Raw genomic sequence first — 69,259 nt, 5'->3', positions numbered from 1 at the left:
GCTAAAGTAAATCCACGTCTCTCCTATATACTTGTGTTAAATAAATGGACTTATTCCGTCAGTCATCATTATAATCTTAGAAGTCAGTTCCTTTCGCGGGTACTTTGATGAGAGCATCGTTCATATCGTATCTTTCTGTGCGTACCCGTAATAAGCCATTTTATGTAACATTTTGCCTTTATATTGTGATGTTAGGTCTGTGAAAGATTCTGGTTGGCAAATAATAAAAAAAATACAACCACTTTGCAAACTTATGTAAGAAATGCTATTTTAAAATAAAGTTACCCGAACAAATAATACGGCCACTTTGTTAATACTTCTAATTAATACCATACACGGTCAATGGCCTGTTGTAATTCAACACCACAGTGTTGTAAAACCATAGTGGGTTTTTAACAACAACTAAACGCACGCCACATAAAATACTTTACACATAGGAACGCTCTATTGTGTTAAGATTTGACTGACCGGAAAAACAAAACTTAGACGACCAAATGTTTCGCGGAAATACAATTGGAAGTTGACTGCAAATCGATTAACAGGAACAAGAAGTCTTTTCACCTTTGTTTCAGGTCCAGGCTGTACTGTACATTCGGATATTCTACATGTAGATAATGATTAGAAGGAAAAATGTACACTATTAGCTCATCATTAGAGCACATTGACCATACAATCATACGTTTTGACAAATCAATAGCGCTGTAGAATATTCATCAACACGAAGGAACAATATAGAGCACTAGAGCAGTAGTCGACAATCAATAACATTTATGCCGCATAACAGTCGGTAATATTCAAGTAGCATTTATGTATGTTCAATAAAATCAAAGAAAAGAGCAATTTTTACGCTTGAAGTTTTACCTCCTATCAATAACTCGAAATTATTCAACGCCTCACTGAATCTCGGTTAACCGGGATCGTGTAAACAGCTCCTAAAACATACTTTGTATTACAGAGAAGTGTATTGCAGTTGCAAAAGCCAAAAGAGTATCTGCGACAGACTATTTCTATTGGGAAAGCGTCTTTCGTACAAAGTATATACATGTTGAATGTCTGCTTTATCATAATGATCCTTCCTTTGATTTTATTGCATGAAAGTTATTGCTACTTGAATATTCCTGATTGTAATGCAGCATAAATAAATGTTATTGACTGTCGCCTAGTGCTCTTCATTGTTCCTTCGTGTTAATGAATATTCTACATTACTATTGATAAGTCAAAGAGTGTAATTTAATGTCAAATTTGCTCTGATGATGAGCAAATGGTGTAATAAACGACTTCTTGAAAATCAGCTGCCTATACCAATCCTGGATATCTACCGTTTTGAAATCACATTATTATAATAGTACAATCTTTTTTTTGTAAGAACCAAGTTGATGCGAACATTGAGGCTAATTTTTCGAAAAATTTAGAACAAAATAAGAACCAGTTGAGGCTGAGGAGTAAGTAATGGATCTAAGTAAAGTCCGAATTCATTAAAATAATTATACTTAGAATTCAAAATACTCAATCAACCTGTATCGGTGATTTTTTGGACATTTTTAACTAACTGACTTATCGCAATGATATTAGGGAATTTGAAAAAAGGAGTTGTAATGTATTCTGACTTACCCGAAACAATGCAAAGAGTAATCTCGATGTGGGTAATCTTTTTTGTAGCTAACTAAACTTAAATACAGTAACCTTTGTAAAGCTATAAAATGGCCGTCAATATTAAAGAGGACGATGGTACAATAAGAAAAACATTTTGAAAAAGAATTCATTATAAACATTACTTTTTAGACAAACGTCATAGGGAAATATATCGATGTGTACGACATAGTGATATAATTGTAAAAAAAGATGAATATGAATATGAACAAGGATATTTGAATGAAGATGATGGGAGAAAAACCGTTTTATTATTAACTGTTATATCAAAGACGTATACTAAGCATTAACAGATAGTTATAGAAGCAATTTACATTTTTTGAATTTATTCGAAAGTAACTAATATTCCGTTTTGTTGTTTAAATTAATTTTGACATTGATTTGCCTTATTGATGAAGCGATTTCCTTCTTTTTTCAAATAGTTCAGTGAAAAAATTGACTTCATCTTCACTGTTAATTAGCACCATTGGATATTACCATTTATATAAGTGATAAAAATTTATACTATTGAAATGCCACTATCATATAACACTTAAGGAATAAAAGATGTTTACTGTGTTTGCACGGGCTTAAGCAAACAGAAGGTGGAGGGTTGCACATGCTCGAGAGTTCTCATAAACGTCTCCGAGGTTTGCAAAAGCCAGTGCAAACACGAAAAACATCTTTTATTTCTTTTATAAAATAACAATAATGGGAAAAAAGACAAACATTTTAATTTTTCCTCTAAAATGTATGCATGATTGATTTGCAAATTCTCTTTGACTGATTGTTTAGATTGATTTGATTGGTTGAGCTCAGATGTGTTTTGCACTGGCTAATGTGAACTCAGCTCTAAACCAATCAGCGCAAGCGTTTCATAGTGTTTGTTTTATAAATGCTTTTGTCAAACGGGCATGAATATTTTCAACATAATTGTTTTATGGCAAAAAGCAAATCTTACAGTCTATAGATAACCAGAATGGCGTAGCCAGTCCGTCCGACTTTTTACTTCCGCCAGGCAAATATTTTGTGTTCGCTGGTATAGCTAGAGGGAGTAAATAGTACAATAAATCAAATGCTCTAATGGTCAATGCAACCATGAAGAATCAGTAACTTTTCACTTTCTGACAATTTTTTAACATGCTCGTGATTGTCATTTACGATTTCATTCGTTTTCAATTCAATGAGTGCAACGACAATCAGTCAAGTGGGCCTGAATGAATTGCACAAAATGAAAAACGAAGTCAAAAATTTGAACTTCACGGCATGTATACCGTAAGGCTCTCAAAGTAACAGCCGAAATACAGGTTGCCCCCTCCCCAAAAAAAAGAACCGGCAAATATTTCTTAGGGGCTGCTCACATGAGCCCAGTAACCGGGATTCGGGGAAGCGTGAAATGATTTTGACTCATTGACAGAAGTAAAGACTTTAAGCGAAAACTTACAACTTTTCTTAAGCGTCATAAGTCATTTTAGTCGTAATTTTCAAATCAGGCTGAATGATTTGTTTTCATTTTAAAGGTTTTGTGAATTTGTAAAGTCAGGGCACAGAGAAATTGCTCAAATAAGCTTTTTGTTGTGAATTATTAAATATTTTTCATCCATTTGCCGAAATGATTAAACGCTTTGCTGAATCCCGGCTAGCGGGCTCATGTAAACAGCCCCTAATTTATTGAAATTATTATGCACAATAGTGTAACTAGCATTCACACAGTTCAATGAACTAAACAGTTCTGCGCCTCTGGGAATTCGCAGTGTTTGTACAGTATTAGTTAAAGCAAAACAAGTTTAAAATGTTATCATGAACTGATTTTCATTTCAACGCAAAATTTTATTTGTGCAGGCTCCGTTTTTTTTGGGGCACCCTGTATGTTCGGTCAAGATGACGAGTTAACTTTATTTTAGCTGGGTCGAAATTGGGTTTTGGCAGGTCACTAATACACTTAATTTGCATCAATAATGTAGCAAATACATTTTTTTGTGACTACTGATTCTCATGTTTGACGTTCAAGGTGTGTATGAAATCACATGGCCTTACTAGACTGCTTTTGGAACAAAATTGGCAAACATACAAATAAAAATGTAGGATGTTGATGGATGAGCCTGACGATCTAATCTGAACACTTTGCAATTCATGAAAACGGAATCAAAGCCTTCGACCCGAAGTCATCCAGCACATAATTTAGCAAACAAGGTTTGTCTATTCTTAACTTGCCATTCAGCCATGTTTGTGATATGATACAAAATAATATTTTATCAGTGTTATTGTTGGCACCAGCCGACGTGAGTGAGCAAAATTGTTAGGTAAATCTTAAAAGAATGGTTGCAAGTCAAGAATACAAGACTCGATGTTCGCCTTTCATATTGAAATGAAAACCGATCATTTTTAATTGTAGAAGACGAGGAAATGTAACAGCTCAACAGGCATTTTGGATGGTCATTGACCGTTGATCAACCTTTACTTCGAGCAATGGTGGTCCTATGTGTAGTGAGTTCTCATGCTTGGCGACCGAGATACTTGATAACAATATGGGAAATTACAAGCTAAACAAACCCTTTTAACCTTTCTTATTCTATATTCCTTTAGAAAGGTAAAAAATTGGACAGCGGAACAACATTAACTGGTTGGCTAAGCTACTGAAAACTCTGTTTTTCATGAAACGAAAGAACAAGGTGTTTATCAAGTAGGCTGTACGCCAAAACATTAAGCATACTAAAGAATGCATTATAAGATGGAATCAAACAGCAATCAAAGTTTCTTCATTTCATATTTTCTTTCAAAGTACAACAACGTAAGTGTTCAAAGCAAAAACTTGAAAAGTATATCGCACTGACATGCATAAGCTGTAATCATTTTACAAACAATTACTCCAACCGTTCCACTCCACTTCCTGATTTTACAGCACATGTCGCTTCATGGGATAAACGATAGAAAAGAAAATACAGTAAGTTTTCATCTTTTAACACGACTTTATACCGGTTACAAGCCAGAGGGACCTAATATTCACCATTCTTCTTCCAAAAGCCGGCAAATCTTGTTTACGTCAATTGCATTTGATGTAATAAATACACTTTCAATACTGTTTTGCATTCTTCGTCGCTTTTATTCATACTATTAACAACGCAACATAAAACCATTTTGAAAATTTTAGTTATATTTTGATTGCCAAATTAAAAAAAGTTAATTCGCCCTTTTGGAAAAATGGTGCGAGCCAGCCACGTGACCATATTTAGCCAATCATCATGATCATAAAGTAAAATGCAAAGAACAAACCGTGTCTCAACTCTTAAAAATAAAGAGTTTTTCCTATGCAGCATCTCGTTCTATACTTTTGCGCAGACTAAACATTTTATCATAGCCGTGGAGTAGGAGTTAAGTAAATGTTTGTAAAATGAATTTTAGCGTAATGTCCTTTACAATATGTAAAAAGATCAATAGATTGATGCAGTATAAATGCATTATATTCCTCAACTAAAACAGCGAACAGTTCCTGATTACGTATTTTGTAGAAATCTTTTCAAAATGCGATCGAAACACGGATTCTAAGTCTCGGCTAAAGAAAGCGATTATCATAAACACAACAACTATATTAGCCAACAAATGTCGTTTCCAACACTTTCTCCATACGCGGCCAATGGGAATGTTGAAATAATGCATTTGCACATAGTTGGATAGACAATTGAAGGTAAAATCAATAAAAAAACCAATCGCAGTTCTTTTCAAGAACTCGAGCAACAAGGGCTCCAGGGGAATTTCAAAAGTTTGAAGCTGATATGAAACGAAGTAAGCTTGACTCAAGATGAGGGTGTTGTACTCAAGAAGCATATCTTGTACTTCTAGATCAGCTTTTAATCGTCTTGCATGAGCAGTGTTGCACGGTAACACTTGCAGTTTTTGAAAACAACGTAATTTGTTCAACGCTGAAATTATTCGCTTCCACCAGTTGAAGCGAATTTGTTGGGTCGCTTTTTTCAAAAAGTTCATGACCGATGAAAACAATGAAAGGCCAATAAAAAGCCAAATACTTTTGAAATTAGACTGCATCGCTCTGTATAGAAATATAACGCCACTTCGAATGATATACACCAGGACAAAACTACGACCGGGTTGAACGACCTCGGAACTTCTTCTCAACGCCAAATGCCCACACAATACTGTGGGAATAAGCGCTACCAGTGGTGAGGAGGTAGCGATCAAGAATTTATACAAGTTGGGACGAACTTTGTTGAAGCCAGGAATAACGACTATTTTTAAGAAATACGACTGTAACGCACAGAAAATAAATTCCATTAAAAAAAGCGCGATGATGTGACCATTGGAATAGGTTACTCTGTGGTTATTTACACGAATGTTGTAAAGAATGAGGAAGGCCGTGCTTAATAACATAGCGCAAAACCATATGTACCTGGGGTACGTGTAGTAGTAACTGTAAATATCGTAGACATTGAATTGAAGACAAACTAAGTAGTAAATGACGATTACCATACCGAAAATAACAGCGATAAAAAAAGTGGAAAAATATTTCTCTTTAAACTCTCTCCAACCGAACAACAACATCACGCTCATTGGACACCACAAATATTCGACTGTAACTTCCCCAATATGGGCGAAGAAGTGTAACCGTTTTATATATAAAGGGAACGTGTTGTTATGACTACCCCATTCCAGGCAACTGTACGTGGTGTTCATTTCCACGTAGACCAAAATTATAGAAAATGCAGCATAGATTATGGTAATAAATGTGATGTTCAAATTTATCCACAAACTATTCCTAAACGACTTCCAACATTTTCTATTGTTTTGATAGATATTATAGTTTGTTACGTTTGAGTGACGGTCTTCCAAATCGAGGTCGACGTACTCTTTGTTTATAAACGGTTTTTGCTCATTATCGTCGATATCTTCGAATTCACATCCAACATTTTTACTAGAGGTTTCTGGGCATGAAGAGACTCGTGATATTTCATTAGCAAAAAGTGAACAACACGACAGTGCAAATCCGATTATTTCTTCAAGCATATTTACCGATGTTTATAACAGATTTACCTCCCTGGGATCTTCACTTTACGTACGTTGTCGTTATTGTTGATGACGAACGTCGGTGGTTACTCGATTCACTTCTTTAAATAACAACAGCATGAAGTTCACGTAATTCAAAACGGGAATAGTGTCTACAAACAAGACTTGTCGACAAATAACTTGTCTACAAACAAGACTTGTCGACAAATAAAATAACGAAGTTACTATGGCTTATTATAGTTCAACGTGTCACACATGAGATATTGTTGGTATCGGTCGAGTGGATTTTTGAGTTTGTCTTTATTTTTTAGCAATTACCAGATCGTCGTGATGAAGAAGCAACGATTCACAATTTAGAACGGCCACAACTAATAAAGACCAAATTGTACACGCTACTATATCATACATGCTTGCCCTAATTAAATCATATTATGTTCGTGATTGTTTACACTTCAATACCCTAAGGGCCTGTTTATATGGAGCAGAGTAACCCGACTGAGCGAGTTACTCGCCGAGCCGGGTAACTCGGCCCTTATATAAAATGAATGCATTTCCCTGTGAATCGTTTGTATGACACATCCGAGTAACTCGCTCAGCCGGGTAACTCGGCTCCATATAAACACAGGCCCTAAGTACTCGAAGAGTAACGGAAATCGTGATTTGATTTCCCAGTAACTTTTTTTATTAGACAATAACGGTGCGATCTCGATTGTGATTGGCTAAGAGCCTACATATACTTCTCAATATTTTGCCAGTTACAAAACATTGAAAACTATCTGTTAAAAAATACGGAAAGGATTAAACTGTCAGTCACTTCCTCATTCTTTAGAGAAAAAAGACGAAAGCAAACTGCTAAAATTATTTTATGTCAATGAACGAAAAATAGTTAAAAATAGTTTAAAAGGTTCTAAACAAAATACCAATACTTTAAAGGATTCTACATTTAGAACAGTAAAATTAAACAATTATTGAATTCGGCTTTCGCATGATATCAAGAATTATTCACACCTCGGTGAACGTTATCCGCTTCAGCTTCGCTACGGCAGATAACATTGACCTCAGTCTGAATAATTCTTGATATCAAGCCCAACATCATCCAAAAATTGTTAAAACTAATAGCAGCCAACGATAGTGTGCACAAAAACGGGGATGTCATTCTCTTCAATTCACATGCAATCTAATTAAATAAATTTTAATTTTCAATATTGAACAATATTGCTAAAAAGCCCAACGTAAAACGTCTTTTCGAGACAATAACTTCAAAACATTCAACCAACCGTTAAAACCAAGTTCAATATTGCTTTGTTATCGCATGACTTTCATATAAAAAACGGCCACGTCAGCTCAAACAACGGACAACTACAATCAAATTTGAGCGAATTTCTGCAGCATCAGGGACGGATCCAGGGGGTGTCAAGTGTGTCAAAATGACGCCGTCAGGAGTTTATAAATTATGCAATATCGCATTACAAAGATAGAATATATCAAAGAGCTTTAATACTATGAGAAAGGCTCCAACATTTTATTCAAACGTAGATAAATTTATATTTTCTTACTTTACACAACATTATTTCAACACAATCCTCAAAAAACACAAATAAATTTTGTCGTAAATAACCAAATGATGTCGACGAGGCGCATTTCTCTGAAGTTGAAGAGTTGAACTCATAAATACTATTGAATTATAAGTATACAGGAATGATAACTCGATTATTGGCTGTGTTTTGTAGGTAGTGCCAGAAGAGTATGATCTTGTGAATTTTCAGAATTGCCATTTCCGCAGAGTCAGAATGACATAAATTGCTTTGTGCACCAGCAAAGTCAGATTCTGACGTAGTTACTTGCTACAAATGATAAAAATCTCTCAATTATGCTTAAGGGCCTGAATAATGTATGTATTAAATGGAATTAATATGGTGGTCAGTCACTCAAGGTTCATTAAAATGACCTCGTATTTTAATTGAAAATATGCCATCTCCTTAATTATTAAAGCTTGCTATAACACTGCAGATGTGTCCTTGAAGCTGTTTGCTTTGTACCTTATTGATATATATGTATATAAAATAATCCTAATTCTTAATTTCTATTGCTTGCTATAACACTACATCTGTATTCTGGAAACTCATTGGTTGCTTTGTACCATGTTAAACATATAAATAACAAGCCTCCTCGTCATTACTTAAGCTTGTTATAAAAATGCAAAGTTGTTTATTCCCAAAAGCTGGTTGCTTTGTACCCTATAGATAAATAAACAATGAGCTTTTTCCTCAATACATTACATTAAGCTTGCTAATCTTTTGTATAGCTAAAGCTCATTGCTCTGGAGATGATCATTCTCCAATATTAACAAATAATTTATGTTCCTCAACTATATAACTATATAGTAATATTTTCTACTCAGCTTGTTTTAATACTTTGGCTGATGACAATTGTCTTTACAATGCTTGTTCTATTGCTCTGATTGTAAATGAAAATCTCCCACCATACTGCGGTGCCTCACCAGCATAGAATTATATGAAAGTGCTTTATACTATGCTAAGTACCCCCTTATCAAATCACTGCATGAAGGTAGGGCATTTACTTCACATAAAAATGCCTTTGCTATGTGCTTGTCTGATGCTGCACTCTCTATTTTTTTAAAAAAAGAGGCATTCAAGCAGCAGTTGAGAAGATAAGCGAAATTGTCAAAGTTATACGTTTTTATCTATGATGTGCATGTTTGCATTAGCAAAGTTAGAAAAAAAACTCGCAAAATTCGATCATTTTGTTCAATTTGGTCATGACAGTGTTTTTTTATTCTGCCCTCAAAATGCAGGAAAACGTGTTTTAGAACGATAAGCAAAAGCTTTTGAGCAAAAAAGAAGTGGAAAACACTAAAAAAGCGACGAAGCTGGTTTTGAACATATTTACAGCATATTTAAAGGAGAAGAACTTGAAAAAACCGATTTCTTTCATCGACAAATTAGCGAAGGTTTGAAAATGTTTCACATTTATCAGTCTTAATAATACTTCAGTTGGCTGAGGTGAATAATAAAACAATTATTGAATATTGTTATCAATATTATCAGTCAATGTTATCCGCCTCAGCTTCGCTTCGGCTCACATTGACCTCAGTCTGAATAATTCTTGATATCATGCGAAAAATGAATTCAATAACTGCTTATGTGTACCGTATGAATTCTTACGCAACAAAATTCATACGCCATTCACGATAGATGAAACAGGGTGTATCTACGCCACAAGTTGTTAAAAAAAACAACAACCAAACTGAACAGTTAAAAAAATGTACGAGAAATGAACAGATCTTTGCCACGCAAATTCTCGTTCCTTACAAAAATTCCCAAGTGTTTTTCTATAACTATATGTAAACAAACAAATATGTTTTCTTTTTCATAATTGTTGCCCTCTACCATCTCTGAGGCCTTGTTGAGCCCACTCGAAAATTACTTCTTTACGACGACGCTGTTAATGTCAGAAACTTGTTATAAACATTAAAGCACAGCTTATTGCAAGTGCATGAAAAACCATTATGATTACAAAATGTAAAGAAAAATTTTTATTTCATTTATATTCTGATATTTTATGGGTTTTTTTTATTATAACGGCTATTCATTTACCTGCAATAAGCTGGGCTTGCTGTTGACAAAAATACGTTTTCCGCCAACAAAATCTATTGCCAGTGTTACAAACTTTAAAAACAACGAGATAAAATATGTTCCTGAAAGTTTTTGAGTTAGATGATAAGGTCAACTGTCACAATCGTTGCAATAGCTACTAAAGATAGCACACAAATACAAAGATGACCAAGCGTGCCACGAAAGAAAAGTTAGCTATTACCAATATTACAAATGGCGACAAAACTTACATCGATACCTCGGACGACCATTTATTGTATTTTATGCCCCATCAAAATTGCTGTTTGCGACTTTTCTTGTCTTTTTCGCTCTTCTTTAAAAAGCAATTTGTTGCATTTCTTCTGCGATCTTCTCATCTATTATAATGATCAAATAAAATATGAATGCCTCTTATGATTGCAGAAAATTAAGCACGGCAGAATGAAATGATAAATGAATGATATTCACGAAATACAAAACATTTGTTTAAACATAGAAAAACATGCGAGAAAGTTTAGGAGAAACGAGATATGGCAACGTGGCAAAGGGTTTCTATAACTTTGTAGAAGCACTATCGCTAATGTGCATTTAATTTAAACCACAAATTTTTTGAAAATAGATATGTTTCTGTCACTTCAGTATGAGTGAATATTTACACAAATAATACAAGGTTTATATAAAAGTAATATGACACATAAATTATAACAACAATAAGGAAATGAGATGAATTAATGGGAGCGTGTTAGAAACTAAATATTGTGTTGATTTTAAAAATTTAAACCTTGAGGTCAGGGTAAGTTTTGTTATGGTGGAGTGCTTCTTTGATTTTAAGGAAGAATGAGGTGTCGGCAGTGTCTATGATTTTGAAGCAAGAAGGTGAATAGTTGGTTTTACACGAGTGAGATTTAGGAAGGTGTCCGTATATATGAGAATTTTTGCCTTTTGTGGTATGTTCCCTGATGCTGGTGCATAAATGGCGCGAAGTTTCGCCAATATATCGGGAATTACATTCCGCACAATTAAATTCATACATCACCATAGATTTAATTGAATCAGGGATCGGGTCTTTGAATGAGAAGAAGTTTTTGATTTTAAATGATGTGAAAATAAGTCGAATGTCAATATCTCTACAGAAGCGTTTCAAATGCGCATTTGTTTCTGTAATTCAATAGGAACAAGTAAATATGTTCTCTATTTCTATTATAAAATAACCTTTCAAAAACAACATTAAAAACATAAATTCATAGATTTAATTTCATATTGTTTATATTATCGCAATTAAAATTTCCCGCAAAAACCACGCAACCTTTTTGAGACTGAAGTTCGCTTGCATTACATATAATAACCACAAGAATTGAAGCAATTTCATTGGTCGAGAGCTACAATCTGTAAGAAGAAATAAGCACGGAGTTGACATCACAGAAACTTCTTGTTTTTGAATTACAAACAAACGTCGAAATTATTTGAATATTTACATGAATTTATCCCTGATTGTGCAAATGAAGACATTATTAAGACCTATATAATATCTATTATATTGAGGCTATCACTCGCCTCGGCGGCTCGTGGCCACTTTTTAGTTCTTACCACAAATGACGTCTTACTTGTGTATCTATAACTGAACAGACAACGGTTCAATGTAATCTATTTTTTGTGCAATAAACCGAAAAAATCTTCATTTTTATGCGGCAAACAAGTTGTTTTTATTATCTCATGGAAAATCAAAAAAGTCAAGATTTTACAAGTATCGTACGCACATGATCTATGGGACTGAAGAAATGCAATTGGTTAGTTAAGTGCTAGAATATGATTGGCTTACAAAATATATAAGCAATGGCTGATCAATTTTGTTGAAAATGTGTTATCGAAGACGAAGTACAAACCAACGTTAGAAAATCCGCTTTTTTTCTTTTGTTTTTGCTCAAATACGTAAATTGCTTTAACTAGGTCTTCTTAATTGCAAAGCCATCATCAGTGAATATATATAATATATTAATCTTAACACGATTTTATATGCACATGAAAAACATGTGACTTGGCGAGATTTGAACTCGCACCTTCAGGAGACTAGTCCGCCGCTCTACTTGTTGAGATTTGACTCGTCGTTTTTAAAAAAGATTTGAGTCGTCTCCAATCCTTGTGAGTTTGGCAGCTCAACAGATAGAGCGGCGGACTAGTATCCCGAAGGTGCGAGTTCAAATCTCGTCCAAGTCACATGTTTTTCATGTGCATATAAGCCGATGTTTTTTACATTGTAATAATAATTTCGTGAATGTTATTGTTATATATTCACGTGAGAATATCGTAAAAAATGTTTTTATGAAGTTGAGATGGTAGAGAATAACATTTATTTATTTATACATCGAAAATAATAAAATTTATTTCAAATACTAGACTTCAACAAGAACTCAAATCTGAATACCTGTCTTTCGTTCTTGACTTTTTGTTTTCGCGCCCTTTTCTCTTCCTTCGTTTCGTCACGTGACCTGTTATAGTTTTCAAGTTGTCTATGAGCATTGTCAGAAACTTTCATTTCAGAAGACTTCGTAATTTTGTCTTTCTTTCCATCTGAAAGCACTCCCAAGGGGATTCCATCACGTTTTGACAGGGCAATACGCTTGTCGCCGAGATTCTAAAACGATTTTATACGATAAGCCATGTATACTGCAAAATACTTCATTATTGTCCTGCATTAGTCAATAGTTTCGAAACAAAGCTAAAGTAATGAAATTCAAGCATTTTTCAAAGACTTTCAGTCATATTCTGAAATATTTAAGGACGAAGAAGAACTTGAATTGCACACAAAGCACAACTTAAGTAAGAAATTATTAAAAACATCAAAATTAAAACAAAAAGAACTTTTTCTAATGAACAGATATTAAATGGTGTGTTTTCATAAGACTTGAAAGCGGCCATGTTGGCAGGTTTCTTCAAAAGTCGGACATTAAGCCTTTAGCACACGAGGTACTTTTTGTCGAAATAAAAGGTTACAACTTCATACTCAAGAAAGAACTGCAGATTAGTGAAATAAGGAATTTCTTTGAAATGTTCTTCGACATGTTGAAGATGAAATAAAAAAATCAAAAAACAGGATAAAAGAAAAAAACAAACAAAGAAATTTGTCTAGTTCGCATGCTCATACACCCTGACGAGAGAAAGAAACAACGTAATTTTTGGATACTAGATCACGATGCTGCTTTGTTTTAGCCAAAAATAAAGAAATGCTTGGTATCTAAGTATTTTTCTTTAATAAATTTGAATATTGCAGTAACCACTTCCATTACTACGAGTCCCGAAAAGTGTAGGAAACTGAGGAAAAATCACTAGTAAAACTTTAAACTTGATTTTCTTAAATTTAACATTTTTTCATGTTCGAAATTGTGGAAAACCTAGAGAGGAATTAGATGAATTGCCTTTATTTTTGGACTGGTTATATGTTTTGTAGTGCTTTATGCATTAAGTAGACAATCTTTCTTTATTGTATAACTGGATAACATTGAAAAAAGGCCGGTTTTTATAATTGAGCTGAAATATTTGATGATATAAAAATCTGTCCTCATAGTGCATAGCTACATTACATCATAAGGAGTAAACACACCAAGTTTGGTGTTCATAACTATTATCCTCCTGTAGCTATTGTTGCGCAAATTTTTTTGTGTCATGCCGTATTTGTTGCTTCCATTGTTACTGTAAAAAGTGGCAGACTTGCCGTAAATGCTCGATTTTGAGCCGCGGTGCTTATTTAGTTTTTCCGATTCCGAATGCCGCGCTTATCCGGGAGAGGCGCTAATTAAATAATTTTCAACTAAAGGCTCACACCAAATATATTTATTGCCCCCAAAAACTAACAAGTAGACAAAATCTATTTACTTGATACAATAAAATAGAACTTAACGAAAATATCATATACGTAGGAGAGCGACAAAAAACAATGTATCCTTTTATTACCAAAATTATACGATATCAATATCTGAGATGCGGCGCTTAATCGAGAGCGGCGCTAAATAACTTCCCTGAATTATATGCCACGTCTTTTGAGCAAAGTTTTCAAATGATTGGTTGCATTGTTTACGGAAATTATAACAAAAATAAGTTTCATTGCTTGAAATATTGAATTAGGGTAGAAGACCACAAACCATTTCGCTCGGCGATTATTGACGATCAACTACACTGGCAAGTAAAGGGTTCAATGACAAGGCAGTGAGCGCATGGTGAGCAATTCATAAATTTAATGGTTCGATGACAAGGCAGTGAGTAAATGGTGAGCAATTCATAAATTAAAGGGTTCAATGACAAGGCAGTGAGTAAATGGTGAGCAATTCATAAATTAAAGGGTTCTATGACAAGGCAGTGAGTAAATGGTGAGCAATTCATAAATTAAAGGGTTCTATGACAAGGCAGTGAGTAAATGGTGAGCAATTCATAAATTAAAGGGTTCTATGACAAGGCAGTGAGTAAATGGTGAGCAATTCATAAATTAAAGGGTTCTATGACAAGGCAGTGAGTAAATGGTGAGCAATTCATAAATTAAAGGGTTCTATGACAAGGCAGTGAGTAAATGGTGAGCAATTCATAAATTAAATGGTTCAATGAGAAGACAGTTAGCGCATGGTGAGCAATTCATAAATCCCTATGTAACTCGAAAATGACAAGACAGTGAGTGCATGGTGAGCAATTCATAAATCCCTATGTAACTCGATAATGACAAGACAGTGAGTGCATGGTAAGCAATTCATAAATCCCTATGTAACTCGATAATGACAAGACAGTAAATGCATGGTGAGCAAATCATAAATCCCTGTAACAAATGACAAGAGAGTGCAGTGGTGAGCAATTCATAAATCCCTATGTAACTCGAAATGACAGTGAGCGCATGGTAAGAAATTCATAAATTAAAGGGTTCTAAATGACAAGGCAGTGAGCGCATGGTGAGCAATTCATAAATCCCTATGTAACTCGATAATGACAAGACAGTGAGTGCATGGTGAGCAATTCGTAAATCCCTATGTAACTCGATAATGACAAGGCAGTGAGCGCATGGTGAGCAATTCATAAATCCCTATGTAACTCGAAAATGACAAGACAGTGAGCGCATGGTAAGAAATTCATAAATTAAAGGGTTCTATGACAAGGCAGTGAGTAAATGGTGAGCAATTCATAAATTAAATGGTTCTATGACAAGGCAGTGAGCGCATGGTGAGCAATTCATAAATTAAATGGTTCGATGACAAGGCAGTGAGTAAATGGTGAGCAATTCATAAATTAAAGGGTTCAATGACAAAGCAGTGAGTAAATGGTGAGCAATTCATAAATTAAAGGGTTCAATGAGAAGACAGTTAGCGCATGGTGAGCAATTCATAAATCCCTATGTAACTCGAAAATGACAAGACAGTGAGTGCATGGTGAGCAATTCATAAACCCCTATGTAACTCGATAATGACAAGACAGTGAGTGCATGGTAAGCAATTCATAAATCCCTATGTAACTCGATAATGACAAGACAGTAAATGCATGGTGAGCAAATCATAAATCCCTATGTAACTCGAAAATGACAAGACAGTGAGTGCATGGTGAGCAATTCATAAATCCCTATGTAACTCGAAAATGACAAGACAGTGAGCGCATGGTAAGAAATTCATAAATTAAAGGGTTCAATGACAAGGCAGTGAGTGCATGGTAAGCAATTCATAAATCCCTATGTAACTCGATAATGACAAGACAGTGAGTGCATGGTGAGCAATTCGTAAATCCCTATGTAACTCGATAATGACAAGGCAGTGAGCGCATGGTGAGCAATTCATAAATCCCTATGTAACTCGAAAATGACAAGACAGTGAGCGCATGGTAAGAAATTCATAAATTAAAGGGTTCAATGACAAGGCAGTGAGCGCATGGTGAGCAATTCATAAATCCCTATGTAACTCGATAATGACAAGACAGTGAGTGCATGGTGAGCAATTCATAAATCCCTATGTAACTCGATAATGACAAGGCAGTGAGCGCATGGTGAGCAATTCATAAATCCCTATGTAACTCGAAAATGACAAGACAGTGAGCGCATGGTAAGAAATTCATAAATTAAAGGGTTCAATTACAAGGCAGTGAGCGCATGGTGAGCAATTCATAAATCCCTATGTAACTCGATAATGACAAGACAGTGAGTGCATGGTGAGCAATTCGTAAATTCCTATGTAACTCGATAATGACAAGGCAGTGAGCGCATGGTGAGCAATTCATAAATCCCTATGTAACTCGATAATGACAAGACAGTGAGTGCATGGTGAGCAATTCATAAATCCCTATGTAACTCGATAATGACAAGGCAGTGAGCGCATGGTGAGCAATTCATAAATCCCTATGTAACTCGATAAAATCTCCTGCATTGTCCTGAAGACAAGAACTAAAATCTGATGATTACAATATTTTCTTTCATAATGCACGGACATTGCATTACTAATAATAGAAATTATCTAGTTCTTCAACGGTTCTTTTTACAATCATAAAAGCAGCTTACCTTTAATGATTCATAAAATAAAAAATACAGCTTACCTTTGAAGATTCTTTAATTAGTGTGGGATGGTTGTACAAATTCGAATAAGTGCCTGAATCAAAAAGAATAATAATTAAACATATGTCAAATCACAAAAGATGATAATGGAACCTTCTTATATATTGTTTGCTTTCTATTCTTTACAGACATCCACATAATTCACGAAATACATTGTACGACTACAGCACAAACGATTCAAGGATTTTTAGATAATGCAAGCGTATAATTCCGAAAAACACATCGGCATGAAAAAATCACAGAAATAGCCATCTTTTGCTAGAAGTTGGGTTATCCATTTCCCACTAAATTATTCTTAACCTTTCTGACTCATTATCGTAACAAAACAGAATGTGACTTGTGCCTCAAAGCTACTGTACAATAAATTTCACCAATATCAGATGAACATAACAAATCACAACATACTTAAAATTGACTCGCAGTCCCACTGTTCGTTTGCTACTTCTTCAATCTTTACAAATTCCTCGCCATCAAAATTTGATGAGTTATTCTCACAAATGTCAAAGTGAACTTTTGGCACTTTCAAATTCTCTTTATCAGAAATGCTGGAAAAGCACATCAACAAAAACATTAGGCATGGTAAATTTTACTAGAATACCACTTTTTTTCAAACAAAACTTAATATGAAATTTCATGTTTGCACGAAGTTTGAAAAAAATTGACCAACCGGCAAACTACTTACTTTTTGGTCTTAAAGGAGACGAAAATAACGAAGATAAAAATGATTTTGAAGTCAAAATTAAGGTACTTTATATATTTTAAACGATTTTTTTTGAAAAATCACACTAATAAACACTTGTTTAAATTGTACATTATGTCAATGATACAAACAGTAAAGTCGATGGTACAAGAATTACCTGTTGTTATCGTCGTCTTTAATTAGATCATTCGTAATGCTGTTGATCAACGGATCGTTGAAACCGCAATCGCCTGTCACTTCTTCATTATTTAACGCTCCAATTTCATTGTCATCGTAATCTTCCATTATCTGTGAAATTATGGATGAAATTTACTAAATCAAAGATTCTTAACAGCGAGCGCAAAAAAATTTCGTGTTTCATGCTTTTTTCAAAAACTTGCTTGCCATATTTGGTGGTTGAAATACATAAACACTAGCTTGCCTGTGTTTGGATTTTGAACTAATGTGGAAAAGTTAACCAAATGAACAGGTCATATTATTGCAAAGAACTAATGTGGAAAAGTTAACCAAATGAACAGGTCATATTATTAAGTCATTAATATTAAAGTTCTGTTTATTACATTTTTAATGCAAGAAAATCAATAAGATTCGACGTGTAAAAAGTGTAATTTTAGCTGATGGTTTCACTATGTGAACCATTCTTTACGTACATTTACATTATAGATGTTGTTTCCAAAAAAGGTACAAATACAGGATGTATTAAAAAAGACTATTATAAAGGTAAACCTATTGTGTATATATCACCATGTCTTACAGAGGTATTTTTCTGAACTAAATTCCATGAGACTAATGACGTGCATAAAAGTCGTTTGATTTGTATTTGCAATTCTTCAAACCATTGAAATCAGCAAATCAACTTTCAAATTATGTCTATTTATAAACCATTAAAGGTAAAAATTATTTAATTAATCCATCGGCATTTTTGAAAGCACAACATGCTGCATTTTACTTAAATATCGTTCATTAAGCTCACTCTTTGGAATTTCTGTCTGAAGTGATAAAAATTCACTTTACGTCAGATATATCTTTATACATTTGACTTTACATGTAAATGATTAAGAACAAAATGCGGGGTGTTTTGTAATTAGTACACATTATTTTAACTCATTTTTCATGCAATAAAATATAGAAGTAAAATATTATGGTGTAGCCAAAAGTATATCGTCATTTTTTAAGTAAGTATGAGCATATCAACACAATTAAAAGGGGCAGCCAAAGCAGGTTATGATATATTGAAAGTTTATGTAGCTATGAGATATAGTGTGAAAGATCGACACAAAACTCTCCTAAAATTTTCGCCAGTTCTCTGCAGCATTAAGTTACATCGTTATATAGGTGCAGTGTATGTTAAATGTGATTGGTTCATTCGTAGTCACATGACTTGAAATAAGGTCTCCTGTAGGGGAAACAAGTGAAAAATTGTTGTTCGCTCATTTTAATATCCTAACCAATAAAACAGCAACTGAGCCGAAAACTAAAAAACGTTTCTGTGGTCACCTTTAGCATTTTCCAAAGACATGTCGAAGACCGAATCTCCTCCGAAAGACGTTAATTCCACGAAAGACGTACCTTTGATGTAAGGTATCGTTGCTGTTGTCACTGAGCTGCTCGTTTCGTTGGATTCGTTGGGTTTGTAAGTATTGCGTTTGATAAAGTCAGAGTTATAGTTGTTTTTGTCAAAAACACGTTTTGACCTCCAAAGAAAACACGTTTCTTGATCTTCAAAGAAATTGTTTTGATCCCCAAAGAAACAGTTTTGATCACCGAAGAGATTTATTTGCCCTGGGAAGAGGTTGTTTTGCCCCGCAAAACATGATAAAAAAAAAAGAAAGTAAGTACCAAACACAAAAAGCACAATCTTGAAACATTAACAGTTTCAATACGGAATCGCTGCAATGTCCAAACCCAAACGCGATGGCCTTACCAAGAGCAATTGTAACCTAATCGCTGATTGGATAAGTTTAAAAGACAGCGTCTTTGAATGGCTAAAATTTACGCACGGTAGGTAGAGTAGAGTAGAGTAGATTAGAGTAACGGTGCAACTGTTAGTTTATTACATAGTTTACTGAAAAATTTTCGGATGGTAGAAAACGGATCCTGTGAACACAAAAAAGTCAGCGTCTGACAGTCAGATTCATTCATTTAAAAAATCGTATGAAAATAGAGCTTGTTCTATTTTTATCAAACAAGATCAAAGAAACTAGTCAAATTACATAGATTTGAAAAAGACAAGTAAACAAGAACAAAATACGAAAAATATATCGATAAATGTTCTGGATAACACAAATATAAATATCTAAACGAACATAAATATCAACAAAATCATCAACCGTCTGAGCAAGTAACCAAATTAAAGTCGGAATCGAAACAATCGGATACGACAAATCGGATCGTGTGAACGGGCCTATGTGCATAACAAACGCAAATCATGAATTTTCAGCGCTAAGAATATATTTTAGTGTTAACAGCAGAGAACGTTGATTCCTAGAGAACATAATGCACATTAAAGTGTGCATATACAGAAATAAAAAATCCCTGAGAATTCAACATGAACCTTTTCTATTAACATCTACTTTTAAAAGTGCAATTCTACTTCACCAGCTACATTTAACCTGCAACTTGAGACATAGGGTTACTTTTTTCTCCGAAAAATATTGTATAGATAATGTCTGTGGCAGAGAGCTTATATGCTAACCATATTCATATGTAAAGTAAGTTCTTGCGAAGCATTTGATTGATGTTTTAAAACATTTTGGTTTTACTTTCCTACAATTTGGCACATGGAACAATTTAAACAAAAGCACACAATGCAAAACATTTTCATGATATTTTTGCTAAAAACAACCACATGAAAAGAAGAAAAATTTTAAGAAGATCCGTGTTTTATCCCCACATCCGTGTTTTATTTATACCAGACAGACAGTACATCCTACTAAGTACAAGTTGCTAGTACCGGTCGCTGGAATGGATAAAATTGAAAATTGATGTTTAATACGCGACGTCCGAATTACAATTTGCCTAACCTTTTGAAGTTAGTAAACATAAATTCTTTGATTAAGTATCTACTCTTAAATTAATACGAGAAAGCATTGTCCAAATGAGCTTTAAAGGTTCAGAAAGATGTAAATAAACGTGTCATTAAACTAAAGTCAAATTTATAAATATAATACTGCTAAAATGTACCTAAATGTAGCTCAGTAAAACCTTTCACTGCTTTCTATTGTATTAAAACACGAATTGTATAAAATATTGAAGCAAAGTAGTTGATTTTTGTCATCGAGCAACTATATACGTTGCACAGTATACTGCAAATTACCGAAATAAATCGAATTAGAACACGACCACACACATATCAGCTAAAAAATGGTGATCATAATTCATACCTTATTGTTACATCAGCCTCTTATCCATATAAGTTTGGTTACATAAACTCATTTATGTAGCGAACGAAAATGAAAAGTGAGTAAGGATCTCCTTCAACAAACAGTATAATAAAACATTAATGACATCTATGTAGAACATTCTAGTTATATAACTAAGTATACATCACTGACTAAAAACAATTGTTATAGAAATAAAAATACATAAATAAGAACCTCATGCAGAGTACATGATAACATTGAGATTAGTCAAACTCCAAAGAACTACTGCTAAATCTTATAAAGTTTCACAAGTTTTAACTCAGGAATAGACAATCACCTATCTAAGACAGGATTTGAATGCCAATGATTAAGACACGATTTTCGAAACTGTGAATAGACTTTTTCCCTTCATTAATCAAAAATTCCATAAATGTATATTCTTGAATAAATCAGTTCATATTATATAAAATCTTTGTTATTGAATAAACCATTGTAAATTATGAATACATGGCAAACATCAAGTGCACGCAATTATAATTACTTATGATCAATAAAGCCCCTATAGATACCACAGTAAAGATTGCAATAAAAGTAAACCTTAAAACTGTTAAACAAATATTATCAAAAATATAATTTTAAAAGCTCATTGTGTTGCATGAATCAACATTTCGCAAAAATAGATTCGGTTGCGTTCTTTCTTTGTGTAAATACATTCTTTGTATGTTTAACATTTGCTTACTTTAAAAATGTTCTTACTTTCAAAATGAATGGTTTGCTCGATACAACTAACAACATTTTGTTAGACACACAGCGATTAGTCAAAAGTGTCGTTGTCAAAAAAGGGAGGTGAATAATTGGACATGGGTGGAGGTGAATAATTGGAGGTTAATTATTGGAGGTGAATAATTGGACATGCTATCCCCCCCACATAAATTTTCACAAATTCCCATTTTTTACATAAACAAGTATGCTATTTCACCTCTCCCATTTCTTCGAACAGGTTTTGCTTTCCTTTACCATGCAGCTTATTGTCAATACCTGGAAATTTGGTAAATCAATTTAGATATGATTTCTCATGCATGTTTAGTCATACTTTATCGAAATGCTGTTTAGCTAAATTGTTATATCGGTAATGTAGTTCTAAAATATCGCTTAATATTTCTAAAATTACCTTCGTTTTAGAAGTAACACGGCCGTGTGAACAAAATTATGCTTGCTTAGTTCTTTACATGTCACATACTCAACAAACGAATGAGAGATTTAATATAAACAACGCGACCACATACATATCAGTTAAAAAATAGTGATCATAGTTCATGCCTTATTGTTACAATAATTTTCTATACATGTGAGATTTGTTACATAAACACATTAAAATAACGAGCGAAGATGAAAGATCAGTCAGGATCTACTTCAACAAACAGTATTATGAAACATTGATGACATCTATGTCACAGTATAGGCACAAAATAAGAATATACAGAAGTGTCACTTGTGTCGGAACCTTTGATGTTTTTGTCCTCGCGCATGTCGTGGAATAAAGAATATACAGTAGGTCCACTTTGTGTGCAACTGGCTGTTGTATATTTAATTAAATTAATGGCTGCCGTTAGGCATTTCATCATACCTATTCGTCAAAAAAGCAATTGACTGGCTGCCACTATGGTAATCACATTCGTAATAAGATATGTGTGGCACGAAAAATTTAAATAAAGTGACTTTACTGTGTGTTCTTCTATAATGTGTCTATGTAGACATCTCAGTTATATAACTAAGTGTATATCATTGATTAAAAACAATTGTCATAGAAACAAAAATACATAAATAAGAACCTCATGCAGAGTACGTGATAACATTGAGATTAGTCAAATTCGAAAGGGCTACTGCTAAATCTTATAAAGTTTCACAAGTTTTAACTCAGGAATAGACAATCACCTATCTAAGACAGGATTTGAATGTCAATGCTTAAGACACGACTTTCGAAAATGCAAATGTTTTTTTCCTTTCATTAATCAAAATTTCATACAAATAGATTATTGCTGAAGTCATTTTATATTAGAAAAAACTCCAATTGTACGGAATTATAATTACTTATGATAAAAAACACTGCAGACACAAGTGTAAAGAATGTAATGGAAATAAGATAATGCTTATATCAAATGTGTAGTAACAATAAAAAAAACATATTGTAGTTGAGTCTCAGCAGGCAAATTTAAAAGATTAGCGGTACCAGTAAGGGAAAAAATACCCACAGAGCGCATTTACGATTTCAAAAAATGAATGCTTAGAGTGAGTTAAATCACAGTATAGGAATATACTGTTGGGCCACTTCGCTGTGCAACTGGCTGCTGTATATTTAATTAGGGGCTGTTCACATGAGCCCGGTAGCCGGGATTCAGCGAAGCGTTCAAACATTTTGGCAAATGGAAAAGATTAGATAGTTCACAACAAAAATCTTATTTGAGCAATTTTCCTGTATTATGAATTTGGAAATTCACAAAACTTTTAAAATGAAGACAAATAATTTAGCTTGATTTGAAAATTACGACTAAAATGACTTATGACGCTTAAGGTTGTAAATTTTGCGCCTAATGCTTTAACTCTTTTCAATTATTTTAACTCTTTTCAATTACATCACTTTTCAATCATTTACGCCTCACAGTATCCCTTTTACCGTTCATGTGAACAGGCTCTTAGTTTACTGGTTGCCGTTGCACTACAAGTCTACGACAAAGACACACTATGTTTCACCATTACCAACTTAAAGTCTGATCTCTAACGATAGAGTCCCACGTTTTCAAACTATCTTCCATATTTGCTAAATTTCAACATGCTACGGTCGTTTACTGCATAAAAACAACAGCTTCCAATGCTTAACCTTATAAAAGGTTAATTTGTGCATGCACAGAAGCACAACACAAACAGAAATACATGAACGCAACCAGAAGTAAACTATTTTGAGTTTACACGATAAATTCCATAGCATTTCTAATTCAAGTAGTGCTATTTTAAATAAGTTGAAACTGTACGTGTTGCGTTGACGCAGGAATGTTGTTAATGAAGACCGCATTAGACAATATATTTTACGAGAACTCAATGAATACGGTATTATGCTTGAATACAGAGCTATTTAAAGGCTTTTGCATTCTAAATATAACGTGCTAGTACGTTATTTGGCTGTTCAAACTATGCTCGAAGAAATCGACCTTGAAGCAACGACACCTCGACGAGCAAATAGACTAATAAGAAGAAAGTATTTGAATCCACTCTCTAAATACACCTGGTAAGATAAACTGAAGCCGTATGGCTTTGCATTTCACGGACACATTGACTGCTTTATATTCAAATTTATCGGCTGTCAGATAAGTATAATCAAAAATATGCGACAACCTATAGATTTACTTCATCATTGGTCAGTTCACAAAGAAGTCACGTGAGATAGAGATAGACTTACAATGAACGTGAGCCGTAATTGTCTTTTGCTCAAATTTCTTACAATATTTTTAGTAGTCGAGAGAACTCAGAGCAAACGGAACGCCTAAACCCCCTCCTAACCTTGACATAGCAAGATATGACTGCAAGATGCAATGAATATTTGGACAAAATTAAAGTCTAGTTTCTACAGTTCTTATCGTCTCGTAAATCTTAACCTACAACATCATGCATCGTTACTTTGGAAAACGGCATCAAAACGCAAAAAAATTATGAAAATTTAAATGAATTTTTTAATTTAAACGCATTAAAGGATTGCTTATTGTCTTTGTAAATAGGTGACATGCTCCTAAAGAGCCAATCACAATAAAAAGTTTCAGTCATGACGTCAATTAATGTTAACAACAGTTTAGTCAGTTTAACGTATTAGAAAGAAAAGTAAATTCTGTCTTTCTAATCGATGTAAGTATGAGTAACATGGAATAATCAACTAGTCTTATTTATAGGATTTGTAATATGAACGCTTTCACTGCAAAATGCTTTGACCACGATCTTAAGCATTTGATCGTTTGAAAGTTTATGTTGCATCATTCAATTTTCAAACTCAACTAACTAATGTCGCAGAATTCATTGAGTTCGTCAAACAAATTGATCTGCACTCTGATTCTAAGTAATGGATATTTTATTAAGAAAGAATTACGACTTAGAACAATCTCAAACAAATTAACATTCTTATCAAACAACTCTACTGCCTGTAGTCTTTAATTGATTTTACTTCTATCTATACCAATGGTTTTTTGCATAGGAAGTTAAAATTTTCATGCCAAATGTAACTTAAATTATTAAAAAAGAACTTATATGCAAATAATTAGGAAACTTACTATAAGTTCATACTTTACGTTATAGAAACTATACCTAAGATCTATGCACAAAAGAATATTTTTACAATGGTTTTAACAAGAATTATACTCTCTTCATCATGAAATCTAAATTACGCAACACAGCTCTTTTAACATCAAAATGTTTTTGTATGCATATAAAAAACGAGATGGTTTTAGGGTTCATAGCAAATATTTTTCCGTAATTGGTGGTTTGCATGTTACGTCACGGTCGTCAGTTGGTGATCAAATACAAAGGAATATTTTACTAGTGCTATTGTTGGCACCAGCTGCCGTGGGCGAGCCTAAATGGTAGACAAATCCTGAAGGTTGGTTCAAACTAAGAGTATATAAATTCCTGTCAATTAAGTCTTTGAAAAAATTGATCCACCAGTTACTCCAATTTTTCCTCATGAAAGACCACCACGATTCGATTCTTTGATTTGGTGGTGATGCAGCATACTGGTACGAATCTTCATCATCTATAAAAAAACAATAGATACCAGCCATGGTTCCACTTTCTGTTCCAAGTTCAGTATTCAGTTTATGTGGGGACCTCCCCAAGTTCTATAACAGCATCCAGATAGTATGAGGCAATATTGTCAGGATAATTGTTGAATAACGTCACGTATAACCAAATTATTTCTCGACAAAAACCATTTATACATCCGTGAATAGGAAAACCATAAGGTTTTACACTATTAGAGCCTGGAGCCCAGGACATTGGTACTGTCGCGTTCGAAGCTTATGCGCTTTTCTCGCACTGACTCCTTACGAATCAAGGTCTTGCATGAGCTGTTGAACGGCAAGACGATGAACGAAAACACCCCTTTGTTTCTGTTTTTGCCACATTGATCGATAACCTTGCACTAAGATCAATCCCACAATATCATCCTAATTATATCCTTTATAAAAGACTTCGTTTTTCTCATCAAGCGACATTTTGCTTTCTTAAACCAACAAATACGTTGCTTTTTTTCGTTTCCACCGTGTGACTTACTTTTGCCGTGAAATTAGAATTGTTTTGCCATGGATCTAGCGTGGTTTTGCCGTAGGATTAGCGTGGTTTCGCCGCGATTAGTAAATTTTTTCCGTGGAATTAGCGTGAAGTTGCCACGAGTTATTAAATTTGCCGTGACGCTTGTGGGCCTCCGTTAAAACGAGAACATTTCGAGAGTTTGTAGCAAATAATTTCCCCAAAAAGTGAAGGAAGACCAACTTTTAGTCTTTTAGAATATATTGCAAATATTTTTAACTTTGCCCACAATATCTAAATTGATTACTTTCCTGAGGGTGATATAGGCACTTTAAGGATTTTAATGGAATGGCCAAATACTTGTGACATGATAACCTTGTTAGAGTTTAATGATGAAGGTTGAAAGTTGGAATGTAGATAGAGCACACCTTAATTTAGTGCCTGACATTTATTGATTTTTAAATTTTTTAATGAGTGATTTACTATAACATATTCGTATGATAATTAGTATTGAAATTTTTGTCAGGCACGAGATATTGTTCTAAATTTTCCAAAAATTTTTCATTCATGATATTAAACTTGTTTAACCACACGAAATCATGTCACGTGTAGGTTCTAATTACCTGGCCGCCATATTATTCATTAATGTGATTTGAAAATGAGAATAGGAAAATTTTTATACTTATTTGTTTCCCTAGTCAATCTCTTGGAGAATATGGTAAAATTAATTTTATTTCATGGAAATTGTAAAAAGAAAAACATGAAAAAGGGGATGACAACCTCCGTATAGCTTTAAAAGGTATTGCACGTAGCGTCAGACAACACTCAGTGTTTGTACCTTATAGTCATTTATTATTGTAAAACTTCTTGCTTTCACAGTTCCCCCAAGAGTAGGGCGTGCGCATTAAGACATTTCTTCAAAAAAATGGAACTGCTGGTGGTAAAACAAAGGAAGGGACATTACTGTAACGCGCCAATTTGAATTTAGAAATCCCTAGTTTGATTTAAAACAATTAAATAAATGTCTTAGTTAGAGTAAATTATAGAGTTAATATAAATTTCTTTTTTAATAGTCGGCGAAGCACTGATAGCTAATAAATCTCTAAAAAATCATGAAACATAAAATGAGGTTTGTTGCTTGAAACTCCCCGGAAAGTTTACACTACGATTGATTCATACAAACTTTTGCCGCTCAACAAAATACAGTAAAATTTCCATGGAAACTTTGCACTAAAAATGACTGGTATAATAAAATGACAACACCAGTAGCAAGAGAGTAAAATTATTAGACAACCAGTGAATAAAGAGTAGCAGACAAGAGCTTCTTTTCCAATTTGTTGCAAGAAAAACTGTACAAATAATTTTAATCTTAAAGATTTCAAGATCAGCTTTAATTTTTCTCGCGTCGTCGCCTATGAAAACATATGTAACATGAGTATCCAGGGGCGGATCTAGAGTATGTCAAATCCGTCGCGCGACTGATGTTTGAAATTCAAAAATTACCTATTCATATTAATTAAGAATTCATTAATTATTCTTACTTTATTATCGCATTTACTTCGTGATAAAAATCCAGCTTTATTTATTATTGAAAACTAATGACTAATCCAATGAATATCTCGTTGGTAACCAGATCAGTTGAATTTTTATTGACCTGGAATAACCGACTGATAAGCGGGGTGGTTTGACTGGTTTGACTGATAAAGGAGTCTATGAACGTTAAAAACGCTTATTTTATTGATCAATGACCAGATCAGTGGACAGTCTGGAATGGTCTCCACCGATAAGAGGGGTGGCCGGACGTATAAGGGAGTCCAATTACTATCTTACAAATGGTTCACTTGAATTTTTGTTTTATTGTGATCATTGAGTTCTATAATAACTGGAGGGGAAACGTCAACAAAATTTGTATAAATTATTAGCGCGCGGCCGCGTGGTCAAAAACATGGCGGATTTTGGTGGTCAAAGTCAGCGGAGAGACGCGGGCTCATGAAATAAAATTTTTGTCGCCCACCCTGATTTGACCACCACAATTGCGAGTATAGAAAATATCAAAACTTTTTATTTTCCTAACATAAGCACTTTTTTAAAATTTATTTATTAAATTGCCAACTTCTGTGGTTTGCGGACGCTGAAATAGCGACAGAAAAGGAAACATTTCATGACTCCGGTAAGTAGCACAGTATTAGTTTTACTATTTTGTTTTTAACACGATACTTGAAGAGTGTTTCTACTACTAAGTTTTAATTTAAAGTTATTTTGGTCCAGTCTTGTTTGTTCTTCACTTAATCGCTCGCCAGACGTGGCGAAGCTGTCAATTTTTTTCGAGTTTTGCATCCATCTTGTATCATGATCAAAGCATCAAGCTAAACTCTCCTGATTTGAATTGAGTTTACCTCCCAAAAATGGGGCATAATTTGTTCATGTTTTTTTTGAAAAGATGAAGGGAAAATTTACAACAGAGTTGTGTTGAAATTGAATGCAGTGCCATTCAAAATTAATGAGAACTATGGTATATGTTGTATAATAAAAATAACTATTAAACTGTTTGCCTGCTCAATTTGACTGACTGTATAGTGTAGACAAGTATAATGGGATTGGAAAGTTGGATTTATGCAAACAATTTTAAAGTACTACTCAGCGTTTCTGTAAATGAAATATTTATTGTTATAGTAAACAGGTTACTACTTCAAAAGCAAGATAAAAGTAGTGTGTTGAACAATGTGCTAAGATTTGTTTCTACCTTGAAATTTTTGTTCAACAGTAGCTTATGATTATATCATTAATATGCATGAAAAATTAAACATATTATTGTCTCATCTCATCAAGTCCATACTTGGTATGATTCCAGATGATCCACAAATTCACATCGGATGCATTGGTTACAATGAAGTTGAATGTAGAAGAAGCAAAAATAGATGGCGAAGAAATTCTTTGTGTCTTATGAAGAATTAGTAGAAATCAATAAAAAGAATTCTCTAAACAAATTGTAAACAAATTTAAATTTGCTCATGGTCAAGCAACCTAGTCAAAGAAGCAAAGTCTGTCTTCAACATGTGACCTTTCCAATTATTTAGTTTCTTTGTACAAAATACTATTTTCGAGAAACTTGATTTGTAAGTCTTTCATTAATATTTTTTTACCAAGAGATAAAAGGAACTAATTCAAAGGCTTGATGTAAAATACAAAGATTTAACAAGTTGTTTATCATTTAATTCCCAAATGTTAGTTTGTACATATAAATAATTAGTATTGGTAGCTGTAAGTTGTTTAAGCAAAACAGAAGAGTAGTAGTGCTCGAAGGGGTTAGCATTTTTGAAAAATTATATCTTGCTCATGACATATATTACACAATTCCAAAAACTTTAATGCACAATAATAATTATTAGAACTTGATAAATTTCTTCACCTACACTGTCAAATAACTATTTTGCCTTCATGCAGCAATAGACAGTGTTTTGTCAGAGAAACCAATGCACTTTAGTTTCCAAGTTTGTAATTTCAATGGAAAATTAATGTAGTTCTGTTCAGTAATAGATCCAAGATTCTGCCAAGCTGTTTACAAAATACAAATTACCAAGCAACAGTGTCATGGTGTTTTGAATTTTTTCTTTTTGTAGCTCTTCTAGTTCAACATACTTTCTTTATGAGTTTTCAGTAGATTTATCAGGTAATGACAATACACTTATGATACTTATCCATGGTAAACTTTCTGTTGACTTATGTCGTAGGACTGAAGCAAACATTTTCTCGCTTCCTTAGGAGCATTTTACACAGATTTATCCATTTGAAGCAAGAAAAATAGGTGCACCAAACTGTTTACAAACAGTCAAACACACAAAAGCATGAAATAATGTATAAGTTTGACGAGATTGACAGGTCTAGTAAAGAATGCCGTTTGATTTTCACTTTTAAAAGGCTAAAATGTCATAAAATAACTTAAATGTTACATCCAAAATATGCGTTTCTCTACCGTCGATCTTCTTTATTTTGATGTGTGTCTGTACTGTGTTTTTCACGCAATGCTGAAGCATTATTTTCACATGATATGCTGTCGGTATCGTAATTGGGTTTTTTTCTCACTTGTTTTCGTTCATACAAACAGTATTAGAAATCAGGAGGGAGTGAATATTGAAAAATATTTTTAAAGTGGAAGTTTTGACCACCAAAATCCGCCATTACCGCCATGTTTTTGACCACGAGGCCCAGGCCCCTTTGCCCCTCCAGGTTTTATAGAGCTCAATGATTGTGATTGGTTTGACGGATTTCGACTGATAGCCAACTGAACTAACATAGTCGAGCTCACTGTCTGAATTGAATGTTTGATCGTTTCATAGTAATTTTTATAAGCATGATAGAAACTAAACTACAATCAGATGGAATTTATGGAAATCTTTTACAAATTCATATATTGACATGAATGCTGCTGTCCAAACTCTGAATTTTTTCAAGAAGGTGAAAAATTTATGGATAAATTGTAAATGCTTGGCAAAGACGATCTCGCGAGAGACATTTCAGTCATTGATGTTCAAAAGAAAGCCAACATTGTTTTTAGTTTTATCAGCAGAAATTTACATCCAAAATCGTAAGTAAAAGACAAGTGAAGTGTATGCATGAATGTAATATATCAAAGTCAATTTATGCGAGTGTGTGATGCGATTTATGTCAATATGGCTTATGGTAAGCAGATTGATGCTTTTAAAATTGTTGTTGCCGAAGGACTTTTAGCTATGATTTCTTTAGTGCTTGTGGAATCGTGACCGTTATATGGCATCGAAATCCTACATTCCTGCAAATATATTTAAATGGACAAAAAATCTGTAGCCATAAGGCACCATACTATTATTTACTTTATTATAAACAAATGTTTGGGGCTTTTCAGTTTATGATCATTGATCATTCAATCATTGGACAGTTATACTACATATTGTTTAAGATTTGAGAAAACTAACATTGATTACATGAGAAGCTGTTTACTATAACCTGTGATTTTGAGTCTTCTGATCCATGAAGCTTTTTATTTTGACAATTTGACTGGAATGGTATTAAACCTGAGTATTTCACATACATGAAATGTTGTCCCATGTCACATATTGTCTCCTTTTCTAACTGACCACCTCATGTAGAGATGTAAAGGTATGTTAATCTACGGCTCATACCAGATTGTTTGCCATTAATTCCAAAGGGCTATTGATGTATGAAAAGATTTTTCTATAAAGTAAAAATGTCTTCCTATGTATGCAGATAAACCTTGAAATTTGGCAAAACAGCAAAGTATTTTTCATGATCACTAGGTAATTTTTCTGATGATCATTATAATTTCTAAACCAAATTATTTCAGATTTAAATTTAAACGAGCTTTAATCATATGAAAAGATATTTATAACCAGTAAGCATAATAATAACCATAATCATAACCAGTAAGCATGACACATGAACCAATTTTAACATTCATGTAATTATATAATTAAAAACATGTTGGTTACATTCTGTTTGTATTTGCAAATACAATGCTACTAACGATTGCTATATAGCACACCAAGCATATTCTTACAGAAGATAATAGTCTAGTGAAATGCCTAATAAACATTTATGGCATTAAGCTGTCCTCAACTGCAAATTTTCACTCTGATAAATTTTGCTTAATCTTTGGCAGAAAAAAATTTCGAGTATTTTCTCAAAAGTTGAATTTGCTGGCACTGATGTGGAGATGGGTAAAGGGTTACAATAAACTTGCATGGTTTGAAGTCTGAGCTTTTCTATATCTATGAACTGTCACTTGTAGTACCAAATTTCTAACTTAACTCATTACATAGAGGTTTGAATGGGGGTCTCTAGGGGGGTCTATGCCTGACAACTTTGTAGAAATTTTTAATGACTATATCTGTTTTTGAATAGCATTATTGTAAAATAAATTTTACGTTCCTAGAGATGCTAATGAGCCATATATTTGGCATGAGAATGAGCCTAAACATTTGGTAAAACATTCAAGTACTGTTCACTTCATTTTTTTTTTTGAAAAAAACGTAAGCAAAATGTCTTGTTTTTACGCAAAAATGATGCCCACAAAATACATTATGTATTGCTCTAAGACGCTGAAAATGGCATTTTCAAGGCTCTGAAATTCAAAATTTCCCAGGGGAGAATACGTCAGACCCCCCACCAGGTGCGGAGCGCCTCCGACGTTTTATGACTGATGTTTGAAAAATCCGCCCCTGTGAGTATCGATAATAAATTTATGAAGAATCTTTTCTGACTTCATTTCTACCGTTCTTTTCCTGTCATATGAAAAGCTTTTATTTATGTGTATGAATAAAAATCAGCGTACACAAATATAATCAAATATATATGTAATGTTATTAGCTATAGGATAAAGTTGCAGACCGCATTATACACAGTTAGGTGCACCATATGACTTGCGCATGCGTAGATAATTAGAAGAATACACAGACTATAGGATTGCTGAGACTATTACACCAGTATTGCTGGGCTGTATCTCGTAACAGCTCTGATATATATATTACATGTATAAAATATAGTAAGATAATTGAAGCCGGAATTTGGCTCATCTGATTTTGACCTTCGTGGGGTCTCACTTTACTATAATTTTGTATTACAAAATCACAGTTTTTTCGATTTTATTCGTTCTACAAACTTTTGATTCGAGCAAATTTTTTGAGAAAGGGACAGAACAACCGGCAAAGATATTTAATCCTAAAAATTTTGTCTTCTTGGCTTTATAATGGCAGAAAATTGAGATGGTACAAGGTCGACCTGCATTGTTTTGAAACAAATTGGAGATTATATGATGCTGCTGCTTCTCAAAAAATGTAGAAATATTACAGAATCCTACCACTGCTACCAAAATTTCATCTGCAATGACGCTTATGGAAGATTGCTATAAATTTATTTATTTAACAACACTTTGTTATTCACATCGCTAATATCATAATAATTTCAAGTTAGGTCTTTATTATATCAGTGAAGAAAAAAAACAAATCGACATAGAAAAATAATCAAAAAGACATTTTGATGAACAATAGTAAGTTGAAAACGGTATCATCATCAAACTCTACGAGATGCGGCATCATCAAAATATGCGAATTAAAGTACCTCTGTTATCATTAAGCGAAGCAAAGTTTTCAAACAGCTCCTATGTGAACAACTTCAATATGAAGTTGTTCACATGGGAACTGGTTGAAAACTTTGTGATATGAATATGTTAAAGATATGAATACCTTTGTTCTTACTTTGTTGTAAATTTGTAATTTAAGTATTCAACTTCTAAAAATGCCTCGCACAGCTGAAATTGTCCTCGTCACCTTCAACTTTCAAATTTCAATACAACTTGCCATCTTATTTTTCAGTCGTTACAAAGCCAAAAAAAACAGAGCTTCAGGATTAAAACTCTCTACCGGTATTGCTCTACATGCAATAAAAATTTGCCTTAATCAGAAGTTTGTAAAAGGAATAAAAACGCGAAAACTGTGATTTTGTAATACAAAAGTATAGTAAAGTAGGACCGATACCCCCCATGAAACCACTATAGCAAATGATCGATATTCCGGCTTCGATTTTTGCAAGAGATGCGTTATCCAGTCTAATATACATATCAATGCGTAACAGCCCATATTCCTGAGCTCCGTATAAAGCATGCGTATAAACCATGTATAAGCTATCCGTAAAGCATGCGAATTCATAATTTTTTTAGTTGAGGAATGACGCTTCAAACCTTTAATTAATTCGCATTCATATTTCACTCATGTTTTAATTATCATCATCTTCTTTAGATCCACGAAAAAGTATTTCACACGCTCCACAGCTTCTCAGGCTGCTCTTCAAATGTAGAATCCAATGTCAACTGACTTAATCTCATATTTCTGTACCAATGACAACTTCAAAAAAAAAGTTCTTGTCCAAAAGAAAAAACATTGTATTTCACAACACATGCATAGAGAATGATTCTCAAGCAACTTTAAACTTTTACACCTTAACTTCAACATTTATGGCGAATTATTTAACTTGTTTTACGTTTGAGTCCATATCTTGTGTTGTTAGCGCTTCATTTAATAGTCACCGTGTTAAGAAATGTTTAAAATTTGCACCTCTAAAAATTCCAACCTAACCACTCTTTCTCAGATATCATAGCAAACCAAAGCACAGGTAAAATAAAACACAAGTGTATGGAAGCAAAGCTAACATCAAAACAGCATGCAAAAATATGAATTTTAAATAAAGTAAAAAACCAAACACTTCTGGGATTTCTCACACTTTTGACGCAAACACAAATGGACACTTCTTTATTGTTTATGCATGCATGTTTTGTGTTTATATTATAATTAGTTTTGATACAAATAATTTTCTGCACAAATATAGTCAAATTATTCCTTTGGGAAAATGTCTTTCATCGTATTATAAGTTAGGCCTGTTTTATACGTCGCACTTTACATGAGTCGAATGCATTGAAAACAAAAGATAATGAGGAATTTTATCTCATTTTCTTTTGTCTCTAATGCACTCAATGCATGTCAAATGCGACGTATAAAACAGGCCTTACTTAACGGCCTAGAGCCACGGCTGTAATCGATATACTTGTCAGGTGGGAAACATCATATTTATAATAATAACATTAGCATATTAAAAGTCCACGTGACTACAATTACGTAATATATCGTTTTGCTCTCTCCACACTTTTGTTATGTTGATGAAACACACAGTTATTGTTATATGAATAAAACCATCTTAATCACAATGATGTGACTGATCATTTTAATAGGTTATGGGCCCAGGACACTCTAAGATGTGCCTGAAGCACAACTGTGTGAGTTTAACAAAAAATATGCATTAAACATTGATAATATTTCTATGAATTTAAGTATGGCGACGTCAACGGATTTGTCGAATTTTTCGATGAAAATCCCGATGTTTAATGGAGCAAACTACCGAGATTGGGCGTCTTTATCTTGAGAGCATGGATTTGCTTGGTCATGTCGACGGATCGGCTGAAAAACCAATTCGCTAGAATCTCCATACTGCCAATAGTGCGATTACGCCAGCACTACCATCCATGTCGATTCATTAACGGGGATAATATGTTGGATCATATCAATAACATGAAGTCTTTACACGACCAGCAGAGAAATGGGAATTCAGCATGACGATAAAGAAGTAGCAATGACCTTCCTCACGAGTTTACCGGACAACTTTAAGCCACTTATCACTGCATTGGATGCAGTGGGAGAAGACAATTTGACTTTTCAAAAGGTGAAAGGAATGCTACTAAATGATGCTGACAGAGTTGCTGATTTGAACAAGGTCGAAGATGCTTATACAAGCACATGCTTAGATGACGCTTAATCACAATGATGTGACTGACCATTTTAATACACACGCTTTGAGTTGCTTGGAGTCCAGGTCCCGCATAGAACAACTTGGATTCAGGACCTGAACACAAAGGATATTACAATACCACTCCAAGGAACCCAATTCTTTTCAGCCCACCACACCATCCTTATTAAAGTTATTAAGCAATCGTTACGCATCATCTTCATCATCATCATCATCATTAGCAAAGGGATCAACACCCAGTTGCTATGCAATTGTTACACAAACTTCATCATCATGATCATCATCATCTTTAGCAAAGGGATCAACACCCAGTTGCTATGCAAGTGTCACACAAACTTCATCATCATGGTCATTATCATCTTTAGCAAAGAGATCAACACCCAGTTGCTATTCAATTGTCACACACAATTCATCATCATGATCATCATCATCTTTAGCAAAGGGATCAACACCCAGTTGTTATGCCATTGTCACACAAACTTCATCGTCATGGTCATCATCATCTTTAGCAAAGAGATCAACACCCAGTTCTTATGCAATTGTCACACACACTTTATTATCATGGTCATCATCATCATTAGCAAAGGGATCAACACCCAGTTGCTATGCAAATGCCACACAAACTTCATCGTCATGGTCATCATCATCTTTAGCAAAGGGATCAACACCCAGTTGCTATGCAATTGTCACACACACTTCATCATCATGGTCATCATCATCTTTAGCAAAGTGATCAACACCCAGTTGCTATGCAAATGCCACACAAACTTCATCGTCATGGTCATCATCATCTTTAGCAAAGGGATCAACACCCAGTTGCTATGCAATTGTCACACACACTTCATCATCATGGTCATCATCATCTTTAGCAAAGGGATCAACACCCAGTTGCTATTCAATCGTCACACACACTTCATCATCATAATCATCATCTTCTTTAGCAAAGCAAAGGGATCAACACCCAGTTGCTATTCAATTGTCACACACATTTCATCATATGGTCATCACCATCTTTAGCAGAGGGATCAACACCCAGTTGCTATTCAATTGTCACACACATTTCATTATCATGGTCATCATCATCTTTAGCAAAGGGATCAACACCCAGTTGCTATGCAATTGTTACACAAACTTCATCATCATGATCATCATCATCTTTAGCAAAGGAATCAACACACAGTTGATACACACTCGTCACAAACCGTCATTATCATCAAGATTAGCGAAAGGACAAAAACACACCACAAAAAACCATGCACCCGTAAGTGTAACTGATCTTAGTGAAACATGCGAGTGTCTTAATCAATCTTAAATAACCAATCTGCTTTAATTTAAAATCACATACATATTACACTGCTATATGTCAGGCGTTTTGGAATCGAGTCAATAACATTAGGTGGAGTTCAAATATATAATTGGTATCCATTACTTAAGCATCTTCCCAAGGTCTTGATCAAATGGTCTGGGACACCAACTGCTGCTGCTGAAGTTGCTGCTCCTATACGAAAGATATGTCCAGAATAAATACCTCGCAACCCAGCCCTCTGTGCTGCAGCACGAAGCCAATCCGTTAATAAACATCGTGTTAGTGGCCGACCATCTTTTAAGCAAAACAAAAGCCCTTCCTTCTCTCCCCGCAGATGTGAATAACGCAAAAGGACCCTAACCCCGCAAATCGGACCATCCGCTGCCCCTATGCGAATGATACATCCCTGGCGCAATGGATCGGGCTTCGAGCATTTTAGTCGTAAGTACACCAATCAGGTTGCTTCAGGACGATCAATCCATAAATCTGCCAACGCCAGGTGGACCCTAGCATCGAAGCAATTTGTGGTAGTGGTAAACTCCCCTGACCACAAAGAAGCCAAAAAAGTCCACACAACACGCCAACCACAGTAAAGCATCTTCATAAACTTGGAGATTTAGCAACAATCGAACCTTAGCAAGCACAGATAAAGTAACTGGTTGACGATCTCGTTTGTTGTGTCTTTGGTTGCGCTTTATTCAACGGAAGACTTTTTTTAAACGTAAACAATTTTCCAGAGGGTTGGGAAAACCGTTCTCTACATGCAACAAATGAATCACCGACAAATAAACTTTGATGGAGGATGCTTTGAAATTAATAGCTAAGGATGTTGCAAACAACATTAAAGTCCACTCTGACGCGGGTAGAGGAGAACCATTTGAGTGTACTCGTTGCGACCAATAGCAAAACTGGAGGAACTTACACTGTGCCGTCTCGTATGTGCGACGTGTAGACGGAGCGATGCCTTGAAATAACGTTTGCGTTTGCAGCTGTAGATTTAGCAGCTCAGACGGGTGAGCAGTGATGGATAAATCGGCACTGGTTCGGGTTGTGCGTGTTGTACAAACGCTCGGAATACCTGCATGTGAAAACGTGACAAAGCATCAGCGATTCCATTGCCTTTACCAGGAACATGCTTAGCGGAAACTTTAAAATGTTAGCGAGCTGCACATAAAAAGAATTCACGCAACAAAATCATAAGATGGCTGTTTTTAGACGTTCCGGACATAATGGCGTTCCGGACACGTGGTCGGACCGATACATTTTTCAGGGGCAATGAAATGCCTATAACACGAGCTGCTTTATTGATTGCATTCAACCGCAAAGCACAAACTTCGGATTCGTGTGGTCCCAGAGTAAAGCAATCATCAAGATAATGCAAAAGATCACCAACATCCCAATTATGTACTAAGCACCAATGAAATAAGTCTGCTAAACTGTCAAAAATAGCTGGAGTTGAGCGTAAACCAAACGGCAGATTCAAATCAACATAATACTTTCCTTTCTATAGAACATTCCTAAAAGGCAGCGGTCTGAGTGGTGTATGGAAATAACGCGATAAGCACTCTTTATATGAAAGAATGTTGAGTCACCTGAATCCCGTTGAGTCACCTGAATTTTTCAGGTTCACGAGACAATTGCTTAAACTGTCCAGCAAAGTACGAAGATCATATCTTCATTTCAGCATTCTTTACGTCCACTTTACCCATCAATGCACTTCTGCTGGCTTTAATAATCAGGGCAATAGCATCCGAAACTTTACTATAGCCGAGAGGAAAATCCTCTTTAATGATACCGTCATTCAAGCTATGTTCCAAACGAAATGAAAGATCAAGAATTAGGCGCCAATCCCCATCCTTCTTTGGGATAATACCCGAAGCGATTAATTTGCAATGATTTCAGTGCTGGTTTGTTCGTGTGCCCAAATACACGACATAGTAAAACTTCTTTAGCTAGATAATTATCAATAACTTGCGGATGCTCAAACGTCGACGAACAGTTTGCTTTAGCTGATTTTAAAAATAAAGATGACTTATCAAAACCCAACCGGAACCCATTTCTAAGACCATATAACACGTACCCAACTTTACGGCGATTAGGATGATTACACAGCTGCAACGTCAACTTCTCAACATTAATAGGGGAAATCTGTTATATCTCAGGAAACATTAAATTTTTAGTACTAGATACATTGCAAAAATTATTCAAAAATGTTTTTACAGTTTTCACTGTCGTGTTGCTTGATTGCGACGTATGAATTCAATACTGGGGCTGAGAGCTCGCTTTTGGCGGGGTTCCGGACAATGGATTCTCTTGTTGGACCAACCGCAACCGTTGCGATCGCATTTGTGGCGAAACCTACAAGATTCGTACGGGCCAGTGCAAGACCCGGCATTCCACGACTTACAAAATAACCGCGAATTCTGATCGCCACAAGGTTCGCTACCACGTGTGGATGTTGAGCTTGAAGTATGGCAATGATATAAGTCAGGGTTAATCTGACTCCAATTTGTCTGATCGGAAGCTGCAGCCTCTAGACGGAATGCCCGGTCATAATCATGCCAACACCGTCCATGAAATTGTTTCGCCATACGAATGATTAAAGCCATATAGGCCAATAAATCTCTCGCACGATTTAGTTGAAAAGTAGTGATTACGGCAATGTACCCGTTAACGCATTCTACCCATGTCAAAATATCAGTTGGTACATGCTTTTTTGAGATGCAGCCGTTGGGACAATAAAGTTGCCGTCAATAGTAAATGTTGTGGAGTCATTACACACAGGATTTGATAACGTCTCGGGCAACAACTCGGACATTTCAACAAATTTTCCATCTAAAATCTGCGAAACGAGTTTGGCGAGAATGGGCAGACGACCGGGACCCAAAATAAACCTTGATGTAACGCATTTGTAGCCTTTTAATTGCCCAGCGGTCTAAAAAAACCCAGTAAAACCGAATACACTGTAGGGAGCGATGGCAAGCAAAAAGAAGAAAATATAACTGATTGTGTCAATGATGTAGGCAATGTATCAGAAATGCCAACAAAAGATTGTGCAGTCAACAAACCTTCGCTGTCGCGTGAGTTCCCTAACGTAGTGATCGCTGCGGGAGTAGAGTCCCCCGATTACTCCAGCGATAAAAAAAGCGATTTTTAAATAGAGCCTTGTTGACAGAGTCGTCGTTTGGAATATTGCGCAATTTGCCATCTTCTGACGCCGTGGAAATGGTGTGAAGCCAATCAAAGCTCAAGCAATTTTGTGCGAGTGACACCATGAGACCTGGATCGATACCCTAGCCATAATTTTGTTGCGCAATGACTGTGACATCACTGCAGATGGGAAATAGTAGAAAAAGATCTTGCCAAAATCAATCATATTATTACATATTATATCTACAATGGTCTCTTACACTGCGAGTTTTGATATTGTGCGCCAACTAAGTTGAAGTTTCAGTTGTTTGAATATTGAAAACGGTATTTCCATCGAGATTTCGAAGCTGAAGAAACTTATGAACGCTTTTTAGTACAAGGGAGCTTGAACAAACAGAATTAGAATAACGACGAAGAGTATGATCTTGTGAGTTTTCAGAATTGCCATTTTCGCAGAGTCAGAATGACATATATTGCTTTGTGCACCAGTAAGATTAGATTCTCACGTAGTTATTTGCTTCAAATGATAAAAATCGCTCAATTATGCTTAAGGCCTTAATAATGTATGTATTAAATGGAATTAATATGGTGGTCAGTCAGTATCTGTACCGTATGAATTCTTACGCAACAAAATTCATACGCCATTCACGATAGATGAAACAGGGTGCATCTGCGCCACAAGTTGTGAAAAAAAAACACAACCAAACTGAACAGTTAAAAAAATGTACGAGAAATGAACAGATCTTTGCCACGCAAATTCTCGTTCCCTACAAAAATTCCCAAGTGTTTGTCTATAACTATATGTAAACAAGCAAATATGTTTTCTTTTTCATAATTGTTGCCCTCTACCATCTCTGAGGCCTTGTTGAGCCCACTCAAAAATTACTTCTTTACGACGCCGCTGTTAATGTCAGAAACTTGATATAAACATTAAAGCACAGCTTATTACAAGTGCATGAAAAACCATTATGATTACAAAATGTAAAGAAAAATTTTATTTCATTTATATTCTGATATTTTATGTTTTTTTTTGTTATTATAATGCCTATTCATTTACCTGCAGTAAGCTGGGCTTGTTGTTGACAAAAATACGTTTTATGAAAGATCATATCTAAATTTAAAAATACGTTTCCCGCCAACAAAATCTGTTGCCTGTGTTACAAACTTTAAAAACAACGAGATAAAATATGTTCGTGAAAGTTTTTGAGTTAGATGATAAGGTCAACTGTCACAGTCGTTGCAATAGCTACTAAAGATAGCACACAAATACAAAGATGACCAAGCGTGCCACGAAAGAAAAGTTCGCTATTACTAATATTACAAATGACGACAAAACTTACATCGAAGCCTCGGATGACCTTTTATTGTATTCTATGCCCCATCAAAATTGCTGTTTGAGACTTTTCTTGTCTTTTTCGCTCTTCTTTAAAAAGCAATTTGTTGCATTTCTTCTGCGATCTTCTCATCTATTATAATAATTAAATAAAATATGAATGCCTCTTATGATTGTAGAAAATTAAGCACGGCAGAATGAAATGATAAATGAATGATATTCACGAAATACAAAACATTTGTTTAGACTTAAAAGAACACGCGAGAAAGTTTAGGAAAAACGAGACATGGCAACGTGGCAAAGGGTTTCTATAACTTTGTAGAAGCACTATCGCTAATGCGCATTTAATGTAGACCACAAATTTTTTGAAAATAGACATGTTTCTGTCTCTTCAGTATAAGTGAATATTTACACAAATAATACAAGGTTTATATAAAAGTAATATGACACATAAATTATAACAATAATGAGGAAATGCGATGAATTAATGGGAGCGTGTTAGAAACTAAATATTGTGTTGATTTTAAAAACTTAAACCTTGAGGTCAGGGTTAGTTTTGTTATGGTGGAGTGCTTCTTTGAATTTAAGGAAGAATGAGGTGTCTGCAGTGTCTATGATTTTGAAGTAAGAGGGTGAATAGTTGATTTTACACGAGTGAGATTTAGGAATGTGTCCGTATATATGAGAGTTTTTGTCTGTTGTGGTATGTTCCTGATTCTGGAGCATAAATGACGCGTAGTTTCGCCAATATATCGGGAATTACATCCCGCACAATTAAATTCATATACCACCACTGATTTAATTGAATCAGAGATCGGGTCTTTGAATGAGAAGAAGTTTTTGATTTTCAATGATGTGAAAATTAGTCGAATGTCAATATCTGTACGGAAGCGTTTCAAATGCGCATTTGTTTCTATAATTCAATGGGAACAAGTAAATATGTTATCTATTTCTATTATAAAATAACCTTTCAAAACAACATTAAAAACATAAATTCATAGATTTAATTTCACATTGTTCATATTATCGCAATTAAAATTTCCCGCAAAAACCACGCAACCTTTTTGAGACTGAAGTTCTCTTGCATTACATAAGAATTTAAGCAATTTCATTGGCCGAGAGCTACAATCTGCAAGAAGACATACGCACGGAGTTGACATCACAGAAACTTCTTGTTTTTGAATTACAAACAAACGTCGAAATTATTTGAATATTCACATGAATTTATCCCTGATTGTGCAAATGAAGACATTAAGAAGACCTATATAATATCTATTATATTGAGGCTATCACTCGCCTCGGTGGCTCGTGACCACTTTTTAGTTCTTACCACAAATGACGTCTTACTCGTGTATCTATAACTGAACAGACAACGGTTCAATGTAATCTATTTTTTGTGTAATAAACCGAAAAAATCTTCATTTTTATGTGGCAAAGAAGTTGTTTTTGTTATCTCTAAAACATGGAAAATCAAAAAAGTCAAGATTTTACAAGTATCGTACGCACATGATCTATGGGACTGAAGACATGCTATTGGTTAATTAAGTGCTAGAATATGATTGGCTTACAAAATATATAAGCAATGGCTGATCAATTTTGTTGAAATTGTGTTATCGAAGACGAAGTACAAACCAACGTTAGAAAATCCGGGTTTTTTCTTTTGTTTTTGCTCAAATACGTAAACTGCTTTAACTAGGTCTTCTTAATTCCAAAGCCATCATCAGTGAATATATATAATATATTAATCCTAACACGGTTTAATATGCACATGAAAAACATGTGACTTGGATGAGATTTGAACTCGCACCTTCGGGATACTAGTCCGCCGCTCTACTTGAGAATTGACTCGTCGATTTTAAAAAAGATTTGACTCGTCTCAAATCCCTGTGGGCTTGGCAGCTCAACAGATAGAGCGGCGGACTAGTACCCCGAAGGTGCGAGTTCAAATCTCGTCCAAGTCACATGTTTTTCATGTGCATAAAAGCCGAATTTAAAACATTGTAATGAGAATTTCGTGAATGTTATTGTTATATATTAACGCGAGAATAACGTAAAAAAGAGTTTTATGAAGTTGGGACGGTAGAGAATAACATTTATTTATTTATACATCGAAAATAATAAAATATATTTCAAATACTAGACTTCAACAAGAACTCAAATCTGAATACCTGTCTTTCGTTCTTGACTTTTTGTTTTCGCGCCCTTTTCTCCTCCTTCGTTTCGTCACGTGACCTGGTATAGTTTTCAAGTTGTCTATGAACATAGTCAGAAACTTTCATTTCGGAAGACTTCGTGATTTTGTCTTTCTTTCCATCTGAAAGCACTCCCAAGGGGATTCCATCACGTTTTGACAGGGCAATACGCTTGTCGCCGAGATTCTAAAATGATTTCATACGATAAGCCATGTATACTGCAAAATACTTCAATATTGTCCTGCATTAGTCAATAGTTTCGAAACAAAGCTAAAGTAATGAAATTCAAGCATTTTTCAAAGACTTTCAGTCATATTCTGAAAAATTTAAGGACGAAGAACTTGAATTGCACACAAAGGACAACTTAAGTAAGAAATTATTAAAAAAATCAAAATTAAAACAAAAAGAACTTTCTCTAATGAACAGATATTAAATGGTGTGTTTTCATATGACTTGAAAGCGGCCATGTTGGCAGGTTTCTTCAAAAGTCGGACATTAAGCCTTTAGCACACGAGGTACTTTTTGTCGAAATAAAAGGTTACAACTTCATACTCAAGAAAGAACTGTAGATTAGTGAAATAAGGAATTTCTTTGAAATGTTCTTCGACATGTTGAAGATGAAAAAACAAAATCAAAAAACAAGATAAAATGAAAGAAAAAAAAAACCAAAAAATTTTTTCTAGTTCGCATGCTCATACACCCTGACGAAAGAAAGAAACAACGTAATTTTTGGATACTTGATCACGAACTGGCACTGTTTTAGCGAGAAAAAAAAGAAATACTTTGTATCTAAGTATTTTTCTTTATTAATTTGAATATTGCAGTAACCACTTCCATTGCTACGAGTCCCGAAAAGTGTAGGACACTGAGGAAAAAACACTAGTAAAACTTTAAACTTGACTGTCTTAAATTTAACACTTTTTCATGTTCGAAATTGTGGAAAACCAAGAGAGGAATTAGATGTATTGCCTTTATTTTTGGACTGGTTATATGTTTTGTAGTGCTTTATGCATTAAGTAGACAATCTTTCTTTGTTGTATAACTAGATGATAACATTGAAAAAAGGCCTTTTTTTATATTTGAGCTGAAATATTTGATGATATAAAAATCTGTCCTCATAGTGCATAGCTACATTACATCATAAAGAGTAAACACACCAAGTTTTTGGTGTTGATAACTATTATCCTCCTGTAGCTATTGTTGCGCAAAATTTTTTGTGTCGTGCCGTATTTGCTGCTTCTATTGTTACTGTTAAATGTGGCAGACTTGCCGTAAATGCTCGATTTTGAGCCGCGGTGCTTATTTAGTTTTTCCGATTCCGAATGTGGCGCTTATCCGGGAGAGGCGCTAATTAAATAATTTTCAACTAAAGGCTCACACCAAATATATTTATTGCCCCCAAAAACTAACAAGTAGACAAAATCTATTTACTTGATACAATAAAATAGAACTTAACGAAAATATCATATACGTAGGAGAGCGACAAAAAACAATGTATCCTTTTATTACCAAAATTATACGATATCAATATCTGAGATGCGGCGCTTAACCGAGAGCGGCGGTAAATAACTTCCCTGAATTATATGCCACGTCCTTTGAGCAAAGTTTTCAGATGATTGGTTGCATTGTTTACGGAAATTATAACAAAAATAAGTTTCATTGCTTGAAATATTAAATTAGGGTAGAAGACCACAAACCTAATTTAGCTCCAGCGAATTTCACTATGAATCAGTCGGGCACCTTGTGCGTTGCGGTGCATGAGTTTGACAAAGATTTTGGTGCACGTATATAGCACGTACGACATTGTTTTGTGTTATATTCAAGTAACTTTTTACTTAGCGAATTTTTATCAAAAGTTTGTACACATTTCGTTTAGCGATTATTGACGATCAACTACATTGGCAAGTAAAGGGTTCAATGACAAGGCAGTGAGCGCATGGTGAGCAATTCATAAATTAAAGGGTTCAATGAGAAGGCAGTGGGCGCATCGTGAGCAATTCATAAATTAAAGGGTTCAATGAGAAGACAGTGGGCGCATCGTGAGCAATTCATAAATTAAAGGGTTCAATGACAAGGCAGTGAGTAAATGGTGAGCAATTCATAAATCCCTATGTAACTCGATAAAATCTCCTGCATTGTCCTGAAGACAAGAACTAAAATCTTAAGATTACAATATTTTCTTTCATAATGCACGGACATTGCATTACTAATAATAGAAATTATCTAGTTCTTCAACGTTTCTTTTTACAATCATAAAACAAAAAATACAGCTTACCTTTGAAGATTCTTTAATTAGTGTAGGATGGTTGTACAAATTCGAATAAGTGCCTGAATCAAAAAGAATAATAATTAAGCATATGTCAAATAACAAAAGATGAAAATGGAACCATCTCATATATTGTTTGCTTTCTATTCTTTAGAGACATCCACATAATTCACGAAATACATTGTACGACCACAACACAAACGATACAAGGATGTTTAGATAATGCAAGCGTATAATTCCGAAAAACACATCGGCATGAAAAAATCACAGAAATAGCCATCTTTTGCTAGAAGTTGGGTTATCCATTTCCCACTAAATTATTCTTAACCTTTCTGACTCATTAACGTAACAAAACAGTATGTGACTTGTGCCTCAAAGCTACTGTACAATAAATTTCACCAATATCAGATAAACATAACGTATCCCAACATACTTAAAATTGACTCGCAGTCCCACTGTTCGTTTGCTACTTCTTCAATCTTTACAAATTCCTCGCCATCAAAATTTGATGAGTTATTCTCACAAATGTCAAAGTGAACTTTTGGCACTTTCAAATTCTCTTTATCAGAAATGCTGGAAAAGCACATCAACAAAAACATTAGGCATGGTAAATTTTACCAGAATACTTGCTGTTTTTAAACAAAACTTAATATGAAATTTCATGTTTGCACGAAGTTTGAAGAAAATTGACCAACTGGCAAACTACTTACTTTTTGGTCTTAATGGACACGAAACAACGAAAATAAAAATCATTTTGAAGTCAAAATTAAGGTACTTTATAGGTTTTAAAAGATTTTTTTTGAAAAATCACACTAATAAACACTTGTTTAAATTGTATATTATGTCAATGATACAGACAGTAAAGTCGATGGTACAAGATTTACCTGTTGCTATCGTCGTCTTTAATTAGATCATTCGTAATGCTGTTGATCAACAGATCATTGAAACCGCGATCGCCTGTCACTTCTTCATTATTTAACGCTCCAATTTCACTGCCATCGTAATCTTCCATTATCTGTGAAATTATGAATGAAATTTACTAAATCAAAGATTCTTAACAGCAAGCGCAAAAAATTTCATGTTTCACGCTTTTTTTAAAAACTTGCTTGCCATATTTGGTGGTTGAAATAAACAAACACTAGCTTGCCTGTGTTTGGATTTGAACTAATGTGGAAAAGTTAACCAAATGAACAGGTCATATTGTTGCAAATATTACATATCGTCTTCGAGAGCAGCCACATCCTCTCAAATACGTAGCAGAAAAGTAAAAACATAAAACATAAAACAGCCGTGCATCTGCTTTCTCATAAGTTTGTCGGGAAATTGGGCAATTTGAATTACGTAATGACAGAGTTTAGAATTAGAAAGTCACGTGAGTATTTAGACAGTACATTTATTTAGACGGCAGCGAACAACGCGCCTTTGCCGAAGTTTATCTTATCTATATGTGAAATAGTAATTAAACAAATTTATAAAAACTTATGAGTGTGCTGACGACGTTCCCAACAAAGTTCTAGTTTAAACAAACCTTTTCAAAACGATCGTCAAGAAGGCAAAGTTCTAGAAAAAAAAACAAAATAAACAATTGTAATGTAACAACTTCTCCCAAAAAACGCTTTCATAATTAACTGCAAGGTTTGACTGACGTGAGTTTCCTCTTAATAAAAATAATAATAAATAAAATATCTTTGAAACATTTCTACTTTTAAGCAAGGCTTCTCACATTGTTAAAAACAAGTCTACTTTTGTCTAAATAGGAATCATTCCGGCAGTGCAGAGGGGTGCTAAATTCCAGGCAAAATATTATTATTTCAAGCAAAAGCAATTGTGATTGGTTTTTGATCGAGCAAAATTTTAATAAATATCTCGCAATCATTGAATAAGAGTAACAGAATTTTACAAAACAAGACACAGCAACCCCACCAAAGTAGACACTAAAATCTAATTCAGCTAGATCACACTCCTAACATAAATCATGCTATATTATAGCTACAGTCAATAAATAGATTACTTAGACATAAAATGAAGAGGTTATGTATCAATAGCTGACGCTTTCTCACGATATTACGAGGCATACGCAATCCACGTGATCATAAACAGGAAACCAACGAAACATCATATGTTCACTTATGTTTCATGACAAAAAAGAAGCTTAAACTTTGTCAATTACATTAGCAAACTTAAAATTACAGAGATATATACTAAGAACAAGTCAAAATTTTAAAAAAATTTAAAACCTTGAGTTCGCCGTATTACGGATGACGTCATTGAATATTTTGAAAATTTTGACACGTGATCGTCGTCCGAGATAGCAGCATCGCTGAACTGGTTGTCATCGGAATAGTCGCAGTCCGAAAAATAGTACTCTTCGTCACTTTCGCAATTTTCTCCAAGACGAAACCTATGAGATATGCTTGTCAAAGCTTTAGTGGACATTTGAAGGCCAGTAAAACGAAAATTTTGTTTTTAAAATTATAGTTTCTTCGAAGAGCTCGTAAAAAAGACATCTAACTTTCTAAAACAAATCATTCATATCTTTTCATTTTCAAGATTATACAATGTCCGATTTAGACAGTAAGTGACGTTACATTGCATAAAAGTCGCTGTAAATTTTTAAATATCCTTTAGTTTACCGCCAACGTTTGAATAAAATACTTACGCTTTATTTTATACCATTAACATTTTACAACGACTGGAGCTTTGTCCGGTTGATATAACATATAAGCAAATATTCTAAATAATGCAATGTGACGTCACTCTCTCTATGAATCAAACATCGCCAAACTTAAAAACATTGAGAATGCAAAGTGTTATGACTAAACTGTTTTCGAAAGTCTACTGTTACTTCAAGCGTTCTTTTCAATGAAAACGTAATTTAAATAGCAAAATTTTCGTTTTACAGGGCTTTTAAATAGCGAGTTCTAAGCATGGGACATATCACAAACCTGGTTTCTTCGTGAGATTCATTTGCCTTTAAAAATAGCAAAAGAAACAATCAATTTCAACAAACTACAGAAGCGAACAGTAGACTACGGAAGGGCATTGGTTATAAATATACATATAGTTAGTGGCAGATAAGGGGCTGATTACATGAGCCCGGGTAGCCGGGAATCAGCGAAGCGTTGAATGATTTTGGTAAATGGAAAAGTGTAAATACTTATCATCGGATAAGTATGCTTCTTGAGTATTTTCACAATATTCTGACTTTATAAATACGCAAAGCATTTAAAATGAAAACAACTAATAAGGCCTTATTACTGAAGTACAACAGGAATGAGTTTTGGCGCTAAACAAACAGTTTTAATTTTTTCGCTTGAAGTTTCGACTGTTTTTAATGACTCGAATTCCATTCACGCCTCGCTGAATCTCATTAAGCCAGGATCATGTAAACAGCCTATAAGTCTGAATACATTACAGCACCGAATTTCAAATTCAAAACACCGTATCAATAATTCTGTTGGTTAAACAATTAAAAAGAGTTTTTGAAGCCATAATTTCAGGATTGTTTTGAAAGCATTTTGAATTTTAAATGCACTTTCTTAATGTATTCTGACTCATCCTAGATACGCTACTGTAGATATTCAGCAAAACATTACAGAAAAAGATACAGGTTCGTGAATTTACGACTACGCAATTGATGTCAACCTAATCCATTCCAAGAATTAATCCACAATTTTGAAGACGAGCATGTTGCATGTGACCAACAATTCATCTTTTCTACTTTAAATACTGTACTGTGATACTAAACTTTTCAATTGATAAAGCAGAAAATGATTTCACGCTCGACCTTTCATACGGCGAAACCTCAATAATACTTCCGAAATACATTAGACTTTATTTAGAAAACTAAACGACTGATAAATATTGCGTTCTCATATAACAATAAAATACAGTTTATCGTCAAGCGTTTTATGTAAAATGATGAAAACATTCAACGATTGATGAGAGAACACCGCATTCACACGTACTTAAATAGACTCCCCCCTCCCCCCCCCCTACTACAAACTTCCAATTACACAGAAAGAGAAAAACACACAGCTATCCTCTTAGAACAGGAGTAACGTATCAATATCGAATGCAAAAAAGGTTTTCTACAACGCTCAATGAAACGAGAAAGTACGTAAAACCTACTTTCAAAACAAAATCATCTTCTAGTATGTTGTCCGGATCGTCTAGATCAAGCGCGTCGTCTAACGCAGCAACAATATCTGGGTCCCAGTCCGGTCGAGGACCTGTTAATGTTTTGAACACGTGGTTCAATATTAGCTGAGCATTACGTATAAACAATACAAGTAGCTAGCTAATAACATTTAATCAACAAATTAGTTCAATTAAATACCACTAGTAGTAGAGAAACAGCTGCATAATAAAATTAAGAAAACAACATATAACGTCTTTAAAATTTTCACAACTTTCATTTCCGATTACGATAAGAGCTATGATATATAGCTTGTTCAACAATACAAATAAAAACAGTCATTTTTTCCTAACGATCATTCTTAAAACCGTATAAAGATTTGATAACAAAAGAAAATCAACAAAAACTTCTGTAAACACTTTCGAAATTGCTCTTTTTCGAATAGGTTTTTGCACAGTTACATATATATTGCACTTTTATTATATGCAATTATAATTCTCTTGCAAAATGAGTATGAAACAAATTCATGCTTTAAAACGAAAAAGTTTTTCAAGAAGTTTTTATAAAATGGTTTGTAAGATTTATATGTGTACCTGGGACCGTAGCAGCAAGATTAAGAAGTCCTTCGTCTTCCTCGCAAGTTGAACCAAACGCTTCTGTGGGTAGAGAAACATTGCCAAACTAAAAATTTAACAACGAAAATGTCTTGTCAGTCAGCATGACGGCATTCGTGTCACCTCTTGACAATAGTATCTTGAAAATTACTCCAGGCTGATATCATGGAAAAGCCCAAATTGAGAACCGAGCTATGTTTCTTTACTTTTCATACATTTACAGGATTTACTGCGTCTCACTTCTCACCAAGGGTAATTCTGTGACTAGCATTGTCCATGGGATGAAAATAAACCTAATCAAAACTAGAGTGGAGTGGATGCAATACAGCAGAGTCTCGAAAGTAACCTCCCCTAGAAAGTAGCAGTCTTTACTAACATTAACTAAAGAATTGCGAAAGTAGCCGCTCCCTCAAAAATAACCGCCTCCTCGACGGCAACCGGTCCCTTTATAGATTATATAGAGCTTCACGTCATTTACATATTTATCCAAATAAAACGTTTATGTAAATTTGCGTCAACCACTACAAACTCAAACTTTAAACGCAATAAAAATACTATTTATAAGGCGCGGATTAAGAGCTACGTAACCATTGGAGTTAACAGATGCTAAAAATAACCACTCGAGACTTAGTACCTTCCGCAACTAAGCCCCCCCCCCAAAAAAAAGTAAGTAGCCGCGCCTTGAGGCAAATAATTTCATAAATAGCCCGGGAGATTACTTTTGTGACTCTACGGTATCTGAACAGTGACGTAGTTTAAAAGACAAGTGAGAATGATTCTATAAAAATCCTACCTGCTTCCTTTTCGACTTTTTTGCCTCAACGACAGTGATATTGTACGGAAGTGGTTCAAGGCTTGGGTTTGTCCTGGGTTTCAAATGCTGTAGATAATCGTAGTCATCATCATAAAACACACCATAGCTCTGCTGCTCTTGACGACGTTTTTCTGCTTCAACTCTAACGGACAACAAAAGGTTATACGGTAAAAGAAGCAACGTTGGGCATATCTTTTTACTTCAGGTTTTTTGTCAAATATCGTATTTATTTTCATGTAAAAAAGACAACACATACGAACAAACGAACGAGTCATAAAATAAATAATAAAGTGAAACAAAGTGAAAGTGAAAAATAAAAGATGTTTACTATGTTTGCACAGGTTTATGCAAGCAGAACTTGAGAGCTGATCAGTGCAAGGCCGAGACCAAAGGTCGAGGGTTGCCCATGCTCCTTAACATCCGTTATTATAAAATAACAATAATGCAAGATAGACAAATTTAAAACAAACATTACATTATTTGATTGATTGATTTAATTGGTTGGTGTAAACACATCTCTTGAAATAGAAAACATGTTTATTTGTTCCTTACGCGCAATTTCTCGTTCATTCCAAATTCCCCGCCTATATCTATAACTTTAAAGAAGTCTCGGCATTTTCGCACAATTTGCATAGTTTGCACGGAAAATTGTGAAGTAAAAATATAAACAATATGTCGTTAAAATCAATGAATTTGTCTTTTTAACACTGTTTTTAGAAGACTATTTCATAGAGGAAATAGAAAATAATTTACTTGCTCCTGTGGAAACTCTTGGAAAAGTTTGGGAGAAACTAAAAACTGCACATTCAGTTTGCACCCAAACTTTCATTTGTGTTTCTATGACATCATAGAAATACAGAAATGGCATGAGATGCTTCCATATAATTCCATATTGTTGCCAATGCCGACTACAAATAAGAAGTTTTTGCGGGCTTCGCAGCTAAACAGGCAGTGCGGTAAAATAGTAGTATCTCGAAGCCACTTGCCCAAATCTTGTCTAAGCCAAAAACTTTATGAGCGTATAACCGCGTCAGAATTCATAATCTGATTCTCTGGTTCTTTGGAATAAAATCGTAAACGACCAGACTCATTGACATTATTCGTGCAGGTTAATAGTTGGAATTATATTTACAATAATATGGAAAATATACTACACGTTAGAACAATGATAATTCTCATGAATACTAACAATAAAATGAATGATTTGAATCCGGGAGTATCGTTACATGTTTATAGATGTACGTAGATCGTCCATATTAGTAGAATCCTGAGAAGGACTGTTGGTGTTGACGTTGACTGACGTTTCGACAACCTTAGCATTAGTAGAGTCCTGAGAAGGACTGTTGGTGTTGACGTTGACTGACGTTTCGACAACCTTAGCATTAGTAGAGTCCTGAGAAGGACTGTTGGTGTTGACGTTGACTGACGTTTCGACAACCTTAACATTAGTAGAGTCCTGAGAAGGACTGTTAGTGTTGACGTTGACTGACGTTTCGACGACCTTAACGGTAGCCATCTTCAGAATAAAGTGAGGAGTAAACGTAAGGTTTTCCGTTCGTATTGTAGTAGACGAAATTTGTGGGCGTGCGGATGTCAATTAAGCATTTTCATCGTGGATTAGTCTAAAGTAAGGTGTTTATGGTTCGTTTGTTTGAGGTTTTGAATAAGTCGTTTGTAAGGTGCTGGTAATTGTAGTGATCTGTTTGGTGGGTTTTGTTCTAAGTTGGTATATCAACTTTCTAACTTAACCCGTTGTTTGTAGGCAGTGCTGTAAGTAATGCACTTTTCAGAGTCCCAGTCAATGTTGTGTTTTGTCAGTCGGTGATGTTCGCCAATGTGGTTGGTTTTGTTTTGTTTCTTTGTTGGTCGTTTGTGTTCAGTAAGTCTTGTTAATCATCATTGTTAAATATCATACTAACAACAATAATTAACAATGATGATTAAAAATATAAGTGCAAAATTTAAAAATCACTTTATCATGCAAAAAATCTATTTAGGAGTAAACTACAAGATATAAAATTACAAACCGTACTAACTTTTCAGATCCAGTGGTCTAAAATGAAGAAAAAAAAACAAGTTGAATGAAACAAATACTGTATGCAACACGTAACACTCTTAAAAAGTAAAATTTATCAGCTACATATAAAATTGTCCATTATAGAAAAATTCCAAGAAAGTTTTCCCACAAATTTTACAGATGTATTGATTTTCTCAAAATTAATGACTTTCTTGTCCTACAACTATTAACTACATAGCACAAAACGTTTAATGGATTCCTAGAATTTAGCTTCTCTCAAGAATGAGAGCATTAAATATCTTAAAAATCAGACTGAAATGCAGGGAAGGGCAATTTTACCATTAAGACTTTTCAATTGACAAGCTTTAGCGCTCCAAATTTGTTAGGCAAGAAAGCAAAAAATGACTTAATTTAAGGTGTTCTGGTACATTTCCATCCCCGAGTCCTCCCCTGAGTGGACGTTTTCCAGTTTGGCACCCCCAAGATCTTGGCGAAAACAGACATAGTCTGCAGTCTGGTTAACATAGAATGGATGTCAAAGATAGTTATTCTTGGTAGCCAATGATAGGTTACATTTACATTTAAAAATCAATTTACTCCATAGCTCTTGGTAAATAAAATCTACACTTAATATTTTCTATTGATTTTAAAATTAAAAACATCAAGAAATAGACTAACAGCTTTTCAATTTAAATCAGTTTACTCATCATCATCTAGCTCATTCCAGTTTGAATAATTCAACTTCTTATCCATCAATAATTCTTTTATTTGGACATTTTCATCCAAAGAGTACAAGTCATGTTACAAATGCAAATTATTACTATTCAATAGAATTATATTTTGTGCCAATTCAAAATGGTAATCTCATTTTTGAAAACAATATTTAAATTTGTCAGTATGACAAAGTCTCTGTTTTATTACTACCATACTTTGAATTGAAGCAACGGTTCTAATAATGTATTATGAACATGGTTTTTAAATGCTGGGATCCACAGTCAGTACAGCAAAGAGTATGTATCACTTACATGAAAATAGACTGAACAGTTACCTGATTTCCATCATCCAAAGCTTTGTTACTGTCATCAAGTGGTAAAAGGACATGTTTTGAACTGTACTCATCAGCTTGTAAAGGATCACGTTGGCTACGATGAACCAAAAGAAAACTGACTGCATTTTTCTTATTGATAAATTGCTTTTTCTTTCCCTGGTAAAAAGACAAGGATTTTATAGCACAAATTGAATGAACAAAACAGGCAAGCATAGGTATTTCACTTGGGAAGTTGGGACAAATTCCGAAAAAAGTTATGAGAAACTAGCATTCAAACTAGGTCTGGTTCACCTTGAACGATCATTTACATACAATTAATTACTATATATAATTTTTCTTAACTGTGACTGGCCAGACATATTAACTATAAGAAAATATGTGCATACACATGCAACAGTAAAGGTTGGCAATTGTGTTAAGGTATGAAGAATTATAATAAAAAGGGATTCAGATATTTATGAAAAATGCCAGGTTGCCAATTTATACTAATCCACTAAGGCTTCACAGCTTACACAGTTTTGCAGTTGGATAATTTGGTCTTCAAATCATGTGAAAATTCAAGAGAGTAAAAGTCCTTCCAAATATTACGTACACCATGGAAACAATAGTCTCCAACGTAAATACACGATTCCAGAAGCTCGGAAATCAGAATATTTCAAAAAGAGAACGTGTTTTGATTTGTTAGTCGAGATGGGAGGCGAGGTGAGAATCTTCAATTCAATGGTCTGTATCACTAGTCTGCTTAAGCTGAAAGATTTTGGATTCAACTATCTTCAGCCTTGAACTCTACCCACTCATACAATCTCCAATTTAACATGAAAAAGGAGTTAGCGTCACTTATACTAACTATTGAACTGTTGAACATTGAACATTGAACTATTGAACATTGAAATATTGAACTGTTGAACATTGAACATTGAACGGTGAGTATATACGTTACGTATTAGTCTTGTCTTACCATGCCTTATCTGCAAATTTTGGTCAATGATTTCCCGTCACATAATCTAACAATTTAAAATACAAGCACCACCATATCTGTCTATCTTTCGCAACAAAACATATTTATATACAGGATAAAAAATTCAAAATACAATCACAAACACTCATGTGAATTATGTGGTGACCTCGCTACCTTACATGAAGTCTCGCAAGTACGATTCCGTTTAGTCATTCCTTATATCACAAAAAAATTCCCAATTTCGAAAGAAACTCGTCATTTTTAGAGAATCTTTTGTAGAAAAATATTCTTTGTATAAAACGCTTTTGCTAAAACATTTCTGGTAAATATCACAATTTTTATTGCACATATTTATCCTTTCTATAGCAAACAAATTTTTTTGAGTTTTTTTTCCGTAAAGGATGTAAGTTGTGGCCGAGGTTGTGTAGATTTGGAACGTTCCTCAAGCAAATGCAAACCTCCTATTTTTGGTTGCACTCGGGTTTCCACTGATCTGCTCTCGAGTTCGCCCAAAGGCCTCCTTGGTCTGCGTAGGCCTGTACCAACACAGGATTGAACATCATTTATTACTTAAATGCAAAATTTCAATAAATGTAGTATATGGCATTTGATTCTCTTGTAAGGCTCATTTTTAACTTTGCCGTCTGCTATCTCTAAATTCAAATAGGGTGTAATGGCTGCGCTGGTTTGCACAATCAGTATAATTTTTAACATTCTTGTATTCTTGTGGCATTTCGTTACGGAAGATGCTATAAATTTATTCCCAACCATCCCAGTCTGTTCTCGGTTAACCTCCATGTTGTCTGTTGGCTACATGCAGAGAAAGGATTCTAGCACTTGCCCGCAAAATATCAAATCGGCATCGAGGATGATAAACTGGTATAACGTCGAGTATAGCATAAAGACCATTCCAACATAAAGTTACTGGGTGAGTGTCTAGATCATGGCTGAAATGAGGCACGGCAATTGCAGGCTCATGTTTCAAGAGGTGCTTCTCAAATACTTTGAGCAGACAACCAGTGTCGTTGTCCTTGTAATACATACGTTTGAACTCAGAACTTGTAAAACTAATTGTGAGATCTCCATCCATAAAAATATAATAGAGATAGCCTATTGTTAAATTCATCGCATGCTTGAATAAGATGTTCCTTCCTCTGCTCCATGTTAAGCTAGGCCTGAAGTTGTATTTAATTTTGTAACCTTTGGAAGAAAGTTTCATCAAAGTGCAATTGGTCTTCCAACTCAACACGAGGACATCTAGAGGCGTAACTAAAACATTAAATGGAGGCTGCATATCATATATTGCGTTGTACCCTACTGATTTGGCGTTGTACCCTACTCATGTACTTGACCTATCATAGCTATGTTTCCATCAATAATCATTCGACATGCTGTTATTAATTGTTAGAGCAATCGAAAACACCTTGAGCAAAGGAAAAAGAGTAAAAAAGGAACGCAAACCTACACGCACACTTAAACGTATGTGCATGTCCAGTTGTAGCAGGAATAGGCCACCTACATCAGTAAGAAAAACACTGTTTATGGATGTAGATCGTCTAGGTTAGTATAGTTTTGAGAAGGACTGTTGTTGTTCAACAACAGCACCACCAGTCCTTCTCTGGACTTTGCTAATCTAGACGATCTACATGCAAACATGTAACGATACTCCCGGGTTCAAACAAGTTAATTCAACACAAAATCGACGGAATTATATACTTTACACGATGTGATTAAAGAAAATAACGATAAACAGCTAGGCCTTTGGGCTAAAAATACAAGTGTCTAAACATAATATCATGTTAAGTACTATAGGTGGTATGAAATAATTCCCCGGGAAGTGAAAGAACAATGAAATGTTTGCCGTGTTGGATGACATTTGTATTGTAAATGAGGAAAATCCTTTGTAAAAATCATCCTGCATTGCGGCTATGACGTAGCTTAACACCAAGAGTAATCCAGGTGTTTGTATGGGTAATCTAATACATGTCATAATCTTGTTGATAGACACGCACTGAACTATAAGATGGAAGCCTACCTGTAATAGAAAAGCCTAATAATTTCTTGAAGCCAAATTTGACCTCCAGACACGCGTTGGTTTTCTAAGATATTTATTACTAGAATTGCCGTTTCGCTCAATATCAGAGCTCATCAGCATGCCTAGGATCCTCGCAGAAAAATATGCTTTGAGAGCTTCCGACATGGACGGCCTTGTTCATTGCAGACTTAGCCTAAAAAAATTCTTTAATCTTCATCAACTTTTGTATGGAATTTCATTTTATAACGGACTAGTTACATGTTTGTAAATGTAGATCGTCCAGGTTGGTATAGTCCTGAGAAGGACTGTTTTTGTTGTTGTTGACTGACGTTTCGACAACCTTAGCGGTAGTCATCTTCAGAGTCAAATGAGGAGTAAACGTCAAGTTAGCCGTATTTGTTATCTGGTTCTTACGTCATTGTATTGTGTGTACAGGAAATGTGTATTGTCATTGTGAATTAGTGTGAAGTGAAATGTTTTTAGTTGTGAAGTGTGATTTAGGTGTGATGTTTTTAGTTTTAATGTGTGGGTGACAATTGTGTATTGTCATTGTGAATTAGTGTGAAGTGTGATGTTTTTAGATGATCGTTTGTTTGTATTGAGAATAAGTCATTTGTAAGGTGCCGGTAATTGCTGTGATCTGTTCAGGGGGTTTGTTACAAGTTCGTTTACCAACTTTCTAATGTAAACCGTTGTCTATAGTCAGTACTGAAAGTAATGCATTTTTCCGAGTCCCAGTCAATGTTGTGCTTTGTGATTCGGTGATGTTCGGCAGTGTGATTAGTTTTGTCTTGTTTTTTAGTAGCTCGTTTGTGTTCAGTAAGTCTTATGTTTAAGTTCCTGCCAGTTTCCCAGATATAGGAGGCGTGGCAGTCGGAGCAGTTTATTTTGTAAACTGCACCTTGTCGTTCGTTGGGTTGTTCTTTGTCCTTTATGTTCGTTAGTACTTGTCGTAACGTTGTGATTGGTTTATGTGCGACACGTATGTTGTATGGTCGTAAGATACGCGAGATAGTCTTAGCCGTACCTTTGATGTAAGGTATCGTTGCTGTTGTCACTGAGTTGTTCGTTTCGTTGGGTTCGTTGGGTTTGTAAGTGTTGCGTTTGCTAAAGTCAGATTTATAGTTGTTTTTGTCAAAAACACGTTTAAGATAGTTGTTTTCGTTGTGTAGAGCGTCCGGTGAATCACATATGATTTGTGCAGGTCTTGTTAATGTTCTGATTGTGGTGGCTTTCTGTGATGTAGGGCTGTAAGATGATTGGTCTAGTAGTCGGTCAGTATGTGTTGGCTTGCGATAAGCTGTTGTTCGTAGTTTTTGATTGTCATGTTTTACCAAACAGTCGAGAAAAGGAAGAGTTCCGTTTTCTTCGACATCTTTGGTAAACTGTATGTGGCTGTTCTGTTTGTTGATGTGAGTGTGAAAGTCATCAATCTCGTCTGCATGTAGTGCTGTGATTGTGTCATCTACGTAGCGGAACCAAAAATTCATGCTCCATGAATTCATAGCTCCATGAATTCTTCTGTCGGCAATGGCAGTACGTCCGTGATGTTTGTAGTGAAGGTTTTTGTACAAGTGCCAGATTAAGTGGAATACTGGTGAACAGTGATTTCACATCAAAAGACACTAGTAAATAGTTGTCCGGTATTTGTATAGTGCTCAGTTTTTTAATGAAAGTTTCAGTGGATTGTAGCTTGTGTTTTGATTTGCTTGTAAGTGGTTGCAGTATGTCAGTCAAGTACTTTGAGAGTTCGTAAGTAGGCGAACCACAGAATGATACAATTTGTCGCATGGGTATTTGTGGTTTCTGAACTCTTGGTAGTCCGCATAGTCTGGGTGGTCGTGGTACTGAACATCTAAGTCGTTGGTAAATGCGTTAAGATATAATGTTAGATTTTCTCATAGAGAAGATCTTGCTGTTAAGTTTGCGTACTAGTGATGGTGTTGGGTCTCGTTTGAGTTGTTCGTACGTTTGTTGTCGTTAACAAGGGTGTCCATTTTGTTGAAGTAATCATTCCTGTCCATGACCACAGACACGCGTTCTTTGTCTACTGGTAAAATGACGATGTTTTTGTCGTGTTTTAGTCGTTTGAGTGCTTGTTGTTCGTCCTTTGTCAAGTTGTTGTCACGTATAAAGGACGATTGTAAAGCCGAGGCTACCCTGCTTCTGATCTCGTCTTTGGTTGTCTCTGACAAGTGTCTTTGATACGCTAGGACAGCCTCGACACTTGATACTATCGTCTCAGTCGGGATTCGTCTAGGTGTTATGGAATGTTTTAGTCCGTAAGATAGTAGTCCCGTTTCAGTTTCGTCTAATGAGCGGAAAGAAATATTCCTCACCCAGTTCCTCACACAATCACAGCACTACATGCAGACGAGATTGATGACTTTCACACTCACATCAACAAACAGAACAGCCACATACAATTTACCAAAGATGTCGAAGAAAATGGAACTCTTCCTTTTCTCGACTGTTTGGTAAAACATGACAATCAAAAACTACGAACAACAGTTCATCGCAAGCCAACACATAATGACCGACTACTAGACCAATCATCTTACAACCCTACATCAAACAAAGCCACCACAATCAGAACATCAACAAAACCTGCAAAAATCATATGTGATTCACCGGACGCTCTACACAACAAAAACAACTATCTTAAACGTGTTTTTGACAAAAACAACTATAAATCTGACTTTATCAAACGCAACACTTACAAACCCAACGAACCCAACGAAACGAACAAGTCAGTGACAACAGCAACGATACCTTACATCAAAGGTACGTCTGAGACTATCTCGCGTATCTTACGACCATAAAACATACGTGTCGCACATAAACCAATCACAACGTTACGACAAGTACTAACGAACATAAAGGACAAAGAACAACCCAACGAACGACAAGGTGCAGTTTACAAAATAAACTGCTCCGACTGCCACGCCTCCTATATCTGGTAAACTGGCAGGAACTTAAACATAAGACTTACTGAACACAAACGAGCTACTAAAAAACAAGACAAAACTAATCACATTGCCGAACATCACCGAATCACAAAGCACAACATTGACTGGGACTCGGAAAAATGCATTACTTTCAGTACTGACTATAGACAACGGCTTACATTTGAAAGTTGGTAAACGAACTTGGAACAAACCCCCCCTGAACAGATCACAGCAATTACCTGCTTCTTACAAACGACTTATTCAGAATAAAAACAAACGATCAACTCAAAACATTACACTTCACACTAATTCACTATGACAATACACAATTGTCACCCACACATTAGAACTAAAAACATCACACTTAAATCACACTTCACAACTAAAAACATTTCACTTCACACTAATTCACAATTACAATACACATTTCCTGTACACACAATACAATGACGTAAGAAAAAGATAATAAATACGGCTAACCTGACGTTTAATCCTCATTTGACTCTGAAGATGACTACCGCTAAGGTTGTCGAAACGTCAGTCAACAACAGCAAACACAGTCCTTCTCAGGACTACACCAGCCTGGACGATCTACATTTACAAACATGTAACGATACTCCCGGGTTCAAACCATTTACTTTAATGGACTAGTCATACCTATATGCTGATTAATATGCAAACGATTTTAGATCAATTAATCAAATGAAGTTGCCGATAAAAAAAAGCAGAAAAAGTGTTTATAGATGTCGATTGTCCAGGTTAGTAAAGTCCTGAGAACGATTGTATGTGTTTTTATTGATTGAGGTTAGCGGCAGTCATCTTTACGGTCAAGAGTTAAAAAAGGCATCAAAAACTTTCACTCCTTACTAGGAAGCTAGTTCAATTCTTCTTTTGTCTTTTGCAAAAAGATCTATGATTTTTTCTATGTCTGGATTTATGTCCAGATGAATGTACAATAAAGCAAGACCATTTAACCTTTCAGCAGCCATAGTATTTCTCGTATAGTTCTTTACCGTTCACAAAGCAGAGAACGACCTCTCACATTCACAAGAAGTGACTGGAATAGTACCTAAGATATTTAACAATACTTTTATATTCTCAAAACCTAGGAAATTTACCGAGTTAGAGTCAAAGTAGAAGAGATATTTTCAGGAAGACAAGTTGGAGAAGACGATTCTCAGTATTTCTGCCAGAGATCAAGTTCACCATTTAAAGCCATTGGATATGGAAGATCATCCAAGAACAAAGAAGAAAATGAATAAAATTTTTCCTTCCAAGAAACACCGCGAGAAAGACACAAAAGTAACTTGGATGGAACTAAAAAAAAACCATAATATATGCTAGTTGCAGATGAATCTAACCTTTTTTCTAACTTAGAACACAAGTGATCAACTAAGGGAATGGTAATTGTTTTCTTACAGCAATCAGATACATATTCTGACGGAACATTACTTCTAATTGTCTGACGACCACAAATTCTAGGTTTTTTCTCTTCAACACCCACTTTTTCTGCCATCGTCAATGCAATACTGTACCAGTTAGCATGATAAACATCGACTCCATTTCTTACAGTGTTAAAAATACATCTAGTTATTATGAGTGCTGCAATAAAATCAAAAGATGTCAAAAGGTGTAAGAGAGGGGAAGCTTTACTTTGGTTTCACAATTACACTTACCTTCAACGTTGAAACTCATTTCTTCCAAGGAAAACACAATTGCAACATGCAGTTCTTCAAAAGTGTCTAAGCTAGTAATACGTTCAACCCATCTTGTCTTACAAGCACTTTTCAATCTCTTTTTTGCAGAATCTGGACAGTGCTTTCAAAATTAGTTGTCTGCCTTGGGAAGAGTTGAAAAAGTTAGCAACTTCCTTCACATGTTCCAAAACATTTCTTACGTATTGAACAGCACAAGTCCAACAAATACTAAGATTTAATCTGTGACTGAAACAATGTGTGTAAATGGCTTTCTCCTTCAAATTCTTAATCCTTGCAGCAAGACCATTAATGCATCCAGAAACAGCACCTGCGTCATCATACCCCTGCCCACGACAGTCCCGAATGTCCAAATTCCACTCTTCGTTTAAACATTTCAAAATCAAAGATGCAAGGTCCTTCCCAGACATAGCCTCACTACAATGAATGAAACGAAAAAATTCTTCCCTTATGTTGAATTCCTCGACAACAAAACGCAAAACCAAAGAAATCTGTTCTTTATTAGAAATATCGCATGTTTCGGCTGCAATCAATGCATAAAACGTGCTCTTTTTTACTTCAATTAGAAGCTGCTCAGTGATAAATTGACCACAACACCTAATTAACTCATTCTGAGTAGTTTTAGAAATGTAGGAGGCATTTTTATCATGATGCTTAAAATTGGTTTGCAAAATGGTGTCCCCTGCACGAACATGGAAGTTTAATGATTCAATAAAATTACCAACATGCTTCTCAGAATATTCACCAACTTCAGGATGATACTGCGAATCATCCCGTTGACCTTTAAGTGGTAACTGAAGGCAACCTGCAAGAATGATCGTATCAACTACTGGAATTAATTTTTTCCTGTCCTTTGAAATCTTTTTCTTTAAGTTACTTTCAATCATGACGTTTATTGGTGGCTTTTCATGGAACTCTGACCCAAGATGTTTTTAAGAAGAGCAGAAGTGTGAGCATGAAGACCTGATGATTAACTTATATGCTATTTAAATGCTATTTTAGCATCAGGCCAATGTGTCAATGGCTCAGAAAAAAATTTTTCATTCGACTGTTTTTGGAGGGAAATCTATCACCAAACAAAACACATGATAAGCAAAAACTACCATTTAGACTTGGAGAATACGAAAGCCAAAGATAATCCTTCCGCCAATCATGTCGAAAGGACCTACTGCGACCATTTACATCAACAGTTTTAGGAAATTCATAAGATTCATCAGGTACGAATACATTCTTCACGTTTTTCAATTTCATGAATTTCTATACCTCTCACTTTATCCCGATGAAAATCAACATCATATGGATTTCCAGGCAAATAAGCATTTGCAGTTTTATTATCTGTTAATTGCAAGGTAGAAGATGAAATAGAAGAAGCATCACAAGGACCCAAAGTGCTACTGTGAGATGTACTATATGGAAGAGCCTTAGTTATTATGGTTGTCTCAGTAAGACCAGAAGAAGGCAAAAACCTCGAATTTGTTTGTATACTAGGCTTTTTAGCTTGAAACAAGTGACTACTTCCCTTTCTTTTAGTTCCCTTCCCACCAAGTATCAAAGGCACATAATGATTTTGTTTGAATGCAGTTGCTTGAGGAGCTAAACTTTCAAGGCAAAACAAAACACGCAAATAATTACTAGTGGATACACAAGCTCTAGATAGAGTTTGAGGTTCAATTCTTTGGTTAAATAATAAATTCCACCTATAAGCAATAGAGTATATGTCAGGATAGTAAGAAAAAACGCTACAGGATGTAGTGTAGAGAGTACCAAAAAACAAACAAACCCAGTCCATGCCATATCTGTTGTGTTTAACACAGCTTCTGCCCTGACCAATTCAGCAACAGAAAAACCACTTCCAGCATTATCAATAGCTTCAAAACATACTGACATGGCCACCATACTTGAGACAGAATCAAAGTGTTTGTTATTCAAAAAGATTTGAAGAGTTTCAAAAAGATTTGAAAAACATGGATGTTTTGAATATTATTCAGCATATAAAAATAGTTCTATAGAGGTCATCAGCCTCAAAATAGTCAGCACAGAGTTGTCACCAACAAGCAGAATTGACAATGAACTATAGAGGAAGTTGCCATTTGTAGCAGATCTAAAATAATGTTATGTAAATTTCAAATATCATGCTTCAGTTCATTTTGGTACATCTTATCTTAAAGCCTGGTTCACATAGGACTGAGACATGACTGAAGCATTATTAAGGGCAAGCCTGAAATGCTTTCTGATCTTGTGGCTGAGGCAGGGCTGAGGCATGCCTGCGATCCTTTTTAATGAAATAATTCAAACCGCCGATAGACGAAAACATTTAGCGGCAGTTTGAATTTGACAAAATAGTGCTTCGTAATTTGAAAATAGCAAACAATTAAAAAAATCAGGCCGCTCTTATAACAGTCATTTAGAAATACATCAAAGATGGGAGAACATGTTGGAAAAAAAAGGATAATTTGGATTTTACCTTTTGATTTTCGTACACTGGACACGATTTATCATAAATAGCCCGATAGTTGCGTATTATATCCATGAGTTTTTATTTTTATCGTAAAGTGATCGGAATTGTTCCGTTGAATCTTTTTTGGTTTCATGTACTGTGCTGAAAATTCATCCCGCCATCTTTTTACCCAAATGCGTGATGGGAAATACTGCCGCCGGTCAATCGGAGAAGCGTTCACTTATAACAGAAATAACCAAAATAAGTTCCCTACACCGCTGGGAAACTTGAACTCAACTCAACTTTTACGGCATTTCGGCGGCATACCGCAGGTAACTCTTACGACCGCCTGAATCAACGATTAATTCAAAAAAGGATTCAGAAAACACTTGGAAGTCGACCTAAAATGCTGTGGTCACCTTTAGCATTTTGCAACGAAATTTCGTCTGCCGAATCTAACAAGAAAACGTTGACTTTATTTACGAGCTGTCGAAATCTATACTCTTTTTTCCTCAATAAAGGTTTGGTATAGAGGACAAATGTGAAAATTATTTAAGACACAATATAATCAACACACATATATTGTAACAATTCTGCAGAAAACATATTTATACCACGATCATTTCCTACATTAAAATGCTAGCTAATACAATAAAACTATGTTAATACGTCTTAAAAAACAGATTTCAAAAAAACACAGTGCAAAAAGAAAGTTCCTTCTAAGATAATTTATTACAAATGCTAAATGAATGAATCCCAACGAGTCAATAAAATGCCAACTGCAATTGTTTTGTTTCGATACAATGTGGGTATTTTTTAACTTGTTTTACAAGATGACAGTTACCAACAAATGTTGCTAAATTAAAAGTGAAAGTTATTATAAAACTATTCGATTCTAATTTTAAAAATTGGAATTTATGAATTCAAGATACGATAACTCTTTTTTTAAAGCACGAGTGACGTCATTCTTCGCATGGCAGTTGGCAAAGTCTAAAAATTGGTGTTGAGGTATCTAGGATTCATTTATCTAGCATTTAAAATTGAAAAAGCAGAACGAAAATCTAGAAACGTAAATACAGAGTGTAGAAATGAAAAGTCTGCATACTGTCCAACCTCTCGTAAACGGACATCCACGACCTAAGGTCTGCTTACGGTGTGTAAATGTCCGTTTATGAAATGTTATGAAAGATATCTATTCACTATACGTAGATGTGTACACAACAATATGAAATAAAATTTAAATATACAACTGTTCAAAATAAAAGAAATAAAACACAGTAGATTTACAAATGTGATATTTTGAAAAAGAAAGACAATGAAATTTTTACAAACTTTTCATTTTCGTAACTTGATGTAGTTCTTACATGTTGAAGTTATTTTTGTTCTAAATGATTGATTGACCATTCATGTGACGTGAACTGATCATTTTTATTCTACAACCATCCATAGTTGAGATTTGTTTAAAATTTTTACGACATGTTGTTGTTACGATCTTGATTCATATCACACATGTTATATATAAGTAAATGTATATGTCAGAGCATGCGCAAAGGTGATCAACTGCTATAATTTTTACGTTGGCAGTGTCGTTGGATGAAAAACAGCTTTAAGTAATGATGCAACTGCAAAAATCCCTTAGCATATTCCAACAGCCGCAATGCAATAAAATCCAATTCTTTTCATTCACTCTCATGATTACTTCTCCGTTATGTTCACATTGAAACGTCCATATGAGATGATAATTTTCTTGTTTCAGTTTTATTAAAAAGTGAACAAAGTGAACAACCAGCTTTGCCATTTTAAAAATGTAAAAGTTCATATCTTCCAATTATGATCACAGTGATATTTTAATGAACACGTGACCAGGCTAACGTTACAAAGTACAACAATAAATCCACAGAGAACCATGGTGCATAAATTTGTCATAATTTTCATTACGTCACTTTCTGAAATAAAAATGCTCCTCCTTGTGCTATCGTTTGAATTAAGAGTGGACGATGAAGTTTTATAGATAAGCCATAAACATGTGAAACTTTGGCAAAATAGCTTGCAGTATGTCCAATGATGTTTGAGATGACGTTGTTAAAAAACAATTTCCATAAAGTATCGATTCACAAAATGAAAGTGTTCCAACAATAACAATTCTTGACATCAATTTTTCATTAAAAGTCGAAAATGTGTCATTAAAAATCTTTTTATACGCAACACAGTCGTTTAGTTTCTTTCTCTCTATATTGCAAAACATTCTCTAACTTTTGTTAACTTTTCCTGTTCGTACAGTAACACATGGTTTGGAGTGTTCATTCACAATGGTTAAATTGTTTATCACGATGATGAACGTAAATCATGAAGTCATTCTCTTATGGAGTTTACAATTTACTTTTTAACATTCAGTGACAAGGTTTGCTCATATTATTAGTTTTGCTAAAAACAATTTAGCAAATCTAACAATTTTTATTTTAAATTTGCGTTTATCAAAGGGACGAATAAAAACGACAATTTTCGAATTCATACAACAGAAGTAACATTCGGGCTCCTGGTCTCTGTAAACAACATAATGTATAGATATTTTTTATATCATAATGCAATAATTAAAAAGTATCAAAAAAATTATTTCAGTGCAAAATAGCATTGATTGATAGTGCAAAATAATATCAAAAAACGTACAGCGTGTAATATCAAAACCATTCTCTACTGAATACATCTGCATGAAAATCGTGTTTACATGACGTATTAACAAAACACAACCTATGGTCACAGAGCATTAAATATAGAGAAGGGCAACTAAAGTGTGCACAGTCCTCATGGCGGCCATTTTTCAAGAAATATACTAAGGGTTTTTCACTTGTTTCCAACCGCTGCAATAACGACGTCATTTCTTCCTCATGAAATCGAAAATATTTCAGAAAGAAATGACGTCCACTCATTTTAGTGTTTAGGAACAAGTAAAAAACCCAAAACCTCTTGCCGGAGTAATGACGGCCGATATGCGCAGCACAACATGCGTGAGGACAAAAACATCAAAGGCTCCGACACAAGTGACCCTTGGGTAATACTATATATTCTGTGTTATGGTACAAAAGCTAACACTAGTTTGATTTTTATGTGTTTTGTGTGATAAGATAAAAGCCAATAAAGTTAGTTTGTTGTCTCATTAAAATTCTTAACTTAGACCTAAAAGTCATTTAAACTTTCGGTTCTTCTTTGTTGTCTTTGAATTTCAATCTTTGATTGATAAATTCATGTTTTTATACATAATGTCCAAAATCTTCGACATTATCGTCAAACTGCAGTCCCTTTACAGTACAATGGAAGTTAGACAAAGATGGTTTCATGAAATCGTACGCGTAGATAGACGTATTATTGCAGACAAAAAATAGTTGAATTATCTAAAATTTTATAGAGATCATGTTTTAGTAAACAACTATTATTGAGAACAAAAATAACTTTCGCGTTTAAGACGATACTTTGACTTCTACTAAAAAATTATTTTATTGACAAAAAGTGTAGTGTCAGTTATTGTGCGATTCCAAAATATTCAGCTTACAAAATTAAGCTCAACCTCTTTTTTTACCATGGATAAAGCTTACATAAAATATTGTGAATATAGAAGTACGTAGACTAACAATGTTTCATGTTATTTTAATTGGTAACACTGGTTCTTTTGAGACAATAAAACAGAGACTTTGTCGAGGTGACCAATTTAAATATTGCCTTAGAAAGCGCAATTGCCATGTTGAATGTCCTAAAAACGCAAGAAAACCCAAGAAATCCAAGAGAAAACAGAAATCTCTCAAAAGAAAACTAAGAGAAACCCGAAATTTCAGAAAAGAACTATTTTAGAGATTTATGTCACTCTGCATTTCGGCAGACAATTCGTGAATTCGTGATTCGTCAGGTCAGGTCTCAACTTTTCACTAACATATGTCTTATTGAAATTTCAACTTGTATTTTTGAATAATTTATGTGAACTTAATGCTATTTTTTACGCACAATAAAGAGCGCAAGTTGAAAAATATTTTGTTACAAATAACATTACTTTATGATAAATACCATAACAAACAAAACGACATTATAATGTATTTCACATGTCATGATCAAACATACGGAGAAATTTTATCATCAAGGAACAAATTTATTCTCGTGGCAAGATGACTTTTACGTATTGTACCGGGACCTCTAACGAAGCAAATATTAAAACAAGTTTGCGTTTACGACAGAAATAAAAATTTGCATGATACATTCTCACAGGTGGAGGATATGATTCTACTATCTTTAAATATTTCAAATCAATCAAAGCAAAGTAATTACTAACTATAAATCTATCATCAACAAAGAAAAATTTATGCATATCTAAAGCCGCAGTTAAACTATAAATAATTTGTACGTTGAAAACGTCAAATACTTTCACATACCTTTCGCCGCTTATTAATAATTTATCTGCTGAAGGGGAAAATTCTACGTAATGAATACAGTCAGTAATATCATGTATGTCTTCAATGTCTTCATCTATGTCTTCAATGTTTTCATCCATGATTACTGTGGCGATTTCCTCCTGAGCTATGTTGTCCCAACCATTAATTAGTTTGCCTTTATGCCACATACAGTAAATTATTTGATCATTTAATTCAACTTTAGCAAACACATGATACTTAGAACTACATGCAAATACGTGCACATTTCGATAATTTTCAAAATTCACTGATATTTCTTTTCGCTTGTTTTCTATATTGAAAAGCACAAGCGAATCAGTTTTTTGACA

General features: G+C 34.6%; 2 protein-coding genes across 6 annotated transcripts; both read right to left on the bottom strand.

The window, feature by feature from the left end:
* Nucleotides 1-9,916: 9,916 nt before the first annotated feature.
* Nucleotides 9,917-55,553, bottom strand: LOC124450807 (protein LTV1 homolog). 5 transcript variants are annotated; one of them, XM_047001458.1, is made up of 14 exons: nt 55,363-55,553; nt 54,405-54,560; nt 53,367-53,392; nt 51,319-51,481; nt 50,505-50,592; nt 49,905-50,005; nt 48,719-48,744; nt 48,011-48,174; nt 47,302-47,333; nt 17,688-17,818; nt 17,236-17,375; nt 16,812-16,864; nt 12,685-12,894; nt 9,917-10,639 (listed from the first exon to the last, which is right to left on the bottom strand). In XM_047001458.1, exons 1-14 carry the CDS (start codon nt 55,363-55,365, stop codon nt 10,535-10,537), a joined length of 1,398 nt encoding a protein of 465 aa, XP_046857414.1. In that variant the 5' UTR covers nt 55,366-55,553; the 3' UTR covers nt 9,917-10,534. The 5 variants fall into 5 exon arrangements, with proteins under 5 accessions (XP_046857414.1, XP_046857416.1, XP_046857417.1 ...); XM_047001460.1 differs by having other exon boundaries at nt 53,376-53,392; XM_047001461.1 differs by lacking the exon at nt 9,917-10,639 and adding an exon at nt 11,401-11,648.
* Nucleotides 55,554-62,119: 6,566 nt separating this feature from the next.
* LOC124452134 (52 kDa repressor of the inhibitor of the protein kinase-like) lies at nt 62,120-62,947 on the bottom strand. The gene has a single exon (XM_047002722.1). The coding sequence runs from the start codon at nt 62,945-62,947 to the stop codon at nt 62,120-62,122; it is 828 nt and encodes a 275-aa protein (XP_046858678.1).
* Nucleotides 62,948-69,259: the final 6,312 nt, after the last annotated feature.

Source organism: Xenia sp. Carnegie-2017, unplaced genomic scaffold (genome assembly GCF_021976095.1).
Source record: "Xenia sp. Carnegie-2017 unplaced genomic scaffold, XeniaSp_v1 HiC_scaffold_24, whole genome shotgun sequence".
Classification (NCBI taxonomy): domain Eukaryota; kingdom Metazoa; phylum Cnidaria; class Anthozoa; order Malacalcyonacea; family Xeniidae; genus Xenia; species Xenia sp. Carnegie-2017.
Note: the sequence above shows the minus strand (reverse complement) of the source record. Positions and strands in the feature narration are given on the sequence as shown.

Excerpts from the sequence above, each read along its gene's own strand:
- LOC124450807 (XM_047001458.1), bottom strand. Across the intron at positions 50,593-51,318 it reads AAAAGTCGAAAAGGAAGCAG|TTTGGCAATGTTTCTCTACC; the intron begins GTAGGATTTTTA and ends TTAAATTTTTAG. Across the intron at positions 12,895-16,811 it reads TAATTAAAGAATCTTCAAAG|AATCTCGGCGACAAGCGTAT; the intron begins GTAAGCTGTATT and ends AAATCGTTTTAG.
- LOC124452134 (XM_047002722.1), bottom strand. The coding sequence starts at position 62,947 with ATGATTGAAAGTAACTTAAAGAAAAAGATTTCAAAGGACAGGAAAAAA.